A 72,089-nucleotide genomic window follows, 5' to 3' on the forward strand; every position below is an offset into this window, starting at 1 on the left:
GAATTTGCTCAATCGACCATCAGCTGATCCCATACCCCAAGGACCGGTTTCATGCCTTCTTTTCCGGTCCTTAACTTCTCCATAAATTAGGTTTTATTACCTAATGCTCAGACGAGCACTATTTTAATAAATGATGAAATCGGCATTTAATCATCATTCTTTCACCAATCGGTCAACTCAGGACCCTGGTGCACGCTCACTCGGGCAACACATGGTCGTCCATTATTCCATGTGGTCGGTCCCTCCCTCACTCACGACCTATTTTCAGCAACTCATCAATTGACGAACAATTGATCAAAATTAGGGTTTCGAACAAACGCTTCATTCTGAGCAAGTTCAAACACTAGTAAATTTATGTTGATCCAGTAATCAACATCTGGATCAATAATATATATAATATTCGGTAGTGTACCAATACTTTAATTAATATTTTATTGGGTCACGTCACTAATAAATAATTCGTCGAATTGAGCAATACTTGCTCAGTTACTCGAATATTGATTCAACTATCAATATTCAGTAATTCGTCGAATTAAAGCAATACTTGATCAGTTACTCGAATATTGATCCAACTATCAATATTCAGTAATTTATCAGTAATTCGTCGAATTGAACAATACTTACTCAGTTACTCGAATATTGATCCAACCATCAATATTCAGTAATTCGTCGAACTGAGCAATACTTGCTCAGTTGCTCAAATATTGATCCAACTATCGATATTCAGATGCTCAGTTGCTCGAATTTACAATATTTGCTCAGACGAGCAATATCTAAGAACGTCTAACATGTTCAATCCATGAATCATCGAGTATTCGATCACTCATGCTCGGTTCAACAAAACTTAGACTCATTGTCTAATCAGTCAACAACTGACTAATAAAATACACTCTGTCATGCAGACTCCACGATTCGTAAGACATCAATCACGTCACATGGGGGGATATCAATTAGGGTTTTGGTCTGGCGGCCTACGGCACGTGGATTCATCCACGATGAGAAATGTGAGTAAGTCGTGCAAACAGTTGATGGAGTTAGCAAAGTAGTGGGTGGACGGTTAACCAAGTCTTTGCACGACCTGGAACTGGTTTCACCACGATTTCCCACTTTCCCACTCTTTCACTCAAGAAACCTTCACACTTACAGGGATCAAGGTGTTTACTATTCTGACAATATAAATAAGTCTCTGGATTCATGATTGAAACAGACAACATTCGTCTACACATAATTTCTCGAGCAATTACTCTCAAGAATTCATCAATCTACCAGAACTTATTCGAACTCATCAGTTCACAGAAACTTGCAAAAACCTTCAACACATCCACAATCCTTGATCATCATTGATCCCACACAATTGTCAGCTTCCCTCCTACAAATCAACCCATCTCCCTCTTTGCAACCGAATTGACTCTGGAACGGCCATTGATTTGGTTTAGGCCGGAGTCCTACGGATTGATGTCTCGAATCTAAGCATTCCTTTTGCAGTGCATCTGTGTTAGGTTGAACAGTTTGCTCGGTTGAGGAGTCTCGACAACACGCCCGTCTCTTCAATTCCCTGAAAACCAGCAAATCGTTTTCCCCCATCTACAAGCGTTACCCTTGCCGTTTCCTGAATGTTCATATTCTTCCTTTCGGCAACTCCATTTGCTTGTGGAGTAATGGGTGGTGAGTATTGTTGGATAATCCCCAGTTTGTCATAAAATTCAAACACCTTAGTGTATTTGAATTGAGTTCCACGGTCACTTTTAATTTTCTTTAGCTTGCGACCTTGTTTATTCTGGATTCTATTAACAATAATCTTGAATTCATCAAGGGTTTCATTCTTATGAGCTAAAAAATCCACCCAAGTGAATCTGGTGTAATCATCTACCATAACTAAAGCATACTTCTTCCCAGCAACAGTAAGTTGTTGAATAGGGACGGAGAGATCCATATGAATTAAATCAAGTGGAGATTTAGTGAGAATATCTCGAGATGATTTATGTGGAACTTTCGTTTGTTTACCCTTTTGATAGGCACCTCAGACACCCTCAATCTTAGCATTGATTTCGGGAACACCTCTAACAAGTTCTTTGTTGTTGATCCTAGTTAGAAGGTGATAATTGATGTGACCAAAACGTTCATGCCAAAGATGAGTAAATTCCACCTTAGTCAAATTGCAATAATTACTAAACTGAGTATCTGAAAGATAACAGTTGTTTTTACCACGAGTTCCCTGAAAAATTACTTTTTCAATTTTGTCTACAATGTCACATCCATTCGCATTGAAGACAACTTTGTGGCCTTTGTCACAAATTTGACTAACAAAAAGAAGATAAGCCTTCATACCTTTAATGTATACTATATCATGAATTTCAGGAACCCCAGGTAGTTTGATCGTCCCCTTCTTGCTTATGCAGCAACAACTCCCACCTCTGAATGTTACTGGTCCTCCTTCAAATTCGTTTGAGTTCACAAACCACGAAAGATCTCCAGTCATATGTAGGATACATCCACTATTAAGGAACCATTGAAATGGTGATGTTGATTTTAGAGAAAAATATCCCATACTAACACTACTAACCTGATTGGGTTTTCTTGTTAGATTTGTATACCTTTTGAGAAAAGAAAACAGTTGTTCAACTTTCTTGTGAAGATCACTAGCAACCTTTAAACTACTCTTGAAAGATATACACGTATGTTGAAAATGATTATGAGGACCATTAAAACTTACATAAACTAACATCTTCAAACTCATCTGAGAGGTTCTAGGTCGCATCATGTTTCACAAAGCCTAAACCTCGCTTATCTCCTGACTTTTGACAATTCTTCATGGAAGAATTAAAGGAGTTATTCATATCCATATAAGTAACTTTGACATACTTCAAATCCTTATAATTAGCAATATCTGCAACAAGATCAGGATTGATCCGAATTTGTTCATCCAACTTCTTCTGTAGACTAACTAGCTCTTCAGAACCTTCTCAAAGATCTGAGTTTTTGATATAAATTTCGCAATGAAGACCATCAATTTTCCTTATCAATCGATGCTTTTATTGACAAAGATTTTTGATGATTTTTTCTAGATCAAACCACTCAACCTCATCGATAGTTTCTAGAACACACTCGTAGTTGAGTAGATCTAATTTTGGTGAAGAGTTTACAGAGACTTTACTATCCATAGAGTCAGATTGCTACAAACACAGACTTAAAATGTCTTAAACGTGTTTGCCTTATCTGATACCAATTGAAAAATCGGGGGTCTAACAACCATATTCAATATTTCGTTTAAGAAATCTGTATGGACTAACTCCAATATATTTCCAAGAGAATCAACTAGACAGTCAGACTCAATCAAGGACAATGCATCCAAGAATTATATCTCAATTTCTCAAATCAATCTACAATCAAACAGATAGACATCTATGAGCCATATTAATATGAGAAATAACTTGTATGGCACCAAAGACCAATATCCAAGTGTCATCAATTTATATCAACCACCAAGGGTTGGATTATCAAATTGATTGAACTAAGAAGAACCTGTGATATTTCAATTATATAAAAATATAATGCGGAAAAAAATAACACAAACACCAGAAATTTTGTTAACAAGTAAACCGCAAATGCAGAAAAACCTCGGGACCTAGTACAGATTTGAACACCACACTGTATTAAGTCGCTACAGACTCTAGCCTACAAGTTAACTTTAGACTGGAATGTAGTTGATCCCTAACCAATATCACACTGATTAAGGTACAGTCGCGTTCCTTACGCCTCTGAATCTCAGCAGGACTCTACGCACTTGATTCCCTTAGCTGATCTCACCCACAACTAAGAGTTGCTACAACCCAAAGTCGAAGACTTGATAAACAAATATGTCTCACGCAGAAAAATCAATTGAATAGATAAATCTGTCTCCCATATAAATACTTACGAGTATTTGTTTCGTCTTTTGATAAATCAAGGTGAAGAGGAACCAATTGATACACCACACTTATATTCCCGAAGAACAGCCTAGTATCAATCACTTCACAGTAATATTAATCGTATGGTAGCGAAACAAGATATTGTGGAATCAAAAACGATGAGACGAAGATGTTTGTGACTACTTTTTATCTTACCTATCAGAGATTGAATCTCGAGCAAATTTTAGAGAGAATAGTACTCAATACGATAGAACAAAGTAAGCTTAGAACACACAACTATATAGAAAATAGTTGGGTCTGGTTTCAGAATCCCAATGAAGTCTTCAAGTCGTTAACCTACAATGGTTTTCGAAAAACCTAGGTTAAAAAAGAATCGACTCTAGTCGCAGCTAGTATCACACAGGAGGTGTGGGGATTAGGTTTCCTAGTTGCTAGTGTTCTCCCTTATATAGTCTTCAAATCAGCGTTTGCAATTAATGTTACCTTGGTAACAAAGCATTCAATATTCACCGTTAGATGCAAACATGATTAGATTCAAGCTAATATCTTTCAACCGATAGATTGAACTTAGCTTGTTATACACAAATGAAATGTTCCTTCATTTAGATATGGGTAACCGTACCTAAACGTGTACACCAGTTGGCTCAATAATAGTTAACCGGAGTTAGCCATGTGAACACTTTCATATCAAACTTTTTCATATTTATCACAACTAGTTCAAATGACTCAAATGAAACTAGTTATAGAGTTGTTCAATTGTTTATATTCTCATAGAAGTATACAAGACACAATTGAAGCAAAATCGATTTTGATTCCCTCGAATCAATTCATGAACATTATAGCCACGGTTTGCAAAAGATTGCATTCCTTATTATATAAACGTATTTGTTCACGAATAGCCAAACTTAACCCACTCAAGTATGCAAACGGGTACGCATACTTAGAGTTTCGAACTTGGTCTATCCGCCAGTATGCAAACGGGTACGCATACTGTCATTCACGACCGAATTCAGTTGAATTAGTATGCAAATGGGTACTCATACTAAATTCCCGGACTTGAGTTGTTAAGCCAGTACGCATACGGGTAAGATTAATACTGCAAAATCATCTTCCAAACAACTTAGAGTTTAAATAAATAAATTTAAAAACATTGCAAGATGAAAATCGTTGACAATAGCTATGTGAAATCACAATAATTACGATTTCAAACCCTAGTTATCCTTCTTAGACACAAGAATAATTTCTCATAAGAAGTTTCCTAGGCAAAATAATCAAAAGCATACAGAAATCAAAGTACACTTCCGGAACCTCCACGGGTTTTGAGACCTTTGAGACAACACCTACCGCATCTTCAGAAAATATATCCTCATTGAGAAGATTCTTAACATGTGTCTTAATGAGAACAAGGTCAAAGTTAACCTTTTTCAACTCAGTTCGTAACACATCGAGACCCTTCATAGTTTCAAAGAGCTGCAGTTTTGCTTCCTCAAAGTATTTAAGAAAATCATGAACCACTTCAGCAGAAACCATCTCATCATGCTCTACATCTTGATGAGTATATGCATAAAAGCATGAAACATCAGAATAATCATCAGGATTTTGAGCTTTGACATCGTCAACAGCCACTAGGGTTCTTTTCTTCTTCCCTTCGAAATCGTAACTCATACCTTTATTAAGAAACCCTTAGATAAAATCACAAGTGCGAGAAGGTGATGACATTCCTGAGAAGAAGAAAATAACCTAGAGTACGCGTACGTGACTCAATAAGATTGGTATTTAAAAGATTTCTTAGGGAATAACTTTAAGGTTTCTAAAAATTGGTTCGTGACAAGTCAATTTGGATACCCGTACGAAAACCAATATGGTCTCCAACACAAAACTCAAGAACTGTAAAATACTTTTATACAAGGTAAAAGATCACAACAAAATTTTGCTTCGTGAATTTTTTTCACAATTTTTGGCTCAATAAACAAGTTTCATATATGTACTTACTTTAAACATATGTAATCAAAAATAGTTTCCTAGGATGAAGTCACACATATATCCAATACACAATCAAGTAACGAGTTACATAGATTATGTCGATGTCACATTTATGAAGTTCAAAAGATAAATGTTATACTTCGTAATCAAATATTCATCCTTGACACTTTGATCATACTAAAATGACTAAGTTTTATACTAGAGTATTAAATATAACCTCGCATGTTATGTTTTCGATCTTAAACGACTTGAAAGCGACGATAGGAATGAAAATAAGTCAAGTCAGTATCACAATACCTCAAGTGGAAGGATGATGTCTCCGTTGTAGTTGATATGTCTTTACGATATTCAGATCTTCAAAGTAATACTTGTATGTCTCAGCATTCATAGACTTTCTATTCTAACCTAAACGAAGTTTGTCTCTAGTACATTTAATCAAGCGACTCTAATTGAGTTTTGATACTAAAATATGACAACCAAACTTGACATACCAACGCCTGGTGGGTTCAACCGAGTAATGCTCTAAAACATGGCTATGGATTTCTTAAAACCCATAAAAATAATATTCAAGATTCAAGAGAGAAAAGATTAAACCAGTGGTGTCGTCTTCTTTCCCCTTTATGCTTAAATTAGCTCCTGAAGTTGATAGCGAAAGAAACCAGTGAATCAAGTAATATTGTAACATGAATTTAGTTGACATGAAAACTCCTTACCAAGATCATTTGAAATTTTGAAAAGGATCATCAGGAGGAATCAGGGGTCTGTAGACTTTTGTTGTTTTGAAGTGTAATTTAAGATTTTTATAAGGGTAAATTTGTAAAATATATAATTTATTTTAAGAAAAAGTCTAAAATCTAAATTATAGATCGGTCAAAAGTTGACTCTGAACGGCCAACCATCAGTCTACATTTTTTTTAATAAGAAATAAACTTCATTAATAATTTAAAGGAGATCTACATCAAGTTCATGTTTAATAAGAGATTTCAACCATACTGGAAGGACTAAAGACCAAAACTCATTTAATCTTAAGGTCATAGCTCTTTTAACTAGGTTATTTGCTACTTCATTAGAGTCTCAGTGTACAAAAGTGCAATTCCAACTTGTAAAACTCCCTAACAAGAACCTACAATCTTGGATTACATTATTATTTATCCATCTGACACTTCCTAAACTACCATTGATACCTTTAACTACATTAAGACAATCACCCTCCAAATATAAATTCTGAACTGCTTCAGCTTTTGCCTATTTTATAGCTTCTAGGCTACTAAAGCTTCAGTCTGCTCCTCATCCTTAGCTATTTCATGGATTGATTGAGCACCCCCATAATGACCTGTATCATTAAACATTGTCAGTCGTATGCACATATGGTTATTTTCTTTCACAAAGGCGGTATCAAAATTAAATTTCTAAAATCCACTATCTGGTAACTTCCATAGCATGACAGTTCAGGATTGCCTACCACCATTTTTGTTAGTGCATAGCTCGGTTGAACCCACCAAGAGTTGGTATGTCAAGTTTGGTTGTCATATTCTAGTATCAAAACTCATACAAATTCGCTTGATTAAATACTAGAGTCAACTTTGTTTAGGTTATACTAGAAGGTCTAGGAATGTTGAGACGTACAAGTATTACTCCGAAAACCTGAAGAATGAGAAGAAGTAACGACTACAACGATGCCACCATACTTCCACTTGAGGTTAGTAATATTGACTTGATCTTGTTTCCATTCCTAACATATCTTTCAAGTCGTGCTACATTTAAAACATAACACGCAAAAGCTGCATATATTGTATATAATACTCTAGTAATGTGACTTGGTCATAATAGTATAATCAAAGTGTCATGGAAACATATTATGAAGTACAAATGCTTATCTTTTGGAACTTCGTAAGTACAACATCGACATAGTCTATTGTATATAGTTATTTGATTATGTGTGTATTATATAGGAATGATTTCACCCTAAGAAACAATGTTTTCATAACATTTGCATAATCGAAAGGAAATAATGATTGGTCAGGTTCTTTATTGAATATTTTTTGATTGACCAATGTAAGATGACAAGGTAGAACTTATCGTAACTTGTTCAGATTTACGGTATAACTGGTCATATCTTTGTAATCAGTCATGAGCTTAATTAGAAATCAAGGTATAACCGATCATAAGCTATATTGGAATGCAAGTTGTAACCGGTCACAAGTTACTTTAAGAACCAAGGTATAATCAGTCACAAGATGAATTGGGAAGTTAGTTGTAATCGATCACAAGCTACCTTTGGAAAACAAGGTGTAACCGATCACAAGCTAACTGAGGAAGTAAGGTGTAACCGATAACAAGCTACCTCTGGAAACACTACAAAAAAACTGACCAAAGGCTACTAAAATTTTTCCACAGCAGCAAAATATAGTTTCCTTAACAGTTTAAGCAACTAGGAAAGGCAACGGGGGGTGTGTATTGGTTTAAGCCACTAAACGGTAAGCAACTATAGTTTCTAAAATCCATTAGCAATAAATGTGCGCCAACCAAACAAATGCATTAGTAGCTTGAGACATTCAACCACATGGAGAAAACCAACAACAAGATACTAGTTGCCTAATTCTTTATTCAGCCACTAAAGTAACGCAACTACAGGTAAACCTAGTTGATTAAACCTTTGGGAACTAACCATGGAAACTACAGTAGGCATATACATTAAGATACTTTTGGGAACCAACTTGAGCATCGTAGTAGCTTAACTTAAGAAGAGTAAATAATTTAATGAGAGAAGCCTTGTAAGTGAGCCCTCATACTCAATAGTCTGGACATGTTATTGTGTATCAACTAACATGAGGTTGTTGTAGAGTTATTTAGTAATTAAGATGTGTTAAAATGTGTATCGACTACATATAGAAACACTCCGCGTCAATGCAAAATCAGATTCTTAACATTACCATGCCAATTGCAAGAAAACTCTGTTTGTTTTAATAAAAATGAAGGCTAAGGCCAGAACTTCCATCACCTGAAGTTAACAAAAGTAACTATAGTGGTAAAACTTTGATTGAAAAGAAAAAAAAGTTCCTTCCTCACAGAATCTGGGCATCACTTTCAGTTTCCATGTATAGTTCAAAAGTTCCATACAACCAAAACAAGAAGTTTCCATACATAGTTCAAAAATTCCATACAACCAAAAGAAGAAGTTTCCATACATAGTTCAAAAGGGTTGAATTCCTCGTAAACAAAAATAAAAACTTGACCACTGTATACACTTGAACAACGTGCATAAACTGCACCTTCGCCAAATGCGGGCTATTAGAATCCCATATCGCCAAGTTCAAAGTCATCGTCTTCTTCGTCAGTGGTGTAAGTCGGTCCTACCCCAAACCCTTACTTCTTCATGGCCGATGGCTTTGGACTGAACGTCAGTCCTACCCCAAACCAAAGTATACTGCAGGCACCAAAATAAAGTATACTTTAGGCACGAAACACAATTGTAGCCTTACTTTTTGGTTCCTTGGTCATAGTAACAACAAACCTTATCCACAAAAGAAAAATAAATGAGTCAGAAACCATTGGAATACGGATGTTGTAATTAGAAAAAATTGAAACATAAGCATACAAGATTTCAGCAACAACAACAAAACAAAACAAAAATTAGAATGTGAACAAACCTGAAGTGCAAGCTGTGGTACTTTCTTATTTGTTTTTAATGTTCTCCAGAAAACCTTCTACTTCGTCTTCTGGCTCCAAGAAAATTGCCTGATTTTCAATATTTCCACCATTGCACATCTGAATCACATTGAGGATAGAAACAACAATAAAGTCCTTGTCCATTTCCTATAAAATAAGTGCAACCAAAAGAACGAACCGAACTTTGTTGATCACTTATGAAGAATTTGAACTTACGAAGAATTTGAACTTACAAAGAATTGTATGTAAATTTGAACAAACCAAATTTGTTGTATGCAGATTAGAACGAGTAGCAGTAACTAGATAGGTAGTCAACTCCTCGTTTAAATGAGACCCATCCTAATTAGGTGCCTGCAAAAATACCATATATAAGCAAATATATAAGTTCTAATAAGCTAGAAACAAGGGATAGCAGCTCTGCGGCAAGTTAAATCCTTGAGACAAATTGCTTGCAACTACAAAAAGTTAATTTTGGGCGGTTTCAGGGGTCACAAGAGTTCATGGACCTTGGAAGTTTGATCAAATTGACATGAATCAAGTATTACTTTCTGGGTATAGCTGAGAACGTTCACAGCTAGGTGTTGATCCCTTAATAAGAGAGTAACTCACAAAATTAAGCAATTAACTGTCAGACCAGAGTTTTTTTAATAAGCAAATATACAAAGGATCAATTAACCAACCTTAGTTTCACCAACTTAAAGCATGAGTTCAGTTGTATGAATTTGATGATAGAATTTCAGTCCGCTGCATATTTAAAAGCCATCAGTGAAAAATTCAAGAGGAGAATCAACCAAACCCCAGTGATGACAAATAACAATCCAAGTAAGACTCATTCATACCGTCTCTTACTTTACTAAAACAGATTTATATTAAAAAATATAGCAAACAAAAGGATTGGAATTCACTCACAACGAGGAATAACTTCGAATCATGTCAAACATTGAGGAGTCTTTAGCTTGACAAATGAACAGATTGCCACGAAAGATATCCACATCGGAAATGCCAAGTATGCACTTACATTTGTAAGTTCCGTTCACTTGCAATACACAAAAACACTCTGAGAATAACAAGAAATTACCAATTATATGAAATGATATTGTATGAGAATCAAAATAAACAACATCAGCTGGCAGTTTCGAGAACGTTCAATCACCTACTTTAAAGTTGTCTTCGGTCAGCCATGCTGTGCCAAAACTAGGCCTACAATCAAGAGGTAAGGCCTCCTTTGGTGCTTCTACTAAGGCACTACGAATTTCACCTGAATGTTCCATGTATTCATACATTTGCATGAGTTCTGAATCTTTTTAAAAATAGGAGGAGTTAAGCCACAGACAAAAAAGAACATTAAACAAAACAAATAAAGTGGGTTAGGTCACCTTGTAGCCCAACAATAACCGTAACGACATCGAAACCTTGGTTTGTCAAGAGGGTCAAACACAAACTTGGCTTTATAATTCAACATTCCTAGTTAGGAAACTTTGGACGACCTAAGATCCACAACTACAGACAAAAATTATAGCGTGCAATATGTTACAGCACCAACCTTCAAAATCCTTTTAAACACCCTACAAATCTAAACCATGAGGATCAAGCAACATGCCAGATACCAAGTCGTCCCTCCACACACAATAAGATTCACTCAGCTTTGGCAGTACAATTAACAACATCAACTATCAAAATCCAGAGCTAAAACATTCATAGTAAACAATGTCAGCAAATTTAGTCCAAATTTAATTAAGCTTCAGATTCTCCATGCTCGTGTTGGTTCTAGCAAGTTGCTAGTACTCCAAAGTGGATACCAACTCCAAAGTGGATACCAACATTGATAGGCCGTGGGATCCATTCCACTTTGAAGTGCTAGCATCAGGCAAGCATCAACGCCTAATTTTGTACCAACACAACCCAGAATCCCCAACAACCAAAACATATAATCTTCCTACTACCAACACAAACAAACGCCGCAAAAGACAATCAAATATCCACATTGATTAGCTAAATCATGACTTAAGAAAGCGATTATTACCTCATAATATTCTCCAGTTCATCTTCGATTCTTCATACCCTCTTTCAGACAACCTCATCAAGAATCCAAACTCCATCTAAAGCACAAACACAAATCGAGTTCATCAACATCGAATTAACCATATCTGAGAGATAACAGTCAGAGTAATTTTGTCAAACAGGTTATAAGCGTTTGTAAATAGAGATTTGGAGTGTCAATAAACTAACTTGAAGTGGACTGTCAGTAGAGAAAAGCATAGAGTCAAAACCCCTAATTTCCAGTATACAGTATCAATTAACAATCTCTCTAAGACTACGAAGTCCAGCATCACAACCTGGATTTGGAGATTTTAATGGATTTGATCAAATCGATCGAAAAAGGTTAGGAATCAACTAATAACTGCGCAGTCCAGCTAATAGCGTGTGAGTTAGTAATTTGGAGATAGCGGTATGAGAAAGATTGGTGGAAAAACGATCAAAAAAAGAAGAAAGATTGGTGGAAACTAATTGTTCGGCAGTCCTAAAGAAAGAAAGCAAAGGTCAGAGAACTGGAATAGGAGAACTGGAGAAGGCATGGGTGGTGAGAGATATTGTTAACCTATAGTAAGTGGTTAACAAAAATGTACATCTGTTAAATATGATCTTTAAAACAGCTCAGTTGCAGACTTCTCATAGAGAAAGCAGAATTCCTAAACTAAGCTTCAAAGGACAAAAAAAACAAATAAACACAACTTACTTCAACCAGAGTACAAGTTATATATTCTAGAACCTCAATCTTTGGATAACCTAACTCAATTTTTCAGAATACACACAAAAATGTGCTAAAAAAGTGTGAAGCTTTACACAAAATTTCAAAACCATAATTACTACATAACATATTCTCAACTAGAAAAAATCAGAAACAACGGAAGCAAACACTTAATCCTCATTACATCACATCAATCTTAGCAATAAAATAAAATTGAGCACACTCATATAATAGATCCATGAGACAACATTTGAAGAAGAATTATTACCTAGAAATTACAAACTTGACAACAAGAGCTGTGATTATGAACAGTCTACCCTTGTTTTGTAACTTGATAATAGCCAGTCGAGGTGTTGAACCTACCAATACTTCCTAGAGTGAGTCTACCCTTTGTTTTGTAAGTTCATCTCATCTTCAAACCCTCATTCAAACAGTTTCATAAAAAATCCAACCTGCATCTGAAAATACAGTCAAAAATTGAGTTTGTCAAAATCATATCGACCAAGTCTATTAGAAAACTCTCAGAGTAATTTTTTCAAACAGTTAACGTCATATATTTATGAGAATTAAAGTGAAAAAACAGAAACAAAAATTAACATGTGCATCTTCAAGAAACAACAAAACATGAGTGAGATTCTTACCTTTAGCTCCACCAGAGACATGAGGAACGAGTTTTTTTCTAAGAAAAAAAAACGATTTCTAGCAGATTGAACATATTTTGGTGAGGATGATGGATAATTTAATTCCTTTTCATTATAAGAATCAAAGACGGCCGAGAAAAATAATGAGAATAACCTTCTCTGATAACTACTCCATAAAACTGATCTCTTGATGTTTGGTTTCTTCGCCTCTATTAACAAAACCCACCAAGAGTTTTTCACAAATCATTGAAATCAATCAGAATTGAAAGAGAAAGGGAAATCTGGAGAAAATAGTAATTTTGAGAATTAGGTTTCAGAAAGTTGTACTGCTTTAGCCTTTAGGGATTCGATAGGCGATTTCTAGCCCAAAATATTTAGGCAACACATATAAATCGGAAAATCACCATAAAATTATAATTTTGCACAAATTTTTGCTTAAGTCAACTCAAAGACAAGTTCATTCGTCTATGTAATTTGTTCAATCTCATGTAATATATGTACAAGTTCATTCATCTTCGTAATTTGTTCAACCTCATGTAATATATTTAAATATCAAGACAAAGTAATTTATTTTCATAATTTAACGACATCCAATGTTAATGTGAAGTCCAATATACATTGAAAGGTTATTAGGATTGATTAATCTCTCGAATCAATTAATAAGAGATTATAAGATTAGTGTTTCTAGAGTTTTGATAATATAAATGTTAGTGTGCTTTCTATGTAATTAAGTTTTGTGATTTCTATTTTGTTAAATTTTATTGTCGTTTACTCTATTAGTGAGTTCTAGTTCAATAAACTTTAACATGGTACCAGACTAAAAAACCAATAAATATCTCAGGTTCTTCGATCTCTCCAGTTTAGGTTGAAACTTGTTGTTGCTAAATTGGAACTAAAAGCTATTAAACAAAACTGAAATATATATTAATTGATAATCCACAGGGTCTGTATAATGATATTCAAGAAATGAATACTTGTAAATTAAGTCGTACTATATATACCAAACATTAAATATTTTTGTAATACTGAAACTTTCCATATAATGTACCGATACCATGACCAATCATATAATCTAACAGTTCGAGATTCATAATCGAATGATTTATGTAGCTACACATTGAGATCAAACGAACTCCAAAATATTCATGTAAATCTTTTATTATCCGATGAGATGAAAAGGGATCAAGTGAAGTCCAAAATCCAGAGTGTTTTGAGTTTCTATAAATTTAAAATCTCACAGACGACTTTTGAAGTTTCACGATGACTTCAATTTTCGAACGTTTGCACCAAAATCGGATTAGCTATCCTCATATAATCAGGTTATTTAATTATTACTTATTTGTTGCACAAGGTGTATCTCATGGACCAAGATCACCTAAATGATCATCTATTGCAATGTACTCAACATTTGATTTCGATATTGGTATTGATCAAAAAACATGGTAGAAAATTAAAATATCACAGACGACTTTTGAAGTTCCTTGGTGACTTCAATTTTGGAACATTTGTACCAAAACCGGACTAATTATCGGATTCTGCAGAAGGTGTATCTCCTGGATCAAGATCACCTAAATGATCATCTATTGCAATGTAGTCCAACATTTATTATTGGTATCGATCGGAAAACATGGTCGAAACTTAAAATCGCACTGTCAACTTTTGAAGTTCCTCGGTGACTTCAATTTTCGTACGTTTTGAACCAAAATCGATTAACTATCCTCATATAATCAGGTTATTTAATTATTACGTACTTATTTTTTATATAAGGTGTATCTCCTGCAAGATCACCTAAATGACCATCTATTACAATGTAGTCAACATTTGATTTCGATACTGGTATTGATCAGAAAACATGGTCGAAAATTAAAATCTCACAGACGACCTTTGAAGTTCCTTAGTCACTTCAATTTTTGGACGTTTGTACCAAAATCAGATTAATTATCCTCAATTTACAAACAGATCCAAGAAGCAGCATTTTATTTTATTGAGACTTATTGTTCTTGATCAAAAAATATGAATGGTCGATGTTCAAACTTTGTTATTTCCACATTATTACATTGAATTGGATGTACTTACCAAACTTCATGGCGGATGATAGATATCATGAACCCTATTAATCACTACAAAAAAACCAACCAAATGCTACTTGACCAATGGTAGTGGCCTATTCAAATCTTTAGTTGCCTAACAATTTATGCAATTAATGTTAGTTTCCCAGGCGTAGTGCCGTAAGAGGGTGTTGTTTTATGTTTAAAGCAACAAGTTCGCACTGGTTAGTTGGTCCCCATGTTTAAAGATACTAGTTTGGCTAGTTGGCCAACAGATGTCACCTAATAGGTAAAGTCACTAATTTGTGTAGTCGTCGGGTTATTAGCGAAAATATTAAGGCAACAACTATCTTTTAATTGTTTAATAGATTTTGCATTTAGAGATCCATCTAGTGGCCAACAACATGAAGGAAAAAATTTCATGGAATATTTTGGTTAAATTGAGAGATCCATCTAGTGGCCAACAACCATTTAGAGATCCTCAAAATGTTGACAAAATCAATTTAACCAAAATATTCCATGAAATTTTTTCCTTCATGTTGTTGGCCACTAGATGGATCTCTAAATGCAAAATCTATCAAACAATTAAAAGATAGTTGTTGCCTTAATATTTTCGCTAATAACCTGACGACTACACAAATTAGTTGCTTTACCTATTTGGTGACATCTGTTGGCCAACTAGCCAAACTAGTAGCTTTAAACATGGGGACCAACTAACCAGTGTGAACTTGTTGCTTTAAACATAAAACAACACCCTCTTACGGCACTACGCCTGGGCAACTAACATTAATTGCATAAATTGTTAGGCAACTAAAGATTTGAATAGGCCACTACCATTGGTCAAGTAGCATTTGGTTGGTTTTTTTGTAGTGATTAATAGGGTTCATGATATCTATCATCCGCCATGAAGTTTGGTAAGTACATCCAATTCAATGTAATAATGTGGAAATAACAAAGTTTGAACATCGACCATTCATATTTTTTGATCAAGAACAATAAGTCTCAATAAAATAAAATGCTGCTTCTTGGATATGTTTGTAAATTGAGGATAATTAATTTGATTTTGGTACAAACGTCCAAAAATTGAAGTGACTAAGGAACTTCAAAAGTCATCTGTGAGATTTTAATTTTCGACCATGTTTTCTGATCAATACCAGTATCGAAATCAAATGTTGACTACATTGCAATAGATGGTCATTTAGGTGATCTTGCAGGAGATACACCTTATACAAAAAATAAGTACGTAATAATTGAATAACCTGATTATATGAGGATAGTTAATCGATTTTGGTTCAAAACGTACGAAAATTGAAGTCACCGAGGAACTTCAAAAGTTGACAGTGCGATTTTAAGTTTCGACCATGTTTTCCGATCGATACCAATAATAAATGTTGGACTACATTGCAATAGATGATCATTTAGGTGATCTTGATCCAGGAGATACACCTTCTCCAGAATCCGATAATTAGTCCGGTTTTGGTACAAATGTTCCAAAATTGAAGTCACCAAGGAACTTCAAAAGTCGTCTGTGATATTTTAATTTTCTACCATGTTTTTTGATCAATACCAATATCGAAATCAAATGTTGAGTACATTGGAATAGATGATCATTTAGGTGATCTTGGTCCATGAGATACACCTTGTGCAACAAATAAGTAATAATTAAATAACCTGATTATATGAGGATAGCTAATCCGATTTTGGTGCAAACGTTCGAAAATTGAAGTCATCGTGAAACTTCAAAAGTCGTCTGTGAGATTTTAAATTTATAGAAACTCAAAACACTCTGGATTTTGGACTTCACTTGATCCCTTTTCATCTCATCGGATAATAAAAGATTTACATGAATATTTTGGAGTTCGTTTGATCTCAATGTGTAGCTACATAATTCATTCGATTATGAATCTCGAACTGTTAGATTATATGATTGGTCATGGTATCGGTACATTATATGGAAAGTTTCAGTATTACAAAAATATTTAATGTTTGGTATATATAGTACGACTTAATTTACAAGTATTCATTTCTTGAATATCATTGTACAGACCCTGTGGATTATCAATTAATATCTATTTCAGTTTTGTTTAATAGCTTTTAGTTCCAATTTAGCAACAACAAGTTTCAACCTAATCTGGAGAGATCGAAGAACCTGAGATATTTATTGGTTTTTTAGTCTGGTACCATGTTAAAGTTTATTGAACTAGAACTCACTAATAGAGGAAACGACAATAAAATTTAAAAAAATAGAAATCGCAAAACTTAATTACATAGAAAGCACACTAACATTTATACTATCAAAACTCTATAAACACTAATCTTATAATCTCTTATTAATTGATTGGAGAGATTAATCAATCCTAATAACCTTTCAATGTATATTGGACTTCACATTAACATTGGACGTCGTTAAATTATGAAAATAAATTACTTTGTCTTGATATTTAAATATATTACATGAGGTTGAACAAATTACGAAGATGAATGAACTTGTACATATATTACATGAGATTGAACAAATTACATAGACGAATGAACTTGTCTTTGAGTTGACTTAACCAAAAATTTGTGCAAAATTATAATTTTATGGTGATTTTCCGATTTATATGTGTTGCCTAAATATTTTGGGCTAGAAATCGCCTATCGAATCCCTAAAGGCTAAAGCAGTACAACTTTCTGAAACCTAATTCTCAAAATTACTATTTTCTCCAGATTTCCCTTTCTCTTTCGATTCTGATTGATTTCATTGATTTGTGAAAAACTCTTGGTGGGTTTTGTTAATAGAGGCGAAGAAACCAAACATCAAGAGATCAGTTTTATGGAGTAGTTATCAGAGAAGGTTATTCTCATTATTTTTCTCGGTCGTCTTTGATTCTTATAATGAAAAGGAATTAAATTATCCATCATCCTCACCAAAATATGTTCAATCTGCTAGAAATCGTTTTTTTTTCTTAGAAAAAAACTCGTTCCTCATGTCTCTGGTGGAGCTAAAGGTAAGAATCTCACTCATGTTTTGTTGTTTCTTGAAGATGCACATGTTAATTTTTGTTTCTGTTTTTTCACTTTAATTCTCATAAATATATGACGTTAACTGTTTGAAAAAATTACTCTGAGAGTTTTCTAATAGATTTGGTCGATATGATTTTGAAAAACTCAATTTTTGACTGTATTTTCAGATGCAGGTTGGATTTTTATGAAACTGTTTGAATGAGGGTTTGAAGATGAGATGAAATTACAAAACAAAGGGTAGACTCACTCTAGGAAGTATTGGTAGGTTCAACACCTCGACTGGCTATTATCAAGTTACAAAACAAAGGGTAGACTGTTCATAATCACAGCTCTTGTTGTCAAGTTTGTAATTTCTAGGTAATAATTCTTCTTCAAATGTTGTCTCATGGATCTATTATCTGAGTGTGCTCAATTTTATTTTATTGCTAAGATTGATGTGATGTAATGAGGATTAAGTGTTTGCTTCCGTTGTTTCTGATTTTTTCTAGTTGAGAATATGTTATGTAGTAATTATGGTTTTGAAAATTTTGTGTAAAGCTTCACAACTTTTTTTTAGCACAATTTTTGTGTGTATTCTGAAAAATTGAGTTAGGTTATCCAAAGATTGAGGTTCTAGTTATATATAACTTGTAATTTGGTTGAAGTAAAAAGTTGTGTTTGATTTGTTTGTTTCCTTTGAAGCTTAGTTTAGGAATTCTGCTTTCTCTATGGGAAGTCTGCAACTGAGCTGTTTTAAGATCCATATTTAACAGATGTACATTTTTGTTAACCACTTACTATAGGTTAACAATATCTCTCACCACCATGCTTCTCCAGTTCTCCTATTCCAGTTCTCTGACCTTTGCTTTCTTTCTTTAGGACTGCCGAACAATTAGTTTCCACCAATCTTTCTTCTTTTTTTTGATCGTTTTTCCACCAATCTTTCTCATACCGCTATCTCCCAATTACTAACTCACACGCTATTAGCTGGACTGCGCAGTTATTAGTTGATTCCTAACCTTTTTCGATCGATTTGATCAAATACCATTAAAATCTCCAAAATCCAGATTGTGATGCTGGACTTCGTAGTCTTAGAGAGATTGTTAATTGATACTGTATACTGGAAATTAGGGGTTTTGACTCTATGCTTTTCTCTACTGACAGTCCACTTCAAGTTAGTTTATTGACACTCCAAATCTCTATTTACAAACGCTTATAACCTGTTTGACAAAATTACTCTGACTGTTATCTCTCAGATATGGTTAATTCGATGTTGATGAACTCGATTTGTGTTTGTGCTTTAGATGGAGTTTGGATTCTTGATGAGGTTGTCTGAAAGAGGGTATGAAGAATCGAAGATGAACTGGAGAATATTATGAGGTAATAATCGCTTTCTTAAGTCATGATTTAGCTAATCAATGTGGATATTTGATTGTCTTTTGCGGCGTTTGTTTGTGTTGGTAGTAGGAAGATTATATGTTTTGGTTGTTGGGGATTCTGGGTTGTGTTGGTACAAAATTAGGCGTTGATGCTTGCCTGATGCTAGCACTTCAAAGTGGAATGGATCCCACGGCCTATCAATGTTGGTATCCACTTTGGAGTTGGTATCCACTTTGGAGTACTAGCAACTTGCTAGAACCAACACGAGCATGGAGAATCTGAAGCTTAATTAAATTTGGACTAAATTTGCTGACATTGTTTACTATGAATGTTTTAGCTCTGGATTTTGATAGTTGATGTTGTTAATTGTACTGCCAAAGCTGAGTGAATCTTATTGTGTGTGGAGGGACGACTTGGTATCTGGCATGTTGCTTGATCCTCATGGTTTAGATTTGTAGGGTGTTTAAAAGGATTTTGAAGGTTGGTGCTGTAACATATTGCACGCTATAATTTTTGTCTGTAGTTGTGGATCTTAGGTCGTCCAAAGTTTCCTAACTAGGAATGTTGAATTATAAAGCCAAGTTTGTGTTTGACCCTCTTGACAAACCAAGGTTTCGATGTCGTTACGGTTATTGTTGGGATACAAGGTGACCTAACCCACTTTATTTGTTTTGTTTAATGTTCTTTTTTGTCTGTGGCTTAACTCCTCCTATTTTTAAAAAGATTCAGAACTCATGAAAATGTATGAATACATGGAACATTCAGGTGAAATTCGTAGTGCCTTAGTAGAAGCACCAAAGGATGCCTTACCTCTTGATTGTAGGCCTAGTTTTGGCACAACATGGCTGACCGAAGACAACTTTAAAGTAGGTGATTGAACGTTCTCGAAACTGCCAGCTGATGTTGTTTATTTTGATTCTCATACAATATCATTTCATATAATTGGTAATTTCTTGTTATTCTCAGAGTGTTTTTGTGTATTGCAAGTGAACGGAACTCACAAATGTAAGTGCATACTTGGCATTTCCGATGTGGATATCTTTCGTGGCAATCTGTTCATTTGTCAAGCTAAAGACTCCTCAATGTTTGACATGATTCGAAGTTATTCCTCGTTGTGAGTGAATTCCAATCCTTTTGTTTGCTATATTTTGTTTAATATAAATCTGTTTTAGTAAAGTAAGAGACGGTATGAATGAGTCTTACTTGGATTGTTATTTGTCATCACTGGGGTTTGGTTGATTCTCCTCTTGAATTTTTCACTGATGGCTTTTAAATATGCAGCGGACTGAAATTCTATCATCAAATTCATACAACTGAACTCATGCTTTAAGTTGGTGAAACTAAGGTTGGTTAATTGATCCTTTGTATATTTGCTTATTAAAAAAATCTCTGGTCTGACAGTTAATTGCTTAATTTTGTGAGTTACTCTCTTATTAAGGGATCAACACCTAGCTGTGAACGTTCTCAGCTATACCCAGAAAGTAATACTTGATTCATGTCAATTTGATCAAACTTCCAAGGTCCATGAACTCTTGTGACCCCTGAAACCGCCCAAAATTAACTTTTTGTAGTTGCAAGCAATTTGTCTCAAGGATTTAACTTGCCGCAGAGCTGCTATCCCTTGTTTCTAGCTTATTAGAACTTATATATTTGATTATATATGGTATTTTTGCAGGCACCTAATTAGGATGGGTCTCATTTAAACGAGGAGTTGACTACCTATCTAGTTACTGCTACTCGTTCTAATCTGCATACAACAAATTTGGTTTGTTCAAATTCACATACAATTCTTTGTAAGTTCAAATTCTTCGTAAGTTCAAATTCTTCATAAGTGATCAACAAAGTTCGGTTCGTTCTTTTGGTTGCACTTATTTTATAGGAAATGGACAAGGACTTTATTGTTGTTTCTATCCTCAATGTGATTCAGATGTGCAATGGTGGAAATATTGAAAATCAGGCAATTTTCTTGGAGCCAGAAGACGAAGTAGAAGGTTTTCTTGGAGAACATTAAAAAAAAATAAGAAAGTACCACAGCTTGCACTTCAGGTTTGTTCACATTCTAATTTTTGTTTTGTTTTGTTGTTGTTGCTGAAATCTTGTATGCTTATGTTTCAATTTTTTCTAATTACAACATCCGTATTCCAATGGTTTCTGACTCATTTATTTTTCTTTTGTGGATAAGGTTTGTTGTTACTATGACCAAGGAACCAAAAAGTAAGGCTACAATTGTGTTTCGTGCCTAAAGTATACTTTATTTTGGTGCCTGCAGTATACTTTGGTTTGGGGTAGGACTGACGTTCAGTCCAAAGCCATCGGCCATGAAGAAGTAAGGGTTTGGGGTAGGACCAACTTACACCACTGACGAAGAAGACGATGACTTTGAACTTGGCGATATGGGATTCTAATAGCCCGCATTTGGCGAAGGTGCAGCTTATGCATGTTGTTCAAGTGTATACAGTGGTCAAGTTTTTATTTTTTTTTACGAGGAATTCAACTCTTTTGAACTATGTATGGAAACTTCTTCTTTTGGTTGTATGGAATTTTTGAACTATGTATGGAAACTTCTTGTTTTGGTTGTATGGAACTTTTGAACTATACATGGAAACTGAAAGTGATGCCCAGATTCTGTGAGGAAGGAACTTTTTTTTCTTTTCAATCAAAGTTTTACCACTATAGTTACTTTTGTTAACTTCAGGTGATGGAAGTTCTGGCCTTAGCCTTCATTTTTATTAAAACAAATAGAATTTTCTTGCAATTGGCATGGTAATGTTAAGAATCTGATTTTGCATTGACGCGGAGTGTTTCTATATGTAGTCGATACACATTTTAACACATCTTAATTACTAAATACTCTACAACAACCTCATGTTAGTTGATACACAATAACATGTCCAGACTATTGAGTATGAGGGCTCACTTACAAGGCTTCTCTCATTAAATTATTTACTCTTCTTAAGTTAAGCTACTACGATGCTCAAGTTGGTTCCCAAAAGTAGCTTAATGTATATGCCTACTGTAGTTTCCATGGTTAGTTCCCAAAGGTTTAATCAACTAGGTTTACCTGTAGTTGCGTTACTTTAGTGGCTGAATAAAGAATTAGGCAACTAGTATCTTGTTGTTGGTTTTCTCCATGTGGTTGAATGTCTCAAGCTACTAATGCATTTGTTTGGTTGGCGCACATTTATTGCTAATGGATTTTAGAAACTATAGTTGCTTACCATTTAGTGGCTTAAACCAATACACACCCCCCGTTGCCTTTCCTAGTTGCTTAAACTGTTAAGGAAACTATATTTTGCTGTTGTGGAAAAATTTTAGTAGCCTTTGGTCAGTTTTTTTGTAGTGAATGGTTGGACGAATAAAAGCAATTTCAAGAACCTCTTATCTCACAGTGTAATAACATTTTCGTTTATCTTTCCACCACAACCTAAAACATAACAAAGGTTTTTCTTTGTATATATTAGATCCTGGCGCATGTGCGATGCCTTTATCATAAACAACCTCGAGTATGTTACGTTTATGACTCAACATATATACTCCCTCGGTTCCAGAAATATAGGCCGATTTCACGTACAAATTATACATGAAACAAGTCTATATTTTTGAAAGGAAAGGGTATGAGTTACTACTTTACATCACGTCTATGCATCATACGGATACTAAAAATAAAATTAATTCAGGATAAAAAACTCAAGCTTCAAACATTGTGGTCTGGGCTAGAGACAGATCAATGAATATGTAAGTGGTAGCCTGATAGGGAAGGGATTGGGGTCCATGATTTTTTTTACATATTTCTTTTTCTATTTAAATTTGTAAACATTTCACTATACCGTTGTACGGGAGCAATACGTGAAAGCGTAATTTGCAATTGCTCCGAACTTTTTATCTGCCTAATTCTCTTTATGCTGATCAAAACCTAAAAAAAACAAAAAAATCTAAGCGGACTAATAAAAATAAAAATAAGGCATTGTTGTGTAATCACCGGCTCACGTAGCCAACATATCATAGTCTAAATAAACATACTAAATTAGTATAATACAAAAAGATAAAGAGAGAAATGTGGAACTGTATTACAATGTTTTATATTTATTGCCCTCGACCTCAATTAAGTCGATACATAGAAGGTTCAAGACTTTGACTCGTGTCACTCATGGGATTCTAAAGAATCCTTAAGGATTAAAAAGATCGGCTGTGCTAGATACCATGAAATCACCGCAAGAGAGAAACTCCTGGGATCCACCTGGAGACAATAGGAAGTGGCCTTTAGATTTTATGTGGTACCACATTTTTTTGTTTCACATGGTGATTTCACCATGAAAAAATCACGGTTTGTCTATATTTATAGAAAAATAAACTCATATATCTTTATCTTGAGTATGTGGTCCCTACTTTGACGAGTCAATGCCGGTGGTATTATCCACCAAACTTTCTCTATGCAACAGGCACAACAAAGATTTGGGCGTGTCCATCACTTTTTTTTTACTCGGTCAATTTGGGCGTGTCCATCACATGAACCGAGATAAGGAAGGAAAAAATTTCGTTACAGAGCAGAGCAGAGAGAACCGAGATAAGGAAGGAAAAAATTTCATGGAATATTTTGGCTGAAAATTAGGGAAAGTTCGAGAATTCGTTAGAGAAAAAGGGAAACTTTTCTAGATTTTTGGAAAGAAGATATCGAAGAAAAAAAATTCAATTTTTTCTCAGTTAACCCTAAATTGTTTTGAGCGGGATGAAACTCAATCTGAAAATTTTTTGGGCGGGATTTTCCCGCTTGATGTGAATCTGTTCGGCTATATAAAGATCCCTAAAATCATGAAGAGTGCAATCCAATCTCAGCTCCATCTTACGAAGGTGTATTTTCTTTTCAATTTTCTCTTCAAACCCTAAGCTTGATTTTTTGTATCAAAACCTAATTGATTTTTTCTGTATTTTTTTTCGACAGGGAACTTATCTAATTTGGGTTGTTGTGTTCTTACTGGTATGTTTCTTTTGAATATTAATCTTGGAAGGAATATCTTCGTGTCTTTTTTCTTCATGTTTTGGGTTAAATTTTTCTTGTTTTGATACTGTCATGAATTGGGTTTTACGCCTCAGTGTTATAACTTGTTCCTTTCATGAATTGAGTTTTGCGAATGGCTTGGTATTAAAAAAATTACTGGTATTAAAAAAACTAGTGGTTAAATTGATTTTGTCAACATTTTGAGGATTTATCATACGGATCAAATGGTTGTTGAATTGTGTGCTTAAATGTATATATCTGTGGATTTGTTATTCTCAATAATTTTTAGGTGTTTTTATTTCATCAGATATGGCTCGAGACCTATTTTTGGGGATTCCGCCTTGCGTCGAAAATACGGTAAATTAAGAATAAACCTTATGATTTAATGAAGGCATAAACTTTCTGTTTGTGTTGTGTGTTGATTAATATGCATGGTTGTTTTCTAGAATCCACTACTAAAAAACAAAAAGAACAGAAGCGAAGAGCTAAAGCTTCCTCAACTGCAATTGTGAATCCCATGTACACACGACAGGGAGGAAATCCAAGAAATGTGCAGCAATCTCAATTTATTGGTAATCAATAACCTTTTTTTGTATCTAAATCTCCTCTCTTAATAACATTTTCAGTTTTGAACAAGTAAACTGAGTTAGAATTTTACATGCCATTTTCTGCATAATTTTCAATGACAAGTAATAGTACACAGTGTAGTGTTTGTTGATTGATGCCCAATAGAGTGCTGGGAATTTTTCAAATGTTTCTTGAATTCTGCCTTATAGAACCAATAACCGATGTTGTGTATTGTTAGGTAATTTTAGCAATTAATATATATGCCTTACTTAAATGTCATACTGTAGGAGACAAAAACAAGGAGGGACAAGAACACCAATTGAATGAATTTAGAAGTCGCTTGCAAGCAGCTCAGTCAATGGTGCACGACGGAAATGGAGTTGGAAGAACAGGTCGGGCGCTGCCAAGCCATGCACCGATCGAGTCACCAGTGGATGGAGGAAGGGGAGGTGGAAGAACACGTCATGTGCTGCCAAGTCGTTCACCAATTGAGTCACCTGTGCTTCAGAGAAGTAGGGCTGGTGGAATATCATGCGCGGTGCATCCAATGGAATCACCTCTGAACAATGATTTTCTGTTTAACTCCAAGGATATCCCCTAGAGAACACCGCACAGGAGTACACAGAAATCTGGAGAAGGAATACAATGGTCTACATAGCCCTATGAGAAGTCAAGGTCGTCGTTCTGTACCACCTCCCGCAGAGAATGAAATACAACAACGTTCAAATCAATTGCATAATAATCGAACATAAGCATCTCTTCAGCCATCTCATCGGTCAACACAAAAAGTTATTCAAAGTTCAACATCTCATCAATCACAGCATAATGCTCTTCGAAGTTCATCTTCGCAGCAATCTCGCCGATCACAACAGCGGAACAATCTACATGATTCTCCAGCTGAAAACCATAATTTTTCGCAACCCAACCGATCGCGATCAACGTCTAATTCTCCTGTAGGAAATAATGAAGAAGTTGGCTATTCGCTGCAAGATGGTATATTTATGTGAGAGGCATTTTGTTTTTTAATGTTGTTTTTTTCTAGCTAGCTAATAATTTCCATGTATGCTATCTTTGATTTCTTAAATAGGTCGAACACAACGTACCACAAGAAAGAAAACGACTAATCTTGCGGTTGCCAAGAGGGGGAAGGAGAAAGTAAGCGTGTACGTTTTTAAAGAAAAATTGTGTGGTCACTATAGACATGAGCTTATAAACTCTATTGGGTCGTGGGTAAGGCAAAGGGACAATTGCCCACTAACATATGATAAATTTGATGATATTCCTGAACAGAAGATTGCCCGAGTGATCCAGAATGTCCGGGTATAAATAATTTAATGTTACTTATTTTATTCTTAGTTTAGAATTTTTTTAGTTGCTATCTCTAATAAGTTGTTTTCGGCCATATAGGACCACTTTATTCTCGTTCCTGATGATGAAGTGGCTGTCAAAGTGATCAAAGACGTGATGAGGAATGCCTATAAGGCATACAGGCACAAACTTCGTCTAGCATACATAAAAGCTGGGGGTGATGGGTTCGCTGGATTAGATGGCCACCTGGAGGCTTTGGCACACCCTCCCGAAGATTTCCCCAACAAACGTGATTGGGCTCACATGTGTGAGCATTTCACCACCGATGCGTTCAAGGTATATCTATTTGCTTACTGTTTACATATGATGTTTTTTTTTTTAAGTCATGGGAGTGGACAATTAGGTATGATATGTGGAACTGGAAAACACTATACAAGTTATCTTTTCTTTTTTGTCTTAAAATTGCACTTCATTATTGGTTTGAAAACAAGAATGCACTGCCAAGGGCACTCTTATACAGCTGAACTCATTTTTTGCAAACCCTTGCTATCATTTCTTGTTGTATTTTTCGTTTAGAATATAAATTATATGTGGATGTAAAGTAGCTTACATCATATACAAGAGTTTGGTTTTGGTTATGGCAGATTTTCCATAAGGTTATATATATAGATTGAACTTGAAGAGTTGGGGTGGGTGATCTTTTATTAACATTTTGTCTTATATTTGTCTGCATTCTTACACTTAACTTCATATTAACTTACATTTTACCTCATGCGATAGAAAAATTCTGAAAGAGGACGTCTTGCTGCGGCTGCGAAGCAACTCAACGGCATCAACCACAGTAATGGCAACAAAAGTTTCACTAGTATCGAATACGAGTTGGTATATATTATGCCTGCTTCAATTGTTTTATTTAATGATATTGTTTACGAGTCAGATGTGTTTATTACATGATATGTTGTTTTATATGATGATGTTTTCCATTTCAAAGCTGCAAGCCGGAGAGCCTTGTGATCCAGTGACTTTCTTCCGACAAACCCATGATCCTGAAAAGAAAATCAACGCCAAATGCAAAGAAATGAGTGTAAGAAATAATCTTTCATTGATGAAACATGTTTGATATGTATCTATTTATAGATTATTATTTACACAATCATGATTTGCACAGATAGAATTGCAAAATTATGCTATGCAATGTTGTGCTCATTCTGCCAAAAGATTAAGTGAAGAAAAATATGCAGCATTTTTATATCAGAGTTTTGAGTTTCTTATCATCGGTTAAGTGAAAACTGCTCCTGGTAGAATTTTTGTGAATAAGTATGGTTCTTTATTATGGGAATTTTTGTGAATAGTGGCCACATTAAGTACGGTTCTTTATTCTGGAATTCTACTTTGTAGTCAGTATTTCTTTTTTTCCTTCAACCTTTTATTGCCTGCCCAAACTCATTTGATTCTGGTTGCCTACTTTGTGATTAATTTGTGTTTTGAATTAATGTGCAGGAAAAAATGAAGGCCATGAAGGAAGCCGCAGATCGGGGAGAAACTAATGACACTCCAGAAGAGATATTTAACAAAGTTCGTAATGCTGGATGTTCGGGTAAACGTCGTCGCAAGGCCCATCCAACTAACTACAGTTTATACCAGAAAAAAGAAGAAGAAATGGCCGAATTGAAAGTAAGAATGACATCCTTGGAACAGGAAAACAAAAGGCTTAAGAAAGAAACAGGTCCGAACGCGACAAAGAAGTGGTTGAATGAATATCTTGTTAAAAATGGCATGTCGGCTATGGAATTATCATCTGAAGATGAAGCGGAAGATGATGATGAAGATGCTGATGTGCACGGGAGTCAAATTCATGAACATCGAGATGCCTTTGAAGGTAGTGATATGGAAGCTGAAGAGGAGGATGTAGATGCCTTTGCAGATGGTCAAGAAGAAGATGACGAGGAGAATCCGGACAGGGAACTCGAAGAGGATGATGAAGAAGAATATGTTGAGGTTTAGATGCATTTATTATTTCTGTTATTTAGAGTCTCTTTTTAGAAAGATCTAACTTAGATCTTAGAAGAACTTTCTCTTTTTTTTTGGTCTTGTGGTCCTGATATTTCGGGTGGGATCACGATATTCTTGATTTTTTTGTTTGGAAACTTCTTTGTTTTAACGAATGCTATTAAATAAAAAATTATTTTTGGTATATCTCTTTTTTAGTATTTATTGTTAATTATAGAAATTCAATTAATATTTATTTATTAATATTTGGTAATGCATTAAATTTGGGAAGTTATTTACGGATGGAATTTTTTTCTAGGTCTGGGTCCGTAGCACCGGTCAAGCCCAGATCAGCCCTCTCACCGGTCCATCTGAGATGTTAGTAGCATTACCTATTTAAAATCTAGAGAACTAGTGGCTCTTTAAGTTTAGGAACTCCGAAGTTGGTTTCATGTATGAGTTGGCTACTGTTGTTGCTGCAATGGTAGTAGCTTTTAGCCATTTGGCTACTAGAGATTATTAGAGATACTTGTAGCCTAAAAGATTGGCTACTAAAACTTAGTTGCATATATATTTTTGCAAATGCATGAAATAATTTATCCGTGACCTATTGAACAACTAGACAAGAACTAGTGTCTTAAACCACAACTAGACAAGAATTAGTGTCTTAAACCATTAGGCATATGAAACGACTACTACAAAAGCCAGTGGTTTTATGTTGTTGGCCACTAGATGGATCTCTAAATGCAAAATCTATTAAACAATTAAAAGATAGTTGTTGCCTTAATATTTTCGCTAATAACCTGACGACTACACAAATTAGTGACTTTACCTATTAGGTGACATCTGTTGGCCAACTAGCCAAACTAGTAGCTTTAAACATGGGGACTAACTAACCAGTGCGAACTTGTTGCTTTAAACATAAAACAACACCCTCTTACGGCACTACGCTTGGGAAACTAACATTAATTGCATAAATTGTTAGGCAACTAAAGATTTGAATAGGCCACTACCATTGGTCAAGTAGCATTTGGTTGGTTTTTTTGTAGTGCTTATCTTCTAGCAAGACTGATTAGAGTGGTTACCAAACATATTCTTCCTTTGTTGTTTGGAATACGATCCAAAGGGCTTGTTATTCACGTGCGTGACTCTAGAAGTCGAAGACGCAGGGATAGTTAAGAAACTAAGTAGCTAGGGGTAGTCTTCTTGGTCTTAACTTCACAAAGATGGTATTAGATTTCCTATAACATCTTAATTTCTGAGAGTATTCAAAACTGGACAAGGTCCTAGGGTTCTTCAGCTTTTGCGGGTTCCTCGTTAACAAAATCTTGTTGTGCCATTTATTTTACTATTCCACAATTATATTTGATTTATATAATTTAAAGTAAATTGCACTTGTACGTTATTTTCCTAACACTTGATATTGATCCTACAGAGTTTCTGTTATTACCGAACTTATTATCAAGTGCATACTTTATTCTCGTATTCGTAGACGATCACACGAAGTGTGAATCCAATTTACCGTGTTGTCTCGACTCTGTCCATAGACGGACACATTTGGTAAAGGACCTATAGGTTGATAAATAAGAGATTATAGTGTATTTTTGTACCCTCGTCTTTTCAATTTCTACCAACCAAAACTCTCTTGGAATTTGAATTTCATCCAGTAATGTCCTTATTAACTTGTATAACAAGTTTATGCACCTTCACTTGACCATTATCAAACACAACAGAACATATAAGTTTTCAAATTTGCCAGATAGCAAAACTAAGAAATTGAACAAATTTTTCCAGAGAATCCCTTGAGGTACTAGCATATTAACCAGCTAGTAATCCAATCCTACAGGTTCATATTATTAATCCTGCAATGTTAGAGTCCAAAGAAAACCACAATCTCTTAGTAATTTCACATTCAATGAATACATGGTTAACTGTTTCAGATTCATTATGGCAGAAATGACAATCACCAGGGATAGAGGGTAAAAACCTAGACAGTTTACTTCTTACAGATACACAACCATTCACCCATTTCCACGGAAAAATATTTTATTTTATGTGGTAGATCAAGTTTCCACAAAGACTTCCAAGGAAAATTACTAGTTTCTTTACCATGTATTTCCTGCATAATGCATTTGTAAGCAATCTTTACTTTGAACTGACCATTATGAGATGGTTCCCATCTAAGGATATCCCTTCCAGAAGATGGAATTCTGATTTTGCAAATAAAGACAGTTTAGGACATCTACATTCCATTCACCTGTTTCATGCACAATTAACTGGTTAACAATTTTCATATCTCTAAAGGAAAAAAAGGCATTCAGTATTGTATTTCTATTAGGGACCCACTTGTCTTTCCATATTTCAATAGAAGATACATCACCAACCTCCCAATAGTAATATCTCATAATCAATTCTAGACCCCTGCGAATTCCTTTCCAAATCCAAGACAAGATCTATTGTTAACAACATAAAGAGGATTAGAATTAGGAAAATATTTGTGACAAAGAATTTGTACCCATAAAACATATGGTTCATTCAGCATTCTCCAGGCTAATTTAGCTGGAAGAGCAATGGTAACATGTTTTGTTTTCCTTATGTTAATACCACCTAATTCAGTAGGTTTTGAAACATTGTCCCAGTTCATAAAAAAAAAAACCTTAGCAGACCCTTTTTTATTCCATCAAAACTTTCTTTGTATGGCATCAAGTTTGTCTGTCATCTTTTTTGGCATTGGAAAGACAGACAGATGGTGAGAAGATTGTGTTCCTAGTGTGGACTTAAGATATTTCCACTGCCAAGTATTTAATCTGTTTTCACAAGACTCTCTTAAATGCTTAAAAGTCTTCATTGTGTTCCCTTGAAGCAGCAAAGGGACTCCTAAGTATTTATCAACAAGCCCAAGATTTTTAATTATAAGAATGGATAAAATATAAGACTTAGTTCTAGGATCAATTTTAGGGATAAAATCCAATCCAGACTTCTCAAAATTTATGGCTTATCCAGAATACTTACTGAAATTTTCTAACATAGTCTCTAAGTGCTTAACCCTTTTGACAGTTGCCCTAGTAAAAATAAGATAATCATCCGCAAAAAAAATAGATGACTAACAGAGGTAACCTTGATGGCTTGAATGTTAGTTTTAAGTTCTGCATCGGTAACCATCTTAGAGATACATCCATGCATATAATAAACAAGTAAGGGGTCTCCCTGTCTAAGACCCCTTATAGGATAATAAACCTCACCAGGTGCACCACTTAAAAGAATTGAAGTGGAGACAATGGAAGCACATTTACCAATTAAATTACACCAATGGTCATGCAAACCAAGATTTTTTGGAATACCAATTAAAAACTTCAATTCAATTCTATCAAAAGCCTTATACATGTCTAACTTAATAGCCATTAAACCGGACTTAGTTTTATTTTTCCTCATAGTATGAACAAGTTCATAAGCTGTTACAATGTGGTATGTTATTTGCATAGAGGAAAGAAAAACAACTTGATATGGAGATATGAACTTTTCCATAACAGTCTTAAGTTTACTTGCTAAGAGTTTAGATATTATTTTGTAACTCACATTACTTAAGATTATAGGCCTAAGATCAGCAGGTGTTTCGGGAGCATTGTTCTTAGGTATTAGGGACAAAAGTTATGGTTCATCTGTTTAAGAATGTGACCAGAATGAAATAAATTCTTGACCATGTCTATAGTATCAACACCTACTGTTTCCCACATCTGTTGATAAAAACCAGGTGGTTACCCAACAGAGTCAGGACTACCATGGATGACTATAGACTTGATTTCCTCATCAGTGGAAGGATGGATAAGGAATTCATTTTCCTCAGCAATGATACATGGTTCAAAAACATCAAGAAAACTACTATCTCTGGGTGGATTAGTAGTTCTCCTCATTTTGCTAAAATGCTCCCTAAGTTCATTAGCTATCATACTTTTTTTAGTTAACCAAACTCCAATACTACTTTGCAAATAATCAACTTGAGTTCTTCTTTTCTTGAATTTAACTTTACCATGAAAATACTTATTAATTTTATCATCAAAAGTTAAGACATTCCCCCTAGCTCTTTGCATGTGGTAATCCTGTCTCACACCATACCAATATTTCAATGATTCTTCAAGGATTTTCTTAACACAAATACTAGTAGTATCATACATATTACAGGAGACATCTTCAAGCTGTTTCTGAATATCATTTATGTGAGTTTAAAAATTACCAAAAGAGCTCATGTTCCACTGCCTAAGAGCTACCTTAATATTGTGCAAACCTTTAATATGTTTATAGGATTTAGAGCCCCTTTCACTAGTTTTTCAGTTATCGACAATTATATTTTATAGGTATTATCACTGAGCCAGCACCTATTAAACCTAAGAGGTCTTTCAGATGAGTTATCTTCTCTGGAAGTGACTAGAAAAATTGGGACTTGGTCACTAGCAACATCAACCAGATGATAAACAATATCATTTGGAAAATAATCAAGCTATTCAAAGTTTGCTAAAGATTTATCAAGTCTTTCAAGAATAATAAACACTCCATTTATGTGGTTTCTCCAAGTGAAATGATTTCCTATAAAGTTCAGGTCAGTAAGTCCTAGGTGGTCTAAGTGATTTTTAACATTATCAAGCTGACTTTGAGGAAATTTTTTTCCATCAAATTTCACCTCGTTCCTAATTATGAAATTCAAATATCTTACAGTTACCCATGTACAACTATACATGATGGCTAGATTGTCTAGGTAATCCCACTTCCTATCTCATCCTATCATCTAGAGCATCATATATACAATTGAGAAGAGGACCACTTCAAGAATCCATATTGACTAAGACATCAAAGAAATTAAAATTCATATTAACAAGATCAATGTGAATTATATCTTTCTACAGCATAAAAAGGCCACCAGATGCACCAATAGGGTTCACATAAAGATAATTCATGTAATTATAACCATAATTAAATCTCTCCATTTTCACATTCATGGTTTTAGTTTTACATAGAAAAATGATGTCAGGGTCATTGTCTCTACTTAGTTCACCTAGATGTTTTCTAGTATCCAAAACCTTGGACATTCTAAGAAAGGATTTTCATGGTTTGAGGAATTGGGTTAATCTTATCCCTAACTTTTTGATCTAATTCAGCCAAACACAGACAAATATTGCAATCAACCCAGTAATTCGAGTAGAAGAGATTGGAATTAGAACGTACAAAGGGAAAATTTACAAAAAAAATTAATGTTAAAAGGAAATTGAATTTTTTGCAAACCTGATTTGCTGCACTCCTTCGCGTTTCAGTAGGGGATGGGTGATTGGTTCCTTCACTTCTTCCTTCATTCTCTGTATCTGTCATGTTCAAATCTTCCTCATTAAAGGTTGGAGATGAGGTTTCCATCACTTTGCGCGATAGGATTATCTAATATGATATAGTTTACTCGAGTAAATCGTCTCTGGTTCTTTTATTCTTCCTCGGGTCAAACGCATCATCACTTTCATAATCCGGCCCGCTAGATGATCCATTTTGTCCATCCACACCTCCTTCATTTTCTTGATTTCTCTGATATTCTTCCACCATATGATCATGCTTTGCATAGTAGTCTTCAAACTCCTTTTCCGCCAGTCCATAAATGAATATGTTCCATACAATCTCCTCGAATTTCTCTTCATCATGTTCAATCACATAGAAATGATGGCAAGTTGACTTTGGTTGCTTCTCAAAGTGATATTTAACCCAAACTTTCTTCTTGGCCGCATTGAGAATCCACACTCCTTTTAGGATTCTCTCAAGTCTACCAGAACCTTCACTGTAACCACCCTTCCCCTGATTGTAACACACTTCTTCCCATCAACCTCAACAATCTGACCAATATCTTGAATTAACTTATCGATTATACCATCATCAATATGTTTCAGAGAAAGATTACTAAAGATCACTGAGAAAATCTGATGAATGAACTTGTATTCTTCCAACTGTATCGAAATATCATATTCATGGAGGAAAACCAGTATGAAGTTAATAACCCATGGGATCCTCTTATACACATCTTGCATGTCTTCCTTGGTTTTAAACTAAAAAACAAAGAGGTTACGACCCATGGTATTGATTTCCACGGGCTTATATCTCCTCTAAATTATGTTAATCTCCCTTTGCATAGCTTCATAATCGATATCATCCTTGTGGATTATCTTACCTGTAAGGAAGTTACTCCACTTGTTAGATGCTTCATCAATCTCTACAGCTGAGATCAAACTGCTTCTCTTACTCCTGATCTGATTTAGATTACAATTTATATCCTTCATCCTTTTGGTACTGCCAGCTGCGAATTATTTTGTTGCGTTATCTTCTTTTAATATTCTTTATAAATATTTCATTAGGGTTAGGGTTAATTATGCTTTCTACAATATCTCCAAAATTATCCCGTTGACCCAACTTATCACAAGTAAACTCAAAAAAAAATTCGGAGAGAATATTGGCTTTGACTTGGTAACTTTTGTTCTCAAATTTCTAAATTTCAGAGATAACGATTTGTTCTTTGGAGAATTACCGACTATACCCTTCCTCATTCTGACTTTGCAACTTCGATTCTGTGTTGAAAATTTGATCCCAGATTTTGATACGAATTGATTTGATGGTTGGTAGCAAATCCTACTGATTTGTGTATCCTATATACTAACAAGCATAATACAAAAAAACACAGTTTTTTGAAATCCTACACTTGCTGTAGATTTGAACATATCCATTACAGAAGCAAGAATAACCATTGAAACAAAGGAAGAATGAAAAACCCCTACACCAATGTTCCAAAAACCACCACTAGATCACCACTGAAACACCACTTGAGTTCTGCAAAACATAAAAAAAAGATCAGATCCTCATGTTTACAAAGAAATGAAAATTTAATTTTATAAAAACAAACTATTTGAATCATAGGTCATTTTATGAAAATAATCAATATAATTTGAAATCAATCATAAAAGTATAAATATAATCACTAAAACAAAGAAGAGAATTAAGTAGAAATTCATAGAATTTGCAAAATCATGGAGATCAGAAAACCAATTTTTAACATTTTTGATCGATTAGTCTAGGTACTAATCCTTAATACTTTGAATGTTGGGTACAAAAGCTAGGCGTCGGACATTGGTACCAAATCTTAAGTAGCCTTTTCGCTTAACATTTGAGATCTTAATAGTTTTAGGAGTCGTGCTGTGACGGGGTCACCCTCGTGATAGCTCATATAAGGGCTCACCTTATAACCATTAGATATGACATCTTAGATAAGCATGGATCCCTAGACAAATATTAGATAATCAAATTATTTTTATTATTTTTTCTCTCTTTTATATATGTATATTTAAATTTATTTGTACTTTAGTCCCTCGAGATTTAATTATTAGCCCGTGAAAAAGATAATTTATGATCAAGGTGAAGAAATTTCAGATGTTTGTCGTGATACTGCTAGTGTTCGATATAGTTATCTTTGTCAAGAGGCTGTCAACATTGCAAGTAAAGGATCAACAACGGTCGAAATGTATAACGTGACAAAGAGCATCCTTGATAAAGCATTGAAAGAAGTCGATGATGCTATGAAAAACTTATCAATGCAGTCTACTGATCAGGCGCAAGAAGTAAGAGACCAATGTTTAGATATGCCTTTGTAAGAAATCAGTACTTGATCCAACAATTGCAAAAGTTAAAGGGAGAACCGGTAGGATGAAGGCTTGCATTGATAACAAAACTAACAAGACGAGAAAATCTACTGGTCCTGCTATTGATATAACATCAAAAGCTCCTGCTAAGTATGTCTTTTTCTTCCTTACAACGTCATTTGAACTTTGAATATATTTTCCTACAATATTAACTTATAAGTTCATTATGTTATGTACATGGTAGGCGAAAATGTGGTAAATCGAGTAAAGGCATTACATCTCAAAAGCCAACGCATACCCAAAGCAAAACAAGTACGTATTTGTATGATATTAGCCACCAAGCTGTTTAACTTGTGATCAGTAGTTTGTCTTTTTGATAGTTTGTATAAATTTATCGTTTATGTGCATCTCTTATTTAGAAACAACTACCGGCAATCGACCAAAGAATCATGGGGCGGCAAGCTGTGTTTGCGAGTATGTATCCAATTTTATATGGAAACGACTTTGTGATAATTATATTCCCAGAGCTGCTGAATCAACAACCATCGCTTCTTTCTTTTTCCGTCGTTCTGGTGTTTTACTGGAAGGAGAAGGATTTCGACGAATAGAACAACCACTCGACAAGTGAAAAGAGGGCCGGAGGTGAAGATGTTCCGGTTGTGGAGGAGTGACTATGATAGGAGAGTTGTAGAATGAATGAAGACTTGGTATCAAGGTCTTGAAGGGTTCTCTATCGATAGAGATTAACCCTAAGATCTTTTGTATTTATTTAAGAGTAATAGGGTTACATACAATCTCAACTTGGATTACAAGTTGAGTATAATCTAAACATAGAAATAGGATACAATCTCATATGGAAACTCTAATCCTTGGGTGACAGAGTTTGATGAGAAGCTTGAGATAAATGGCATTTGATGTTCTGAGAAGCTATAGATGAATGCATTTGATGTTCTCACTTCTGGTCGAAGAAAATTAGTTTGTTTGTTTAGAGGGACTAAATAACAAATAAAATTAAATATAGGGATATATAAAACTTAAAAATAAGAGAGAATAATAAAAATAACGGTCCGCGAGTTATAACCCCAAAGGTGTCACTCTCCATCCACATAAAACCCATCTAAATAAAAGTAATACAAAAACCCCAAATAATCTAAACAGTCTAAACTGCACTTCCCCTAATTCAACCCAAAATAACTAAAGAATAAAGCACCCACTGTATCTTCATTCGTAAACCCGAAAACGACCAACAAAAAAAAAACCATTAAACTCCCTTCCCTAAAAATCTAAAAACTCTCAGATATGTGAAAATCATCACCGATTTTTGATTCTCTCTTTTTCAATTCTTACTTACTTCAACTAGTGAAACATAATTATGAATCGAATCATTTCTAAACCTAATTTCTGACCTAAATCGTCTCAAAACACAAGATGGTGAAGAAACAAACTCAATAGAAGAAAAAGAAAGATGAAAAATTAAACAAAGCAGTGGAACAAATTTCAAACAGTAAATCGAAGAAAATATTCCAAAAGGTAAGAACCATATTAACTAATTTTGTATGCACTATTTTTTTGTGAAGTAAATTTCGTCGTATTTCTCATTTGTCAATTCAAAACTGTGTTGATGGTGTTATTCTTTTTTTTGGTGAAATCAACATGAATCAATGATTTTTGGTTTGGTTTCATCAGTGATTTTGATAATTAGGTTTAGGTTTGGTTTCATCAAAAAAATTTGCAATTAGGTTTAGGTTTGGTTTCATCAGTGAATTTTTATATGTTTTCATGTGTTTGTAGCTATTAATTAGGTTTAGGTTTCATTTGTTTTCATTTTATTATTCACGGTTCAATTTTAAAATTTCTATTGGTGTGTTTATTTGATGTTTGTATGATGAAACCATATTTTGTTTCACCATTTCTACCTGTGGTTTACATATACTTGAAACCAATTTTTTGTTGGTGTGTTTACTTAACTTTTGTTTAATGTAACCAGATTTGGTTTTACCATTTCTGTTTATGGTTTACATATGCTTGAAACCAATTTTTTGTTGGTGTGTTTACTTAATGCTTGTTTGATGTAACCGGATTTGGTTTCACCGTTTCTGTTTATGGTTTACATATGCTTGAAACCAATTCTGATGGTGTGTTTACTTAATGGTTGTTTGATGTAAATAAATTTGGTTTCATCATTTTCACTTATGGTTGGAACTAAATCTGTTGGCGTTATTTATTTATTTATTTATTTATTTCAGTGTCTTTGATGGAAGCAATTCTGGTTTCATCATTTTCATTTATGGTTTACTTATAGTTGGAACCAAATTTGTTGATGTTTTTACTAATTGGTTTCTTTGATGCAATCAAATTTGGTTTCATCATTTTTAATTATGGTTTATATATGCTTGGAATCAATTTATGTTGATTTTTTTACTTAAAGTTTATGTGATGTAACCAGATTTGGTTTCACCATTTCCAGATTCGGTTTGACCACGTTTAAGAGATCGATGACACAATTAATCAACCAGAAACGTACAAATTCTAAAAGCTATACATGTTGTGAGCAAAAAGGATAAGTTAAAATCCAATTATGTTGATTTTGAAATGCTAAAATCAACTATGTGTGTTTGTAATTTGTGATTCAATTTCTTTTTCGGGTGCTTGAAATATTTGTTTGTAATTTCAGGTGAAATTTTGGAGTTCATTTCAGCTATTGCATGAAGATCCTGTTCAAGGGAAAATGAAGTTTCTGAAGAGGGGATATCATAAAAGATGGGAAACACAAGAGCAAAGTTGGCATTCAAAATCCTGATGGAAAAAGCATATCAATGAAAACATTGGTGTAACTATCAACTAGTTGTAATACTTGTTAGAAAGTTGTGATAGCATTTTGCAACATTATATATTTCCTGTCAAAATGCTTATAATATTTTCTAAGAGATTTCAATTGCTTATGAATGGTTTCAACCGTTGAATTCATTTTTTCTTGTCGAATTGATTTAGTTGTGTGTTCGATTTCAAACCAAACTTAAAAGAGATTTAAACTCATGTGTGATATAGGAACCATGTTTAAATGAAATTTCAACTGTAAGTCTGTGCTAGTTCATCCGTAAAAGAAACATCTTGATGGTAAGTACAACTACCAATAACTGTATGTAAGAAAGTAAGGTACAAGTATAATGTTCATATGGCAAACTAAACCAAATGAACAACAATAAAAAATGATGAAATCAAAAAGGGTTCCAAAAAAAAATGATGAAACCAATTTTGGTTTCATCATAAATACGATGAAAACGATTTTGGTTTCATCATAAATAAGATGAAACCATAATTGGTTTCATCAGAATTCATCAGTAGTTGCACTTCATTTAAGCTTCATTTCTTCTCTAGTTTACAGCATCATCTGCTATAACTCAGCTCTACTTTCATCCTCCGTCTATCCACAGCAGCACCATCTGCTTCATTGACCATCTTCTTCTCATTCTTGTAGCCCTAGCCAAGACAGCAACAACACAGCAACACAAATCCATGCTCTATGCTACATCAAAAATCAATATGTTACATATTTAGCTCCTAAATCATCATAACTAAATCTTAAACATGAACATGACTTTGTTCCTTAGACTGGTGCAACATACTCATTCACCAACAAGAACAACCAACCTTCCACCATGTCTTTCAAAAATAAAAATGTTCCTTCTTTACGACCAAAGTATAGCAATTAACGAGCTAATTATAACTAAAGGAGACATAAACACAAATCTTTCTTCGTGGAACCACCCTCTCCTAGGTTAAAATAATAAGATTATCTTTCTATATTTTTCTTTATTTCGGGATTACTCTAAGTAAGTAACTAGCTATTTCCCATCACTCCATCGTGGGTGTAAATTGTGTACCCATGCCCATGATGCTTATCCTATTTGCTTTACTTCATACCAATTCATATGTTACTGACTATATACAAACAAATCCACAGAGGGCTTCAGTCAGGGACAATGTGTGCTCCACAAAAAATCATCACCCTTTCGCTTAAACTTGGGATGATCTTTCTGAGCCAAGACAAAAACTATATCCCCAGTGACAGTTTCTGGCTGCAACACGAAAGAAGACATACTCAGTAAATTTGTAAAGCCAAACACAAAAGCTAACACATCCCAGTACCCTTACACTCATTACAAGGATGTTGCATCTGCTGGATCATAGAGGGACCTAGGTGCCTGATAGAAACTTTCATGCCAGAACCTTGGCAACCAGAACATTTCATTGAAGCACCAGATTTTGAACCCTTTCTGGAATACAAAAGAGTAAAGAATAAGATTACAGCAGACAGAAGCCAGCTAAGCAAAGTATCCTTAAACTAGCAATGGAAAGCACCAGTCTAACAAAACTTACCCAGTGCACTTGGAGCAGATGGCATTGCGAGAGAGGGACAATTTATTTGATGTTCCACTGTAAAGATCCTCCAGGGACACCTTAAGAGAATGCATAACATCTTCTCCCCTCCTTTGCCTCCTTCCTCTGCTGCTGCCACCACCTAATGGTAAACAAATTCCAAACATCATGAATACCTTTCACTTTCATAAATAAATTTAGTAAAAACATTAACCCATTAGAAAATGATATCTCCACCTACCTCCAAATGGGCTTCCTCCTCCAAAGAAAGATGAGAAGATGTCAAAGGGGTCGTGGCCACCACCACCTCCTCCCATTCCTTCCTTGAGCGCATTCTCACCATACTAATCATAAATTTCACGTTTCTCTGGATCACTCAAAACCTCATAAGCCTGGGCCAACTCCTTGAACTACATTGAGAGAAATATTACAATGCTCAATAAACACCCCTTTTTGACTGCCCTAGAGAGCAAATTAAAACATACACAAATCAACAAACCAACCAGGAAAAACCCGACATCCTAAATCATTCAAGCATCTACTAGCTATCTCAAAATTCAGTTGCCCAGCCCAAATAATAGTCTGAAATGAAGGGCATAGAAACGACCAACAGAATCGAGTAAACAAAACATACACAGGGTCTGACCTTTGCAACCTCTATACGTTCGAAATGGAAAACCAAGAGAAATTCTTAATTATATCTACAGTAATTAACAAAGTTACTGATTCCCTACTAGATCAAGAATAATCTAATAGAAAAAACACAATACCTTTTCTGAATCTCCACCCTTATCAGGATGATTCTTAATGGCAGCCTTTCTGTAAGCCTTCTTCAAATCTTCAGGTGAAGCAGTCTTTGGTACTCCAAGTACCTCATAGTACTTTGTGTTATCACTTTTCTTGGGCGCTCTTCCAAACATCTTTAATCTAAATAATCAGCATCAACAACAAAAAGAAGAACCCATCAACAAAAATGAAATTTTTTTCCCGAAATCAACAGATCCTTGAAAATTAAAAACATACCAAGAATTTCAAACACGCTGAATGTTCAGAATAATCGATCGATTTTATGATTGTGGGTGAAACCCTAATTCTTCTTCAGAAAGGAAGCCCTAGAATTTCACACGAAGGAGGGTGTTTCTCTCAATCTATTCTATTAAATAGATTTTTTTTCCTCTGATGGTGGTGGGAGAAGGAGACGGAAGAAAGAAGAAAAAAGAAATCAGAAAAGAAGAAGAAGAAGAAGAAGAAGAAGAAAAGGTCAAGGGCATGTTTGTCTTTTTTTAAAGTAACAAAAAATAAATTTACACATTATTATTTGGTTTGGAGTTTTTGTCCCACTTTTATTTGAAACGGTTTTTATTTGGTAGAAATAATATGACCGGTTTTTTCTTATCACTAGTTTGTTCACCTGGGGGTTTGTCACTAGTTTTGTAAAAATAATTTTATTATCTAAAATTTGTCTAGGGAACCGTGCTTATCTAAGATGTCATATCTAATGGCTATAAGGTGAGCCCTTATACGAGCTATCACGAGGGTGATCTGTCACAGCACGACTCGTAGTTTTAGTCGGGTATTCCGCGCCATTAAGAAAGAGGACCACTTTCCACAGCAGAAAGAAGACCAATTCTTCTATGGATTTCTTAACATTTTGTTGAGTGCCGATGCTCTTTTGATGTACTATACTGTACCTAAGTTATGCAACTGATCCTTTATTCTCAGTTGCTAACTTGTCGAAAGCTTATTATCAATTAGCTCCATCATGCCAAAATCCTACTGGTGAAATGTGTGGCTCATATTCAATCCAAAGAAGTATGAATGTTGTGGCATGACGACAAGTAGTCAGGCCATTTTTTCTAGTAAAAAAAGAGGATTGAGAATGATCCACTGAATCTGATAAAAGAATCAAAAAGTCTAAACAATGTTGCAGGTTCTTGGATAGGAACTTACATTCACACTAGCACAGTGTTTGAACTTTGAAGTATTGCAAGAAACTTGGGCTATTAGTCCCACATAGGTTAGGAAGCAGAACTATGCTCAAATTGCTGTGTATAAAACTAGCACCTCACGCTCTCAAATGAATCACGCAGCCGCGCGTGGTAAGCACCAAGCGAACTATTCTATCGCCTTTTACTAAAGAATACTGTGTGCTTGCCGTTTTATAAGCGGCATACGCCTATTTTTAGAGGGTGTTTCTCTTCTTTTCGAGGAGCAACCCAACAAAATTTTCAAAACAAAAGTTTTCAACAAAATTTTCAAAACAAAAGTTTTCATTTCCATTAGATATGCGAATAGGAGATTTCTTTTTTGATGTCGTCCCCATCAATGGAGAATCTGTGACAATCATGGCTTTAACTAGACCATTGCATCCATCAAAAGCATTTCAAACTGCCTGTAGCTCAAGCTAAAGTTCTCTTCAAAGTAATCTGTTTTAACATTCATCCAGTGGCCAAAAAGCTGCTGCAAGCTAGTAATCACATTGCACGGAAATCACGATTTGTCTAGGTTGGGCAGATCACATGAGCATATGGTATGAATGCATAAAACCCCAAATGCTTTACGCGTTCAACTAATGAAATCCAAGTAGTAAGGTCATAAGGTCATATTTTCCAGTTTGAGGTTACATGCGAAGATCAAACCTTAAGAAGCATGGACAATCATGACTGTAGACCATTCAAATTGAAAACTAGCATTAGTATAGGCAGTGAAATTGTTCAACAAAGTAGTTTTGATGTACAGTAGATCAATTCATAGTCCAACTCCGGTATAAAATATGCTCAACAAACCCTAATCTAGCCTGTTTGAATAAGGGCTAACTTGCACAGTTGAATATCAAAATAAAGCTGATTCCACAACTTACCAACAGTAAAACAGCCGACCTTCTACCCCAGCATAGAGGAACTTTGAACACACAACTTGTTGAAGCTCTTGGAAGATTAGAGATATCTGCCATTATATTTTTGCTTTTCATATACGAAACAGGATCAAAATTCATTGTCTGCAAAGATTTTGCATTCTTCAAAATTAGTTTCAGCCACCTCAGCTCCCTTGCTTTGCCAGTAAATTTCAGAAATGTAACTAACTTGAGATGTAGAAAAGAACATCTAGCAGGCACCATATCTAGTTCCCAACCATCGCTTTCATTGTCATTGTTATCTTCACCCTCAGAATCATCAGCTTCGTTTTCATTGTAGTGGTTGTCTTCACCCCCTTCATCACCTGAATCATCATCATCGTCGTCTTCTTCATCATTGGGGAAAGGTGGAGCAAACTGAATTGAAATTAACAAAGATGGACATTAATGGTTAGCAAACTAGTTTTGCAATTTATCTAATGACGGCAAAAAAAATAATTGTGCACTTGTGACTTGCCCCTTCAAATTCGAACTGACTCCAGATTAGGTGCAGTTTCGAGCAAAGCAATTAGTGCTTTATCAGCGGTTACTTCATCAATCAGGCTCAACTTGCGCAAATTGTGAAATGAAGGTAAATTGTTCAATAAACCGTCTGCAATCGAGAGAACCTGTTCATGACGAAGGTGAGTTTGATTTTCCATAGGACAGCACAAACATAAACTTACAAAAGATAGCAGCAAGCAATAACTAATACCTGCAGGGTTGGACCAGAAATTCTCAGATTCGCTACATGTGCAAGTGCTTGAAGAAACTTACTTACGACTGCACCATAATCTATCATTTGCTCCCACATTGCACCATCTTCTTCAAAGAAAAATTTAATGTATGCTTTAACCAGTGTTGGAAAGCTAGAGAGGATATAATCCTTTGCGACCCTGCCTATGTAGGAGAGAATCTCTAGTCTTGGTGCATGAATTTTGAGAGCACAGTTTCGGAAATCAGCATTAACAATAATCAAGTGTTTCAGTGCAGGGTTCGAGATACAAAAACTCTTCATATCAGACCAGGTGCAAGATACCATTAGCAACGACTCAAGTACGGGGCAATTGGAAAAGAGTTGCTCATACCAGCACTCATCTCTAAATTCAACTTGAGTAAGCCCAAGAGATTCTAGTCTTGGAAAAGATATATTTTTAGGAAAACAGATATTAGGGCTTGAACTTAGCGTCAAAGTAACTAGTGACTCACAAGTACAGAGAGACTCCGGCATCAAAACTAGGTCTCTGTGATTCAATCTGAGATTGAGTTCTTCAACATTGTGACTAATTACAGTGGAAATCCAATTTTTAATCCAAGGTTCATTCAAGGGGCCATTAGTGGAGATAAAGAGAGAGAACTTCTGTATAGTGGACTCATCATGTAGCTCCAATGTTCTATCAACAAATCCATGAATTTACTGACCTGCGACTGCGAGGAACTCTGGCACTGAAAATGAAGAGTTGGGATAGACCTCCAAATGTATTTCCATCGTTTAGATAATACACAAGTTCTAGCAGCATCTCGAGTCTCCACAAAAGAGAGGATATGGTGAAGAATTGAACCCGGCAAGTTGGTGATCCTATCTTCTGGTGCCTCACTCATTGATTTTGATTACACAAAACAATTCTGGGCAAAAGGAATAAAAATGAAACTAAGTCTAAGAGATCAAATGAAAAATGTAGAATAACATGAAATTAGGGGCTTAAAAGATTTCCCAATTGAACTTCTGTTCTTTCAAACCCTAAACCCCAAAATCAGTAAGTTAGAACAAGGTTTTTGGTTTAGTTCCATCAATGAAACCTGTGAGATCATGACCCTTAAGAATAGGTTTAAATTGAGCCTTCCACAGCAGATGATTTGTTTCGGTGTGTTTCAAGGTAACTAGATGGTGAATTTGTACTCGTCTAAGGGAGGTTGTAGTGTCTGCCATTGTTGATGGTGCAGAACTGATTTTTTTTGTGTTTTTTTTTTTGATTTTTTTTGATAAGCGGAAGGTGGCTTGGATCAAAAGCTGATACCAAGTTAGAACAAGGTTTTTGGTTTAATATCTTCCACACCTGAACTGTGGAGATTCATTCGTTATTTATACTTGAAGATGTTACAGAGATAGAGTTTAACAACCGATAAAATAGCTAACAAAAAGTGGAACGAGTTACATGCATTCAATGAGACTTGTTAGCTAGTCTTGAGGATGACTGAACTGATAGCTGACGCTTAGGAAGACTGAGCCATCTGCTTAACACACTACAACAACATTTGAGAGTTGAACAGAACAGAAGCAACAATATAATGTAAGGCCAAGGCCGGGTGTCATTGGGTTTTACTTATTATCAAGAAACAAAGAATGAAGAAGGGAGTAGAAATTAGTACCTCTACAACATGGAGATTCCAGCAACAGCTTGTGGTATGAGAACGAGAGAAATGGAGAGAAAGTAAAAAATATGATTTTTTATGAAGAGATTAAGAAATTATAGAACTGTCTCTGACCTTTGGGTTTCTTTTGAACGGTTTTTACGGGGACCGGCATTTTTTTTTTCTTGTGGGGACCATTTATTTTGGGTAAGACATTAGAAGTAAATTTAGGTCACTCTTTATTTAAATATTTATATTAATACCAAAATTATCCTCCTGATTATTTTTGTATAATGATTAGTTAATGTGATTAATCATTGATTAAGATTAAATTAATAGATGATTGTATTTAAAAGAAATAGAATTATTGAGTGACCAAAGTAATAGAAGAAGAAGATGGAGAAAAAAAATATTTTGAGATGGGTAAATATGGAGAAAAAACATTCTCTCAGTACCGAAATATGCTTGTAACTTAGTGAATGTTGTTATAAATGACCTAAAATATCGTCAAAATCAAAATTGTAACAAAAAATTTCAACCAAGTCAATAAAGTTCGGTTATATTATATGAAGAACATGTAACCGAACTTTCTGCAAATATAGTTCGGTTAATAAATCCAAAATCACAGGACACCAAACCAAAGCTTTAATGGAGTTTTTGTTTCTGCAAATATAGTTCGGTTGGGACATTTTTTGCGAAGTAACCGAACCCAAAGTTCGGTTGAGACATTTTTTCGCGACGAAACCGAACTTTTTTGCTACGTAACCGAATTTTTTTCGACGTAATCGAACTCAAAGTTCGGTTGGGACATTTGTTTGCGACAAAATCGAACTTTTTTTTTGCGACGTAATTGAATTTTGTGCGACGTAACCGAACTCAAAGTTCGGTTGGGACATTTTTGCGACGTAACCGATCTCGAAGTTCGGGGGACATTTTTTGCGACGAAACCGAACTTTTTGCGACGTAGCCGAACTTTTTGCGACGTAACCGAAATTTTCTCTGGAAAAAGAAAAACCTCCATTAAAGTTGAGTTCGGTTAGTTCGACCAAGTTTTTCACATAATTCCTAACCGAACTTCTCTACAACTTCCATTTTCAACTTATTTTGGTGATTACTTCTCATTTTTTTCAACCAAAAACGATATATATATATATACATATTTTGATGGTATATATGTATATATATAGAGAGAGAGGTGGTGGTGGTGGTTGGAGATGGTAGGTGATGGTCGGTAGTGGTGGCGGCGGCGGTGGGAGGAGGTGGTGGTTATTTATATATATATATGTATATGTGTGTGTGATTATTAGGTTAGTTTTAAATTAAGTTAGGTTAAGAATAGGTTAGTCATTTCCACATTTTAGGACACCCCTTATAACTATAAGGAAAGTGGCCTAATAAGACCATGGTCCCAAAAAAAAACATAGTCCCAAAAAAACCGTTCTTTTTTTTGATGTGTTCTCAATGCGTCAATTGGGCCATGCGGCCATGCCCATTGCTGGTCTTATCTTGTTGCTTCTATTATTCTCAGATGGACTGAATTATTAGTGGGAAAATGGGGAATATGTCCACTTTCACTGATTCGTTTAAGAATCTATCCCACAACGGAAAAAAATTAAAGAATCTATCATAGAGTGAGAAAAAAAACTGTTAAGTGTTTAATATCCCGTATGTGTGAGCTTACGCATGCGACAGGTTGACATTTCTACCCTCAACGTTTAGATGAGCGATACATCACTTACAGATCCGACGAGCAACACGTCACCTACATATTCCTGATGGGTGATGCGTCATCATGAAATCCCACAGTCAAATTATTACCATAAGATTTGGAATGACACTTTTGCCTCGTTTAATAGAAAATTTACCAAAAAGAAGTAGACCGTTAAATCTATCCTCTTCATCTTCCTTTATCTACTGCCTACTTATATGCAGAGAAGGAAAATTTTTTAACTCATTTTTTTTTCTTTTTGCAAATGAAAGAAAATTATGAAATCAGATTGCCTTCTTCACATACGAAGTAATAAATTTAGTTGTATGTCTTGAAATATTAACATAGGAGGAACCAATAGACTAGTTAGGCTAGTTCTACCACTATTATCTACCATTTAAACAAAGGAAATTGAACACTGGTCTTGCAACACAAAAAGTCTCAGAATTTGCATCTCCACCAGATCAATTTGAACTTACACACCAAAGTGAACATTCATCAAACTTACACACCAAAGTGAACTTTAGGCTTCCTTTGCCTCTTTGAACCTGCATCAATTGTTAATGGCCCACTTCACATGGCCCTTGTTGATGTTTTTGATGAACACATTCACGGTAGTAGATGTAGTAGCAGTAATAGGCCTTGTTTGTTTCCCTTTTGGCTCGGTAGCTGCAGCTGATGTAATAGTATTCTTTTTAATAGTTTCAGAAGATGAAGCAGCAATATTTGAATTTGCTTTTCTGCAACGTACCCATCCTCTTGCTCAGCATATTTAAACATTTCAAAGAAATCATATGCATCAACTAGTAACTTGCAGTCCCAGAGTATTTCAATCTTCTAGTCAACAGACAAATTCAACCTACTCCTTAAATGTTCAGTGAACCTATCAAAGCTAGTATCGTTCGCAAATACATTCAACACATAAAATATTTTACATCCTCGATACCAGCAATCTGATTTAAAACATTTAGCCTAAAATTCCTTTCTTTCCTGAAACAATAATTAACAGTAATATTCAAAGTTAGTTATTTCAAAAGATATTCAATTCATTTTTGAAATTAATATCATCCAAATTATTAAAACGAGTACTGCCTAAGTTGCCGGTAAAAACGTAAACATACTACCCAAAAGGTAAATGAGCACGACAAAGATAGTAAACAAGCGAAGAGGCAACATTCCGTAATAACAAAATGACACTGAATGAAATCCAAGACATTCATACATCATGCGTTAGCTAAATCACAGTACCAGAAACTATCCAGGTTGAAAACCAAATATCCGGCAAAATAACATTCTAGGTCCACCATTGGCATTTATATTTCTGGTTGTAAGGTTCGGCCGATGCTTTGTGTCCACCAAAACTGTGAACAAAAGTTCAGTTTCCCGCTATATATAGCCAAGGCCGACTATAATTGTGTTTTCCTTGAGTGCCCTGACTTGAATACGCTACATCTAAATCCAAAAGAAGAAAAGTTTCAAAAAAGGTCCCAAAAGTCACGCGATTGATGCAAGGGTGAATGACGTTACCATCCAGACTAAAGAGAAGAAAGACAACAAATATGAGACTTGTCTGTCTTGCACTCTAACCAAGGAAACTGGAGTGAAGGTCCAGGAAAAACAAACGAAAACCCGTTTTCAAGGCTGTTAGAAGATATAAGTGTAAACCTGGTGTTAGTTTCTTTATATTTGCTTTATGTTTTAGTTTGTCTCCTAGTTTGACTTGAATAGCCGAACACAAATCCTTGTTTTGTAACCCTTCACACACTTCTCAATACGACTGTGTTTGGTTCCTACATGGTATCAGATATTCTACATTGAATTCGATCCTCATCTCTTGTTTGCTCCCTGGCGGCTGCAAGGACAACACTTATTTCTCAACCACTTCAGCTGAACTCTTTTGATTTCTTCTGCAAATCTATTCAATATTATGGCTACTCCAAATAACTTAATCACAAATCTGATTCAAGCCTTACAACAACAGAATATCAATAACTCTCCAACCCCTGCTTTTAATTTGTCTCTACCATTTCAAGATATCTCCAATTTTGTGTCCTTCAAGTTGGATAACACCAATTATTTACTCTGAAAACATCAGTTTGAAACCATTCTCACCTCTACAAATCTACTTCGTTTTGTAAATGGAACTTACATCTTTCCTGCTCCTCAAATTCAAGAAAATGGTGTTATGGTTCCAAATCCAGAGTATCTCTATTGGATTTCGATGGATGGGTTTGTTTTATCTTATCTCAATGCTACATTTACCATATCTGTCTCTGCTGGTACTCTTGGATTAACAACTTCAAAGGCAGTTTGGGATTATCTGAAAGTGAAGTTGAATGATCAGTTTGTGGCTCGTAAATCTCTTTTGCGTCGTTAGTTGTATTCTATTAAGCAGGGTAATACTTATATCTCAGATTATTTAAGTTCTGTCAAAGAAATTATAGATAATTGTGCTGCTATTAATGATAAAGTTTCTGATGAAGATGTAGTTTTACATTTCTAAATGGATTGAATCCTGATTTTGATCACTTTATTGTTACTGCTCAACATCGTGAAACTGCTTATAAATTTAATGAACTTCGATCTAAACTACTTCATCATGAACAACGGTTACAGAGTAAATCTCAGGATTCTTTTGTTATTCTTGAGTCTACCAATGCTCCTTCTGCGTTTTATACACACAAGACTGGTGGAAATAGAAATTCGTTTGGTCATGGTGGAAATAGAAATCAACACTCTGGCTCCTCATCTGGTTCAGGGGGAAATCGTTCACATCATTTTGGGTAATACTTTGGATATAATGGTAATGGTGGATCTTCACAATATTCAGGTAGTTCTTCACAAGGGAATGGTAGTTATGGTCACAACAAATCCCAATACCAAACTCCTCCACCCACCACTCAATACCAACCTCCTCCAACACCTACACCATCTCATCAGCAATGGGGTTATACAACCAATTCAGATTACTTTACTCCTACTTATTTCTCTGAAATTTAGTGTCAAATTTGCAAGCAATAGGGTCAAACTGCAAATAAATGTAGATTTAGGTATACACCTAAAACTTCAAAACTTCAAAACCTCTACATCTAAATCTAAAAATACACCCTCACGCAAAGCATTTTATACTGAATTATCACCACCTGGGTTTTCATCTAAAGCACCACCTCCACCACAGGCATTTTATACTTGTTCATTGAGCTCTATTTCTGATAACACTGAACCTGTGACATCTACTTAATGGATTCCAGATTCAGCTGCCTCTGCTCATATGACTAGCAACCTAGCTCTTCTTTATGATGTCTTCCATACAATGGACATGAGCATGTCATGGTGGGAAATGGTAAATTTCTACAGATCACACATGTTGGTACTTCTACAATTACAACTTTAAATGTTGATTTTGTACTGAAAAATGTTCTCCTAGTTCCTTCTTTGCGCAAGAATCTCATCTGTGTATCACAATTTACTAAGGACAATAATGTTTCTTTGGAGTTGTTTGATTGGGGATATAACGTCAAGGGTCTCAAGATATCCCATAATTTCAGCTTGTAGATATTTTGAGTACTCATCGGTATAAATACCCTTATCCATCCTTAGGAATTCTTAGTCTGGAGTACCCGTCGACTGGTAGTTTACCAAGCTTGGAAAAAATGGAATCTTCTCAAATCTTCGAAAAATTTTATGCTAAAGATCTGGATCCTCCATCACAAGTTTCAAGACCAACTTTTGACTTGGGTTTAGGACCAAGTGATCAAAATGGAGAAGAGGTGCAGCAGCCTGCAATTGATCTAGGTGCACCTGATCCACCTCAAATCCATCTTGCAGCTGCGCCTGCGCATAATGAAGCTCCAGCTACTAGAGGAGCATCAGATCAAGCTCAAACGTATCCCTCGGATGAGCAAGCTCAAATCGATACTGCACCTACACTTAATGAAGCCTCTGCAATTGTTTTAGCTGCAGCTGAAAAAGCTCGTTTGAAAGCTGATCTTCAGCAACCTGAACAAGAAGTATGAACATGTTATAAACTTAGTACATATATCCTTCTGATACATATACCAGCAGTACGTATATCAATTTTTGGTCAAATAGTTCGTAGTCTGATTTGTTTCAAATGCAGGGAATAAGGAAACCTTGGGATCCCATTCCATTCAATGAAGTAGAAAGGAAGAAGAAAATGAAGAATGATAGAAAGCAACATCCTACTAAAAAATTAGAGAGTCTTGTAAGTACCTAAATCTACTTCTGTTTAATGAATTTATGTTTTGTTTTTAATGATGCTTTTAGCATATGTACTAATGCTGCCGATTCTCAAACAAAAGTATCCAGTTTTAGATGCTGAAAAGGCAGAGGAAGCTCGATTGAAGAAGAATATGAGCGCCGAAAAATCTAAAGCATATGTTGAGACTCTCCAACTTCTTTCTGAGCTACAGAAGGTAATTATAATTACCAAAAAAGTGAAAAGTAACAAATTTATCAATACTTAATGGACCACTTATGTTAAATATGTTCAATAACATGGGAAAAACCAACAGTACATATGTTATGTACTCAGTGAAACTAAAAGTACATAACTTCTGTACTGAAAAGAATCCAAGAATACATATGTTCTATTCTGTTCATTTTTTTTTTGCTTTTTTAGTCTCTCATTTTTTTTTTACGTTTATGGTATATTGAAGGATAACGAACCTGGAGTTAGTCAAACATCAGAGGAAGATGACGTAACACTTGCCAAGAGACTCGAAGATAGGCTGGCTACAAAGAGTAATGAAGTCAAACCAATAGCGAAGTCGACTACGTCAGTCATGGACAAGGAGAAGAAAAAGCCGACTATCTCAGCCAAGGAGAAAAAACTTACTCCAAAAATCACATACACCCCTCAGAAGCCAGTAACTCAGAGCCACCCGCAGAAAAGAGTTGATCCTGAGTTTGCTAGTGGTAAAGGACTGTCGGGACATAAAAGGAGAAAAACAAAGTCCAGAACTGAAAACCCAGTTGAAAAAGATTGCCCAACAGAGAAAGTTCAGAAAAAGGATAGCGAGAATGTGAGAAAGAGAAAAGCTAAAGGTGATCCAAATCTGCAAGAACTTACTAAAAAAGTGAAGAATGCACGCAAGTTGTTGAGCCTAAGGAAATCTCCGTTCTATAAGGATTTGAGTTCACAACAAAGAGCGCTTCTCTCTCCTTTTTTTGACAAAGCTACCTCAATGTGAGTCTCTCTTGTATAGGTCCCTTTCATTTTAACAAAACTTTATGTACTTCGTTTAGAATCAAACTTATAATTGATTTGGATTATTTGAATTTGCAGCAACAGTGCTTGGAAAGCTCCTGCTGTGATTGGTCATCACATATTATCTGCAGAGACATTTGAAGATCTGCTACATAACATGGCTTTAGAGGGAGATCTTATAAATTACTGGCAATACCAACTGAAAAAAGCATATCATAATGAGCAACCAGTGAATGGACAGAGAAAGTACATTCCAGTACTCCACATTGATCCAACAGGATGGGTATGTTTTCCAATTTATCTTGATAAACAACATGCATCATGTCTTTGTAAAGGGCATACATATCTGCGAAACTAAAACGAAACAATTTTTTTTGATGTTGTAACAAATATTATGCTTTCATATATGTGTTTTACACTATAATTTTCAGTACATATTTACTACACTGATAAATTTAATTCTTTTTCAGTTTTATTTAAGTGACCCAGTACATCAAGTAGCAGCAAACACTGCTGTATTCTTACCCATCAGGAATATGGAGGAAGGAACCAGGAAGATTATTATTCCAATGTCACACCAAAACGTGCATTGGACGCTTCTTGTGTATGAATGCGAGAAAGGCGAATTCTTCCACTACAACACTTGGGAAGCTGTATCCAAAAATGAGTGTCTCGATAATGCTAATCTTATGGCAGAATACTGCTTGTTAGCAATTATGAACGCTTGTCGAGCCTGCGCCTTCCACTTGTAAGCAGAGTAAAGATGATTAGTTACCCAACACCTCAACAGGGAGACTATCCAGATTGTGCAATATATATCATGCACATCATGAAGAAAGTTGCAAAGGAGGAAGTAATTGATGGAGTGCGAATGAGCTTGGGAGACCCAGAAGAACTAAAGGACAAAATACATAAGAAGAGGATCTCTTTAGCATGCAAAATACTCTCAGCAACATCTCCTCCTGAGGAGAGATGGAATATTCATGCTCCAAAAGGTTTTTAAGACAGTGCTTATATGAATTAGGAATGCATAGTAGAAGTTATCATAGAGAACATATTCAGAGTTTGCTAGTTTGTTTTAGACAATATCAAAGTTTAGTAATTATTCTTATTTATTTTGATAACAATTGTTCTCGAAACTATGGTGTTTGTGTTTAATCTATGTACAGTTGTTTGGCTTTATAAAATGTTGACATGTTGGATGGTAAAAGTCCATAGTATGAAGTGTTTTGGTGTGTATTATGTAACATAGACCAGCTATTAGAGTCAATTGAAGAATATGACTCTCTAAATTTGTTAATCATGATGGGAGAGAACATGAATCTCAGAGCTGGTCTCTTTGTTTGGTGTGTCTTAATTGAACACAAAGTACATAATAGTTGTGCTCAGAAAGTCTTGAACAAACTTGGAAATCAACCTGAAAAACCAATAATATTGAAAGTGGATAATGCAGTACAAAGTACCATTAAAAGAGTCTTAAATGAGCACAAAGTACCTTGTCCCAGAAATATATCAAACAGTACATAATTTCAGCACTCTAAAAAAAGCGAACAAAAGTGTTTAAAATGATGCGCAAAACAGAATCTGCATTGTGACCAATAGAACTAATAAGGGAGAACTGAAAATCTGAGCATAAGTTGCTTTTTTGAAACAAGCCATAACTTCTTTGTACTTCTCGTACGATTTCCTGATTGGTAAGTTTCCTTGCAAGTGGTAGTAACAATAGCCATGATGGGAAGTAGGAAAGTGTTTAGGAATAGCCCTCAAACATCCTTCATGACGATCAGACATAAAGGTGATAGGACGGTCATCAACAATGTTGCTAAGATTGCACATAAACAAATCCCAATTGTCAACATCCTCTCCTGGGACCAATGCAAAGGCTAGCGGATAAAAACCTGCAAAAAAAAACAGTACATATATTATATACTGTCACTAAATATGTTGCTATATTCATACACGTAACATATATTATGTACTGGCAAATAGACTAAGAATTTCCAGTACATAATAGACATATTGTACTCAAAAAAAGGTCTTATGCTTACATATATGAATTAGTGTGTGTTAGACACAATAACTTTTCAGTACATAAATGGTATACTCAAAAATTTCCAACGATTAAAAGCAGTGAATAACTTGTAAACAATAACAATTAAAACGTAACAAAGAGCACTTGCCTTGATTCCCATTCAGACAAGTAGCAGCCATAAGGGTGCCTCTAAATCTCCCGGTCAGAAAAGTTGCATCAACAAAAATCATTGGTCGACAAAGTCTATAACCTTCAATACAAGCGCCTATTGCAATGAATAACCTTTCAAATGTCTGAGTTTCATCGTTAAACTGAAAATCCGCATAATAGCCAGGATTTGTTTCTTTCAATGAATTCACCCACCAAACCAGATCAGAGTAAGACTTTACATCATTCCCAAAAATTTCATGGTGTGACCGTTCCAAACCATGATATGCATGGTGATATTTGATATTAACACCAGCACCAACTTTTATATAATCTTCAATTTCGCGAGGCTTGATAAGTGGGTTGTGCATCACACGATCATGAATAAGGTTGTGTACCAGCTTCTTCGATACTTTAGGACTTCTCAACTTCACACCAGCTCCACAAGTGTGCCTCCCAACATACTTTTTTATCCTAAAAACATCGCAAGTAGAATCAATAGCAACTGCATGGATCATCCAAGTGCATGGGACTTTACTGCATTTCATTGTGAACCTTTCACGATCATTCTTCACCTTTGTTACGCGATACCCAGTCTTCAAACAATACTTTTGACAGGCCAACCGAACAGCATCAACACCACCACGAAAAAGCTTGTTAGGATCATCAAAAACATTCTCCCACCCATCAGATAGAAGAGGTTTAACAATTTCTTTTCCATCAGTTTCATAACTATCTCTATCTGCCCTAATCAGTTCTGAATTGTTGTCGACGTCGCTGAATGTAGAGGAACTACATCCACCAGCAGAAAGAAAATCCACATGCAGCTCAAAGAACGCCGATTTCTTTGAAAAATGCAAGGCAACGAGACCATGAAGTTGAAAGTTAGCAATCACAGGCACTTTGACACCATTCTCAACATAAGTGATGATAATCTCAGAAGGGTTCAAGGTTCTCCAGTTTTCACAAATAAGAAATTTCAGGTCATCAATACTAGACTTAAAAGTAACCAGGTGAGCAAAATGATGATGCTTATAGTAAATGTATGCATAGCAGTAGGTATTTGGATTGGAACACTCTGCATCAGACATGTTTTGAACCTGCAAATGTGACAAAGATGTAACAGTATTAAAATACAGTATTTCACATACGTACTAATGGGTCAAACTAAAAAAAGTGAGAGATCTATGCAAGAAACAGAATCTAAGAGCATAAACAATGAGTATGTCATATATGTACTGCTGGATAATACGATCTGAAAGTGAGAACAAAACTGATTTTGAAAAGAAAACAGAAAGATAATCAAATCGAAAGCTAAAATAAGCTAAAAACTTAACAATCTAACCAAATAACTGAATAAATACGAACAAGATTCATAAAAAACAAACAGAACACAACCAATCTCCATGATCCAAAATTCAAATCTTAAACATGATTCAAAAACTGTAGCAGAAACAGTGAGTATGTCATATATGTACTGCTGGATAATACGATCTGAAAGTGAAAACAAACCTGATTTTGAAAGGAAAACAGAAAGATAATCAAATCGTAAGCTAAAATAAGCTAAAAACTTAACAATCTAACCAAATAACTGAATAAATACGAACAAGATTCATAAAAAACAAATAGAACACAACCAATCTCCATGATCCAAAATTCAAATCTTAAACATGATTCAAAAACTGTAGCAGAAACAATGAGTATGTCATATATGTACTGCTGGATAATACATTCTGAAAGTGAGAACAAAACTGATTTTGAAAAGAAAACAGAAAGATAATCAAATAGAAAGCTAAAATAAGCTAAAAACTTAACAATCTAACCAAATAACTTAATAAATACGAACAAGATTCATAAAAAACAAACAGAACACAACCAATCTCTATGATCCAAAATTCCAATCTTAAACATGATTCAAAAACTGTAGCAGAAATAATGAGTATGTCATATATGTACTGCTGGATAATACGATCTGAAAGTGAAAACAAACCTGATTTTGAAAAGAAAACAGAAAGATAATCAAATCGAAAGCTAAAATAAGCTAAAAACTTAACAATCTAACCAAATAACTTAATAAACACGAACAAGATTCATAAAAAACAAACAGAACACAACCATTCTCCATGAAACTGTAGCAGAAAGAAGAAAATAGAAAAGATTAAGCAACATACCTGTTAAAATCACTAAAGAAATCTTCAAAAACCCTAGTCCAAAAGCGAGAAGAAGAAATAGAGCAGAAACCGGATGTGAATTCGCTGTTTTTTTTTTAGAAACTTTGAAATAGGCTGCTTAAATATATGTAGGATTGGAAGGGTAGTTTAGGTATTTGAAAATTTCACATGATTTGTCCCGCACGTGTACAGGACCTGGGATTAAAAAATTGGGTCCATTTTTATGTTTTCTTTTTATTATGGACCACTAGTTACTGGGCTTTAGTGGGTGGACCTGCCACTAACTAGTATCACTATAATAGTACCTATTGGTAATTCCTAGTTTATATTTCTGGTTGTAAGGTTCGGCCGATGCTTTGTGTCCACCAAAACTGTGAACAAAAGTTCAGTTTCCCGCTATATATAGCCAAGGCCGACTATAATTGTGTTTTCCTTGAGAGCCCTGACTTGAATACGCTACATCTAAATCCAAAAGAAGAAAAGTTTCAAAAAAGGTCCCAAAAGTCACGCGATTGATGCAGGGGTGAATGACGTTACCATCCAGACTAAAGAGAAGAAAGACAACAAATATGAGACTTGTCTGTCTTGCACTCTAACCAAGGAAACTGGAGTGAAGGTCCAGGAAAAACAAACGAAAACCCGTTTTCAAGGCTGTTAGAAGATATAAGTGTAAACCTGGTGTTAGTTTCTTTATATTTGCTTTATGTTTTAGTTTGTCTCCTAGTTTGACTTGAATAGCCGAACACAAATCCTTGTTTTGTAACCCTTCACACACTTCTCAATACGACTGTGTTTGGTTCCTACATGGTATCAGATATTCTACATTGAATTCGATCCTCATCTCTTGTTTGCTCCCTGGCGGCTGCAAGGACAACACTTATTTCTCAACCACTTCAGCTGAACTCTTTTGATTTCTTCTGCAAATCTATTCAATATTATGGCTACTCCAAATAACTTAATCACAAATCTGATTCAAGCCTTACAACAACAGAATATCAATAACTCTCCAACCCCTGCTTTTAATTTGTCTCTACCATTTCAAGATATCTCCAATTTTGTGTCCTTCAAGTTGGATAACACCAATTATTTACTCTGAAAACATCAGTTTGAAACCATTCTCACCTCTACAAATCTACTTCGTTTTGTAAATGGAACTTACATCTTTCCTGCTCCTCAAATTCAAGAAAATGGTGTTATGGTTCCAAATCCAGAGTATCTCTATTGGATTTCGATGGATGGGTTTGTTTTATCTTATCTCAATGCTACATTTACCATATCTGTCTCTGCTGGTACTCTTGGATTAACAACTTCAAAGGCAGTTTGGGATTATCTGAAAGTGGAGTTGAATGATCAGTTTGTGGCTCGTAAATCTCTTTTGCGTCGTTAGTTGTATTCTATTAAGCAGGGTAATACTTCTATCTCAGATTATTTAAGTTCTGTCAAAGAAATTATAAATAATCGTGCTGCTATTAATGATAAAGTTTCTGATGAAGATGTAGTTTTACATTTCTAAATGGATTGAATCCTGATTTTGATCACTTTATTGTTACTGCTCAACATCGTGAAACTGCTTATAAATTTAATGAACTTCGATCTAAAATACTTCATCATGAACAATGGTTACAGATTAAATCTCAGGATTCTTTTGTTATTCTTGAGTCTACCAATGCTCCTTCTGCGTTTTATACACACAAGACTGGTGGAAATAGAAATTCGTCTGGTCATGGTGGAAATAGAAATCAACACTCTGGCTCCTCATCTGGTTCAGGGGGAAATCGTTCACAGCATTTTGGGTAATACTTTGGATATAATGGTAACGGTGGATCTTCACAATATTCAGGTAGTTCTTCACAAGGGAATGGTAGTTATGGTCACAACAAATCCAAATACCAAACTCCTCCACCCACCACTCAATATCAACCTCCTCCAACACCTACACCATCTCATCAGCAATGGGGTTATACAACCAATTCAGATTACTTTACTCCTACTTACTTCTCTGAAATTTAGTGTCAAATTTGCAAGCAATAGGGTCAAACTGCAAATAAATGTAGATTTAGGTATACACCTAAAACTTCAAAACTTCAAAACCTCTACATCTAAATCTAAAAATACACCCTCACGCAAAGCATTTTATACTGAATTATCACCACCTGGTTTTTCATCTAAAGCACCACCTCCACCACAGGCATTTTATACTTTTTCATTGAGCTCTATTTCTGATAACACTGAACCTGTGACATCTACTGAATGGATTCCGAATTCAGCTGCCTCTGCTCATATGACTAGCAACCTAGCTCTTCTTTATGATGTCTTCCATACAATGGACATGAGCATGTCATGGTGGGAAATGGTAAATTTCTACAGATCACACATGTTGGTACTTCTACAATTACAACTTTAAATGTTGATTTTGTACTGAAAAATGTTCTCCTAGTTCCTTCTTTTTGCAAGAATCTCATCTGTGTATCACAATTTACTAAGGAAAATAATGTTTCTTTGGAGTTGTTTGATTGGGGATATAACGTCAAGGGTCTCAAGACTAGTGAAGTGGTGGCAAAAGGACCAGTTTGTAATAATTTTTATCCTATTCAACTGGCTCCTATAGTCTCTTTCAGTTCTATTCTTGTAGATCCATCTCTTTGGCACAAAAGATTCGGTCATCCTTCTCACCAAATCCTAAGTAAGTTGCACAACTCTACTGCAATTAAACTCTCCTCAAAAACCATTGCGACTCTATGTCATGAATGCCAACTAGGGAAACATCACAAGTTTCCTTTTTCTTCTTCTTCTTCTTCTTCTTCTTCCTCTAGAGTGACTACTAGTCCTCTATAACTTGTTTAATGTGACATATGGGGTCCTGCACCAGTGCAGTCTTTAGATGGCTTCAAGTACTACATTTTGTTCATATATGATTATGACAAATATCACTGGATATATCCCATGACATCCAGAACTAAAAGCTTGAAATGCTTTCAACATTTTAAGGCTACAAATGAAAATCTGTTGAACTGCAACGTTGGCTTTCTCAAGGAACATGTTTATATGGCTCAACCTAAGGGATTTGTGGATGAACAAAGACCTAATCATGTCTTTCATCTCAAGAAATCCCTTTATGGCCTCAAACAAGCTCCCAGGGATTGGTTTGAGAGATTTAGTCTCTTCCTTGATATTTAAGGTTTCCCAAAATCTGCTTGTGATAATTCACTGTTCTCTTATACTTCTGGTGAGCAGCAACTCCTTATTCTTCTGTATGTAGATGATATAATTTTGACTGGTTCTTCTAAGGAATTATTAGACTCATTTATCACTATTTTGAGCAAGGAATTTTCTATGAAGCATTTGGTATCTCTACATTACTTTCTTGGCATTGAATGCTCTAGGTCTTCTGCATCTATTCTTCTCACACAAAAGAAGTATGCTCTACAATTGCTAGAGAAGGTTGATATGCTTACATGCAGTTATTCTACCTCTCATGTTGCTGCAGGGCCAAGACTATCCTTATATAATGGTGATCTGCTTGAGGATGCTGGATTTTACAGAAGTTTGGTTGGTGGCTTACAATACCTCACTCTTACTAGACCTGACTTATGTTTCCCAGTCAACTATGTTTCACAGTTTATGCATCCTCCCACTACTTCCCATCTACAGCTGGTCAAGAAAATTTTGAGATATGTCAAAGGCAGTGTTAGTTCTGGAGTTAGTTTATCTGCTGGAAAGTGTAATACTCTTAGAGCCTACTCAGACTTTGATTGGGCAGGTTGCCCTGACACTATAAAATCCACTAGTGGTTACTGCATCTTCTTGAAGCATTCTCATATTTCCTGGTCCTCTAAAAAGCAGCCGACTAGCTCTCGTTCAAGTACTGAGGCAGAGTATAAATCTCTGACAGTCACCAGTGCAGAGCTTTTGTGGATTTCTTACTCAATGAAAGACTTGGGTATTGATATATCTAGACCTGCCATTTTTTACTGTGATAACATTAGAGCAAACAGTTTGGAAACAAATCATGTTTTCCATGCTCGTACCAAGCACATGGAGATCGACTATCGCTGCATTACAGAACTGGTTGAAGATGGTTTTCTGAAGTTAGCATATGTTCCATCTCAACATCAATTGGCAGATGTGTTTACTAAAGGTTTAGGAGTTTTTATGTTTAATTCCAGTATTCGCAAGCTAATGCACATTGTTGAGACATTAGCTTGGGGGGAATGTTAGAAGATATAAGTGTAAACCCAGTGTTAGTTTCTTTATCTTTGATTTATGTTTTAGTCTGTGTCCTAGTGGTTCACTATGTGCTATAAATAGCTAAACCCAAACCCTTGTTTTGTAACCCTTTACACACTTCTCAATACAAATGTGTTTGTTTCCTACAAAGGCCAGATATGACGGAACACACACAACACAACATCCCCAACACTAGTAGTAGTAAACTGACTACAGAGCTGGGAGCAGAACTCTGAGACTGAGAGTAAAGAAAGGGAAGAAAAAGAAAAAGAACTGCAGAAATTCAAATAAAAAAATGACATCGAATGAAATCCAAGACATTCCCTCATTTCTAGCAGTAATTGTTCATGAAGCTATGAGCTGATTAAAAGTCATCCAACATTTTAATAGAACCAAGTCACTGACAAACTCTACATTACACATCTAACAACTCTAGGCGCCAACAAAGTTCAGGGAAAAAAACAACTTATTGGCACGGGCATGGTGCCTCAATGCCCCAATTAGCGCCAGCAAAGTCATTCTTGTAAAACAAATATTTGACAATCAGGATGGCTTATGGGTATGGAGAAGTTTAATATGTTTTTCATCTTTATGTGTCAATTAGGCTCAGAGGAAAAATAGTGATTGGAAGTGTTAAAGATGTATTTGGACACACATTCTCAAATACAGAAAGTATCAAAAACACACAAATTGACTCCTCTTCTGAATTATATCACTTTCCTAAAACAATAACTAGCAGTATTCCAATTACTTTATCCCTAAGCTGATTATTGCAACAAAAAAATCCCAAAATATCATAAACTAAAATGTATTTTAAGCATACCACAATTCCAAGTAAGAATTAATCAAAGCAAATAGTATGTAACAGTAATACATGTTGTTAACCATAAAGATTCATATTTAAAAAGTTAAAGTTTGCAGGCATCCAACTCAAAACCAATCAGAAATGAGTAGAGTGGCCCTTCCATATTTATATTTTAAGTTTATTAAGAGGATATTAGCAATGTGGGACTATTATCCTTCACATGCCCCCTCACGTGTAGGGCACATTATGTGGTCCTCTAACACGTGGAACACTGTTGTATGGGTGGCTGTTAGGCCTACTCGCATACGGGACCAATCTTTCTTAATTAGATATGTTGGACCCTTTATGGAACGAATTAGCCTTTGGTTCCTTCTACAAGGTTGTAGATATTCATTAGACCTATCAATTGGACTATAGAACCAATCTAATTGAATTAGTAAACCTTAGATGTGCTAAAGATAGATAACGAAAAGACGTAGAACCATAAATGGGATTAGACCCATTAGACAGTCCACTTAACCTATAACTAGAGACTTGTATGAGATTATGTTATGAGCCTTGTGTGAGATTTTTGGATAATTCCTTAGAGTGCTTGTGTGATTAACAGTTAGTTTATATTAACAACGACCGATTCAAGGGATAAACCAGTGGATTGTGGATCTTGAGGTAGGCGAGACTTGTCATCAAAAGAGGTGGGAATCGATAACGAATTTTTTCTATTCATTATTGTTTTCTTTTACATTTTGGGATGATATTAGATCTTTAGAAACAACTAATACCTGTGTTTTGGGAGTAATTACTTATCTTCAATGTGATTCGTTCCATTGACTGGAAAGCAGTTACAATCTTTACTTGTTGTTAGCATGAAAGGGAGAATATTTCCTTTTGATTGGTGTGAGATGTGTGCCCCAAAGGTTATATCTATTTTACGAAAATCTATAGGAGTGAAAATTGCTTCCACTATTATATAGGCTGGTACAGGCCAATATATTCCCTATTTCTGTACGGGCAACTCATGTATCATACATGGATGTTGTTGTTCTTTTAAATTACTTTTCTAAGCTATTATATTATGTTTTGGTATTTAGAGAGAATGATGTTGGGAATTGAAGTACAACAACCACACCCAATATTTCGATTTGCAATCTGTATGGACTAACTTTAATATACTTTTAAGAGAATCAACTAGACTCAATCTTAATAAAGTATATCAAGGAGTTATATCTCTCTTTATTGATTCAATTCTTACTCAAGCAAACAGTAAACTGCGAGTCTAATTGAATACAAGAGAAATCACTTGAACGGTACCAAAGACCAATGTTCAAGTATCAATAAATTTCAATCAACAACCAAAGGTCGGATTTCCAATGATTGATTCTAACGCACACCTGTGATATTTCAATTATATAACAAAATATAATGCGGAATTGAAATAACACAGACACCAGAATTTTGTTAAAGAGGAAACCGCAAATGCAGAAAAACCCTGGGACCTAGTCCAGATTGAACACACATTGTATTAAGCCGCTACAGACACTATCCTACTACAAACTAACTTCGTTCTGGACTGTAGTTGAACCACAATCAATCTCACACTGATCCAAGGTACAGTTATGCTCCTACGTCTCTGATCCCAGCAGGATACTACACACTTGATTCCCTTAGCTGATGTCACCCACCACTAAGAGTTGCTACGACCCAAAGTAGAAGACTTTAATAAACAAATATGTATCACACAGAAAAGTCTACAGTAATAGATAAATATGTCTCCCACAGAAATACCTACGAGTTTTTGTTCCGTCTTTTGATAAATCAAGGTGAACATGAACCAATTGATAAACCAGACTTATATTCCCCAAGAATAGCCTAGTATTATCAATCACCTCACAATAATCTTAATCGACACGACGAAAAAAGATATTGTGGAATCACAAACGATGTAACGAAGATGTTTGTGATTACTTTTATATCTTTCTTATCGGAGATATTAATCTCAAGCCAATCGTTACGACTGTACTCAACATGATAGAATATGCAAGATCAGATCACAAAACTACGAGAAAGTAGTAACGGTCTGGCTTCACAATTCCAATGAATTCTTCAAGTCGTTAACCTGGTTTACAAGAAGAAACCTAAGGTTAAATGAGAATCTACTCTAGCTAATACTACTAGTATCACACAGGAGGTGTGGGGATTAGGTTTCCTAGTTGCTAGAGTTATCCCTTATATAGTCTTTCAAATCAGGGTTTGCAGTCAATGTTAGCTTGGTAACAAAGCATTCAATATTCATCGTTAGATGAAAATCTAGTTAGATTCAAGCTAATATCTTTCAACCGTAGTTTGTTACATACAAATGAAATGCACGATTTTAGGTTTATGTAATCGTACCCAAACATGTACATTTGTTGGTTCAACAATAGTTAACCAAATGGTTAGCCATATGATCACTTTCATATCAACCATATTCTTCTTCACCATAACTAGTTCAAATAACTAAATTGAACTAGTTAGAGAGTTGTTCAATTGCAAGGAAATATTATCTAACTACACAATACACAATCGAAGCAAAAATGATTTTATTCACTCGAATCGCTCATGAACTTTATAGCCACGATTTGCATTTAGCATTCCTTAATTAGTTAATATAAATATAAGTTCATAAAAAATCGTCTTTAGATATAACCTACTTAAGTTCGCAAACTTGGTTCGCGGACTTAAGTTCCCGGAAGGAGTTCTCAAACTCCAGCATATTTTTTCGGGTCGAGAACTTCTTCGAGTTCGCGGACTGGGTTTGCGGATTGAGTTCGCGGACTGAGTTCACAGCTCTTAATCCGGTTCTATTGATCAACAAAGTTCGCAAACTTTGGTTCAAGGTAAAATGACTTATACATATATGTGTTACCACACAATGCTTATATCCATCAATGGTTATATATTCTAAACTCTCATTTCAAACATTAAAACATTCTTAGAGGACGTTATTATATAGTTGTTATTCACAAACTATTTTTCGTCAAAGTAAGCAATTTTCAAAGTGATTGAAACATAACATGACTTTCGTCACTAGGTAAAGATGAACTTGGCCAAAGCAAAAGCTTACCAACATATTTCGATAAATAGATAGGCGAGATAAACTCGGCTCAAAATCGCAAATGTGTATAATCAAAGTCTATATAGCAAAACGACTTTTGTCTCAAAGATAGGAGAGAAAGTAGATAGACTTTTGAGTGATAAATAAGTTCAAGTCTCGACATACCTTTTAGTCGATGAAGTTCCACCCGTTCCTTGAGTAGTTCTTCGTCTTGTATGATGATTTCCATGGAATTCTTGAGCTCAACTACACTTTCTATCTTAGTCCAAGATTTAGCTATAGTAGACTAGAAATCAAGACTTATAGTTTTGATCACTAACATTGACAAACATGCTTGAGATAACAACACATGCGAGTTCGACCGAGCAATGCTCTAACAATCTCCCCCTTTGTCAATTTTAGTGACAAAACTATCAATACATATGGAATACAAAAAATAAATGAATTAACTTTTGTAGCTCCTATTCCACATGCCTAATCTTCAACATTACTCGAATCTTTGTCACTTCCAAGTACTCCAATGATCCCAAAGGTTGTAAGTTCAGCATCATCGTTGTTGAAAATCCGTAGATATAACAATGAGAAAACATAATTCTAAATCATTGTTATACAGTGTCATAGTATCATTATATAGTATCAAAGTTCAATTGTATCACAACTTAGACAACAATACTATGGTGAGATGTATCACTCCCCCTTAGTCAATACTCCATCTCACATGGATACCACTCCCCCTTACATAATGATCCGAAAACCATATGTATTTGTAGTGTGAACTACATATTAATTCTCCCCCTTTTTGTCAATAAAATTGGCAAAGGTACGAAAACGGGATCCTAATGAAATTTTCAAAAGAGACATTTCATGACCAAAAGAAAGCATATATCATCTTGTTTAGATTCAATCATAAAGCCGAAGCTAAATGCATTCATCAAGGAGTTTATAAAGATACAAGATAACCCCTATAATATTCCACAACCGCACTCCCCACAAAGATTTGGAAATTAAGCACAAGTTCAATTAAGAACTCTCCCCCATAATATGTCATTCCTGAAGAAACAACAAGAACGACCTTAATTTCAAAATAAACGAAGGATTTCTTTGGACATAACAAATTACATACAAGTATGAATTTGAGTCCAAAATACTCAATTAAATTAACCATAAGAGAACCCATGATTAATTTAATCGGAAATGCTCAACATAAGTGAACTTATGGAGACTCAAAAATACTCAATTAGATTAATCACAAGAGAACCCATAATTAATCTGATCGGAATACACAACCAAATTAATCATAAAAATTAATCAATTTAATTGGTCATGCTCGACATAAGAGAACTTACTGAGCAACAACTAAATAACCAAACGAGGATGATTAACTTAGTTGATCATGCTCGACATAAAGTTTCTCACGGAGAAACAACTAAGCTAGTCATAAGATAATGAATAACTCAGTCGATTTTGCTCAACATAAGACACCTTATGGAACAACACAGTATCTGCACAAAAAATTGTAGACCGGAGGTCGACCAATACTGTGGAATAAGCAAGGATCATTCTATTTTCCATCACATTTGCACAATACATACAATAGACATAATCCTTCTAAACAAAAGATTTTAACCTATCTTCCATCAATAATTGACATAATAGGCTTAACTTTTGTATTGTCAAAAGTTCATTCCTTCTTTTATCAATACATGCATATCGACATATAAAGGACTTAACTTTTGACAAAGTTTATCTGTACTTCTCATGGAACTATCATATGTAGCAATTTTAATTGAAAGATAAAATCATTCAAGGCTAAACATAAGAGTTATTACAAACAAAGAAGCAACATTAGTTCGACATAAGAAGTTTAACAGATAAGCAAAGAATAGCATATTTGGTTCAGAAATTAATTACTCCTCCCATAGTAATATCTTTTGATCTCATAGAAATTTTCTATCAGCTCTGGACAAGCGTTTTCAGCGTAGCCTACTTTTTCTCGGAGAACTTCATTTTCCTCCCGAAGACGAGTGAGCTCAGCAGCAGTTGAAGTACTTGCAAAGTTTCTGGTTGTAGGATTCCTCATCTTCTCAATGCTTGACATACTCAGAACAGTTGGTCCACCAACATCATAACCAAAAGGAGTAACTCTAAAATGAGCACAAATCCTTGAGATGAGACAAGGAAAGCCATGAGTTTTTCTTGAAGTGTGTTTCACGCTTATCATTTGATCAATAATAAGTCCACAGAAATCAATATTTCTCCTTTCAACAATATAATAGATAAATTCAGTGAGACCTTTGGTCCATAAATTGTTGTCAATTTTGTTTGGCATCAAGTTTGCCACAATAAGTTTCGCAACTGTTTTGAGAAACAAACCAGCCCCTTTAACATTGATCTTTCCATCACTCAGAGAAAGGTCTTTATTAAACAAACGGTCAGATAACACTTCTGAAGATAACCTTTCATTCTCAGGAGGAGGAAATCTAGTGCCTCCAACAGGCACATCCAGAAGGTAACCAATAATATAGCGATCAACAGTAAATGTCACGCCTCCTACAATAGTCTTGAAGGTGCAATTGGTAAAGTTTTCCTCATGGATATTAGCATAGAATTGTGCAACCATCTCAATGCGAACAGTCCCTAGGGGTCTGTGAATTAAACCCCAGGTGTGATTTTTAAAGAAATCATACAGACCATCTACTTCAATTTTTGAAGCATCATTGTATAGTTCACAGATGGGTTGTTTGTTCTTATACTCCAAAAAGAGTACACGAGCAGCAGGGTTGATGAACCTAGCACAAATACTTGGATCATAGAAGGATTCATCTCTAGTTTGATGACTTGAGCTTCCAACATGCCTTGTTTGTCTATGTGTCATAGTTGGAGATGAAATTAAAAAACAAAAGATTGGAAACTTACTTGGTTCGTGAACTGTTCCTAATAGTAGAACTCCAAACACTTGTCAAGTACAAAAACTGCTCTTGACCCGACGTACACGAGCTTCTCCTGAGTTCAAGGGTACAAACCCACTTTGATATAATTAGAGAACGAGAAGTTGATGAAGAAAAAGAATGAGAACTGTTTGGGTTTCTCTTGCGTTTTCGAACTGAGAAGAACGATGAAGAGAGCGATAGGAATGAATAGAAACTTTTCTCTTTTGTGTGTCATAGAGACCGTTTTGACACGTTCAACATAGGTATTTGTTCGAGAAATGGTTCTGAGTTCAACGTGTGTGAACCGTACGTGTGCAAGTGAATGACTTGTTTGGTACAAACAAGGAGCGATAGCTCAACAAATCTTTGTTACAAGTAACTTTTGTAGGTACAAAAATGAATCTTGCACACCATGACACCAGGAGAGTGTTTCTTTCCAGCAACTCTTACATCTTGCAGTATTAGAGAAATCCCCAGAAAATGTTTCTCTAGGTTTTTCAACGAACATCCAAAAGGAACAATAAGAATTGTATTTATGATTTCTTATTTTCAACCTTATGAGAAGCAGTTTTTGCAGATAATATTTGGTATAGAAAATGGAAACTCTTTTGGTGACAAGAGACATCCTTTCTTTAGAGAAAAAATACCATTATCTGGAGAGGAGGTGTCAGGATTTGAGTAGTGAATTAATTTAATATTTGAGGTGATGTACTCAGATAACTGAGACTGAAACTTCTCTCGTGAATCGTTCAGTTTGTTAAAACTAGTTGGAGTACACAGAGAAGGAGTATTACACTCACTGATTAGTAAATCGATATCACATTCACTTGTAAATTATTCATCATAACTTGATTTAGCCTATCAAGAGACTCTTGTTCTTTCTGGAGAAATAAATCAACATCAGAAGATAGGTTTTCAAGTTTCTTTTCAATTCCTGAAAAGGCTTCAAAAGATTTTAAACCTGGTGGAGGTTTATACAGAATTTCTTCTACGGATTTAATTAAATCAATCATGGGAGAAATTTATGAAATCCATGGATCTGGTGGTGCATTTATTGAGATAATACATCTGTCCATAGAGTCAGATCGCTACAAACACTGACTTGTAAGGTCTTGAACGTGTTTTCCTGCTCTGATACAAATTGAAAAAGAAGGGGTACAACACCACACCCAATATTTCGATTAGCAATATGTATGGACTAACTCTAATATACTTTCAAGAGAATCAATTAGACTCAATCTTAATAATATATCAAGGAGTTATATCTCTCTTTATTGATTCAATTCTTACTCAAGCAAATAGTAAACTGCGAGTCTAATTGAATACAAGAGAAATCACTTGAACGGTACCAAAGACCAATGTTCAAGTATCAATCAATTTCAATCAACAACCAAAGGTCGGATTTCCAATGATTGATTCTAACGCACAACCTGTGATATTTCAATTATATAACAAAATATAATGCGAAATTGAAATAACACAGACACCAGAATTTTGTTAACGAGGAAACCGCAAATGCAGAAAAACCACGGGACCTAGTCCAGATTGAACACACACTGTATTAAGCCGCTACAGTCACTATCCTACTACAAACTAACTTTGGTCTGGACTGTAGTTGAACCCAATCAATCTCACACTGATCCAAGGTACAGTTATGCTCCTACGTCTCTGATCCCAGTAGGATACTACGCACTTGATTCCCTTAGCTGATCTCACCCACAACTAAGAGTTGCTACGACCCAAAGTCGAAGACTTTAATAAACAAATCTGTATCACACAGAAAAGTCTACAGTAATAGATAAATATGTCTCCCACAGAAATACCTACGAGTTTTTTTCCGTCTTTTGATAAATCAAGGTGAATAGGAACCAATTGATAAACCAGACTTATATTCCCGAAGAACAACCTATTATTATCAATCAGCTCACAATAATCTTAATCGACGCGGCGAAAGAAGATATTGTGGAATTACAAACGATAAGACGAAGATGTTTGTGATTACTTTTATATCTTGCCTATCGGAGATATTAATCTCAAGCCAATCGTTACGATTGTACTCAACACGATAGAATAAGCAAGATCAGATCACACAACTACGAGAAAGTAGTATCGGTCTGGCTTCACAATCCCAATGAAGTCATCAAGTCGTTAACCTGGTTTACAAGAAGAAACCTAAGTTTAAAGGAGAATCGACTCTAGCTAATACAACTAGTATCACACAGGAGGTGTGGGGATTAGGTTTCCCAGTTTCTAGAGTTCTCCCTTATACAGTCTTTCAAATCAGGGTTTGCAATCAATGTTAGATTGGTAACAAAGCATTCAATATTCACCGTTAGATGAAAACCTGATTAGATTCAAGCTAATATCTTTCAACCGTTGGATCGAAAACTTAGCTTGTTACACACAAATGAAATGCACGATTTTAGGTTTGTGTAACCGTACCCAAACATGTACATTTGTTGGTTCAACAATAGTTAACCAAATGGTTAGCCATATGAACACTTTCATATCAACCATATTCTTCTTCATCATAACTAGTTCAAATGACTCAAATGAACTAGTTAGAGAGTTGTTCAATTGCAAGGAAATCTTATGTAACTACACAAGACACAATCGAAGCAAAAATGATTTGATTCACTCGAATCGGTCATGAACTTTATAGCCAAGATTTGCATTTAGCATTCCTTAATTAGTTAATATAAATATAAGTTCACAAACAATCGTCTTTAGATATAACCTACTTAAGTTCGTAGACTTAGTTCGCGGACTTAAGTTCCCGGAAGGAGTTCTCAAACTCCAGCATATTTTTTCGGGTCGAGAACTTCTGCCAGTTCGCGGACTGGGTTTGCAGATTGAGTTCGCGGACCGAGTTCACAGCTCTTAATCCGGTTCTCTTGATCAACAAAGTTCGAAAACTTTGGTTCAAGGTAAAATTCCTTATACATATATGTGTTACCACACAATGCTTATATCCATCAATGGTTATATATTTTAAACTCTCATTTCAAACATTGAAACATTCTTAGAGGACGTTATTATATAGTTGTTATTCACAAACTATTTTTCGTCAAAGTAAGCAATTTTCAAAGTGATTGAAAAATAACATGACTTTCGTCACTAGGTAAAGATGAACTTGGCCAAATCAAAAGCTTACCAACATATTTCGAGAAATAGATAGGCGAGATAAACTCGGCTCGAAATAGAAAATGTGTATAATCAAAGTCTATATAGCAAAACGACTTTTGTCTCAAAGATAGGAGATAAAGTAGATAGACTTTTGAGTGATAAATAAGTTCAAGTCTCCACATACCTTTTAGTCGATGAAGTTCCACCCGTTCCTTGAGTAGTTCTTCGTTTTGTATGATGATTGCCATGGAATTCTTGAGCTCAACTACACTTTTTATCCTAGTCCAAGATTTAGCTATAGTAGACTAGAAATCAAGACTTATAGTTTTGATCACTAACATTGACAAACATGCTTGAGATAACAACACATGCGAGTTCGACCGAGAAATTCTCTAACAATCTCCCCCTTTGTCAATTTTAGTGACAAAACTATCAATATATATGGAATACAAAAAATAAATGAATTAACTTTTGTAGCTCCTATTCCACATGCCTAATCTTCAACATTACTCGAAATCTTCGTCACTTCCAAGTACTCCAATGATCCCAAAGGTTGTAAGTTCAGCATCATCGTTGTTGAAAATCCGTAGCTATAACAATGAGAAAACATAATTCTCAATCATTGTTATACAGTGTCATAGTATCATTATATAGTATCAAAGTTCAATTGTATCACAACTTCGACAACAATACTATGGTGAGATGTATCACTCCCCCTTAGTCAATACTCCATCTCACATGGATACCACTCCCCCTTACATAATGATCCGAAAACCATATGTATTTGTAGTGTGAACTACATATTAATTCTCCCCCTTTTTGTCAATAAAATTGGCAAAGGTACGAAAACGAGATCCTAATGAAATTTTCAAAAGAGACATTTCATGATCAAAAGAAAGCATATATCATCTTGTTTAGATTCAATCATAAAGCCGAAGCTAAATGCATTCATCAAGGAGTTTATAAAGATACAAAATAACCCCTATAATATTCCACAACCGCACTCCCCACAAAGATTTGGAAATTAAGCACAAGTTCAATTAAGAACTCTCCCCCATAATATGTCATTCCTGAAGAAACAACAAGAACGACCTTAATTTCAAAATAAACGAAGGATTT

At 35.1% G+C, this 72,089-nt stretch overlaps 1 protein-coding gene, 1 non-coding gene and 1 pseudogene across 2 annotated transcripts; 1 reads left to right on the forward strand and 2 right to left on the reverse strand.

The window, feature by feature from the left end:
• Positions 1–33,659: 33,659 nt before the first annotated feature.
• Positions 33,660–41,428, reverse strand: LOC113294406 (annotated as a pseudogene).
• A 918-nt stretch (positions 41,429–42,346) lies between these two features.
• Positions 42,347–42,471, forward strand: LOC113300682. Its single transcript, XR_003335889.1, has one exon. It is a non-coding gene; the product is annotated as a U5 spliceosomal RNA (small nuclear RNA).
• Positions 42,472–43,409: 938 nt separating this feature from the next.
• LOC113293092 (F-box/FBD/LRR-repeat protein At1g16930-like) lies at positions 43,410–44,394 on the reverse strand. The gene is made up of 3 exons (XM_026541855.1): positions 43,867–44,394; positions 43,630–43,780; positions 43,410–43,529 (listed from the first exon to the last, which is right to left on the reverse strand). Exons 1-2 carry the CDS (start codon positions 44,380–44,382, stop codon positions 43,634–43,636), a joined length of 663 nt encoding a protein of 220 aa, XP_026397640.1. The 5' UTR covers positions 44,383–44,394; the 3' UTR covers positions 43,410–43,529; positions 43,630–43,633.
• Between the last annotated feature and the right edge of the window lie 27,695 nt (positions 44,395–72,089).

Source organism: Papaver somniferum, chromosome 7 (assembly GCF_003573695.1).
Source record: "Papaver somniferum cultivar HN1 chromosome 7, ASM357369v1, whole genome shotgun sequence".
Lineage (NCBI taxonomy): Eukaryota > Viridiplantae > Streptophyta > Magnoliopsida > Ranunculales > Papaveraceae > Papaver > Papaver somniferum.

Excerpts from the sequence above, each read along its gene's own strand:
- LOC113293092 (XM_026541855.1), bottom strand. The coding sequence starts at position 44,382 with ATGCCGGAGTCTCTCTGTACTTGTGAGTCACTAGTTACTTTGACGCTA. Across the intron at positions 43,781-43,866 it reads TTTCTGGTCCAACCCTGCAG|GTTCTCTCGATTGCAGACGG; the intron begins GTATTAGTTATT and ends CGTCATGAACAG.